At 43.4% G+C, this 72,089-nt stretch overlaps 3 protein-coding genes across 8 annotated transcripts; 1 reads left to right on the top strand and 2 right to left on the bottom strand.

The window, feature by feature from the left end:
- The first annotated feature begins 288 nt into the window (after positions 1–288).
- Positions 289–6,787, top strand: GAMT (guanidinoacetate N-methyltransferase). The gene is made up of 6 exons (XM_069964477.1): positions 289–668; positions 1,731–1,876; positions 4,511–4,574; positions 4,663–4,730; positions 5,294–5,404; positions 6,433–6,787. The coding sequence occupies exons 1-6, from the start codon at positions 497–499 to the stop codon at positions 6,571–6,573; spliced, it is 702 nt and encodes a 233-aa protein (XP_069820578.1). The 5' UTR covers positions 289–496; the 3' UTR covers positions 6,574–6,787.
- A 4,290-nt stretch (positions 6,788–11,077) lies between these two features.
- NDUFS7 (NADH:ubiquinone oxidoreductase core subunit S7) lies at positions 11,078–19,959 on the bottom strand. Its single transcript, XM_069962434.1, has 8 exons — positions 19,860–19,959; positions 19,628–19,664; positions 19,480–19,548; positions 16,585–16,702; positions 14,742–14,921; positions 14,487–14,533; positions 13,817–13,905; positions 11,078–11,335 (listed from the first exon to the last, which is right to left on the bottom strand). The coding sequence occupies exons 1-8, from the start codon at positions 19,873–19,875 to the stop codon at positions 11,238–11,240; spliced, it is 654 nt and encodes a 217-aa protein (XP_069818535.1). The 5' UTR covers positions 19,876–19,959; the 3' UTR covers positions 11,078–11,237.
- A 16,266-nt stretch (positions 19,960–36,225) lies between these two features.
- Positions 36,226–71,852, bottom strand: PWWP3A (PWWP domain containing 3A, DNA repair factor). 6 transcript variants are annotated; one of them, XM_069962430.1, is made up of 13 exons: positions 71,690–71,852; positions 69,795–69,902; positions 57,592–57,647; positions 55,520–56,197; positions 52,861–52,983; positions 51,500–51,570; positions 51,332–51,417; positions 50,109–50,169; positions 45,532–45,607; positions 42,139–42,189; positions 38,812–39,245; positions 38,117–38,205; positions 36,226–38,032 (listed from the first exon to the last, which is right to left on the bottom strand). In XM_069962430.1, the coding sequence occupies exons 3-13, from the start codon at positions 57,623–57,625 to the stop codon at positions 37,942–37,944; spliced, it is 1,794 nt and encodes a 597-aa protein (XP_069818531.1). In that variant the 5' UTR covers positions 57,626–57,647; positions 69,795–69,902; positions 71,690–71,852; the 3' UTR covers positions 36,226–37,941. The 6 variants fall into 6 exon arrangements, with proteins under 6 accessions (XP_069818531.1, XP_069818529.1, XP_069818534.1 ...); XM_069962428.1 differs by lacking the exon at positions 71,690–71,852 and adding an exon at positions 71,570–71,648; XM_069962433.1 differs by lacking the exon at positions 71,690–71,852 and adding an exon at positions 71,628–71,646.
- Positions 71,853–72,089: the final 237 nt, after the last annotated feature.

Genomic DNA, 72,089 nt, shown 5'->3' with positions numbered 1-72,089 from the left:
TCTTATGGTTATTTCAGACATGAAGGCTCAGCTGTGATTGGTTGATATGTAGGGTTCAGGGAGGTGTTGTCAATATAGCGCCTTAACGTTATCATAGAGTTTCTCTTTCTAGGCTTCTCACCACAAAAACACACCACATAAAAAACGCCACTAAAAGCCTGACGTTTTCCCCGTGTGTTTTATCACATAGCAGAGAGTAGCTGTGCCCTGTCTCCGCAGCGGAGAGGCGCCCGGCGTTACTACACTCTGCTGACGTTACGTGCACGTGGAAATACCTGACAGCGCACCGAGTCCTCTCTATTACAACGATGTAACAGCCCATCCAGGCAACGCCCACTAGATACTAACCCCGCCTCTCCAGTCTGTAGAGTACCCCCCGCGGACACGCCCCCGTTATCCCTTATCTCTGGGAAGCCCCGCCCCCAGCTGAGCTCCCTATATCCAGCCCCGGGCCAGTTGTCCTGTCTCTGTCCACCGGCGAGTGACCCGAGCAGCCATGGCGTCAGACAAAATCTTCAGCGAGGGAGAAACCTGCAAATCCTCCTGGCACAACGCGTCCGCGGGGTACAACGAAACGGACACTCACTTAGAAATCATGGGCAAGCCCGTTATGGAGAGATGGGAGACCCCCTACATGCACAGCCTAGCCGGGGTGGCAGCCAGCAAAGGTATGCTGAGCCCGGGCACCTCCATGTGGTACACACCAGGGGTCTGCAGGGGCAGAAGGGGGCTGGCACTCCATACCACTGCTGCTGTTGTGGGTGCATTATGGAGGGCAAGACATCCATATAGAACTTGTGTAGGTGGCTCCATATTATCGCCCATAGGACTGCTGATGTGCCCTTACACTTAGGGGATGGCTACACCTGGGCCCACGAGCCAAGGGGGGATAAAGTCTCCCCTCCCCATATTAGGTGGCTGGTACTATAAAACTCATGGCCCTGGGACAGAAGTTCTGACTCTGCACATGAGTGTATACAGGGTGAGTGTATAGGATCGGTATAGTATCCATTTACTTGTAATGGATTCTCACTAAATGTTAGGTCCATGGGCAGCCTATAAGAGCAGGAGGTGTAATGGGGATCTCAGAATAGTTACACTTGGTGACAGCTGTACTGTAGGGAGGGGGTGGGGATCTGGACTCTTTTTATAGTACTGCTAGGAATCAATGACTCTCTAGTCTTGGAGTCAAGAAACAAAGCCATATATACACTACATCATAGAAAGTTAGCAACCTCTTGAGTGCTCCAGGTCTTCTACAACACCAGAGGCTGAGCCCTAATGTAAATTCAGTAACCATCCCCTTGCGCCATGTACAATACACCAGGGTCTGGCTGTGATGGCTGCCTTTCTGCATAGTAGTGTAACAATCCTGTACAAGCTGCTGGCCTGGAGCACGTGTTACTAATCTGTGAGCGGAGTGCACATATGTGTATTACTGCATGTGCTTCTGTATCACCTGTAAGTCTAGTTCTTGTGATCTTCACAGCTGGGTATAGTGGCAATATGGCACAAGTAGTTGTGTGTAGATGCACAGGGTGTTGACTGTGAGCGACCAGCTGGTGATAGCGTGTACTTCTGACTAGACAATCACTAAGCAGTATGAGTACTGCCTAGAGACTGGGCCTCTGGAAAGGTCAAATACATAGTTGAAATCCGAATCCACCCCCAGAATGTCTACCATATATTTCATAATGTTAAAGTCTAACCAGATGCTCCTCTTTATATAGGAGGTCGTGTGCTGGAGCTTGGCTTTGGAATGGCAATAGCGGCTACTAAAGTAGAAGAGTATAACATAGAAGAGCATTGGATTGTGGAATGCAATGATGGAGTATTTCAACGATTACAGGAATGGGCTAAAACACAACCCCATAAGGTAAATGTGATCTGATCCAAACCATATTCACTCAGAATGTGCACACTGAGAAATCCAAGCAGACAAGTTCCTGCAGATTCCGCCGCTCGCCCCCACTCACATCTCCTTCCGTTCCATAGACTCCATTCTGTGGTCAGGCGAATTCTGTAGTCTGCTCAAAGAATAGACATGCCAATTCTTTGGGCGGACGGTGGAATCCGCCTGACCATGGAATGGAGTCTATGGACCGGGTGGAGATGCAAGCGGAAGTGAGCAGCGGATTCCTCAGTGTGAATGCTGCCATCAATGTACAAGATGAACTAAACTTAAAGGACAAGTGCCATGAAAAACTTTTTCCCAGTAATTGAAGCACATTACAAAGTTATATAAGGTTACAAACCCACTTGCCGGATCTGCAGCGAGTCTCCATGCTGCGTTTTTGCAGCGAGACTCGCTGCAGATCCCGGCCCTATACTTTTAATGGCAGACAAACACGCAGCAGGGATGTACATCCCTGCTGCGAGTTTGTCTGCAGCCCACCCCATTAACCCCCCGGCCGCCGGAGCTGATACTTCACCTGATCCCGGCTCTGGCGGTTCCCGATGTCTTCAGCAAGCCGGAGCGGGGACCAGGTGAAGTATATGCTCCAGCCAGCTGGCCGCCCGATGACTCCTTCACTGAGTCCATGGCAGCAGGAGAGAGGGTATGAGGGGAGGGGGAGCTGCCTAAGTGCTGGAGTCAGTCAGAGGGAAGATAAGCAAGTGAGATGTGACAAGTGATGGCTTGCAGTTGTTCAGCCAATGGGAGCTGAGCAAGCCTGTCACCTGACAAGGCAGGGGAGTGGGGAGGCTAGTGTAACAGGAGAAGGAGCTGAGAGAAGAGCTTGGTGACGGTGACGACAGTAATCAGGTCTGTGTGAGTCAGGACACTTCCTGGTGGGGGGTGGAGGGGGGAAAAGACAGGGAAGGGAGGCAGATAGGTGATTGAAGCATATTACAGAGTTATATAACTTTGTAATGTGCTTCAGTTACTGGGAAAAAGTTTTTCATGGCACTTGTCCTTTAACAGCGCTGCTAAGATAGTCCCCCTTCCAATTAAGGGGTATTCCCATCTGAATAGCTATCCTCAAGGTAGGAGACAAGACTAATGGGGACTGGCTGCCGGGACCCCCAACAAACCCAAGAATGGGGCCAAAATTGTCCCCAGAATGATTAGCGTGTTATTCCATATAACATCCTAAGACAGGAATACCCCTTAAACTTTCACACATAGGGCTTGTTCACTACAAGAAACCTTATTCTAGGTCAGGGATGGGAAACCTTTGTCTCTCCAGCTGTTGCAAAACTACAATTCCCATCATGCCTGGACAGCCAAAGCTTCTTAATGTGTGAAAATAAGTTTAATGCAACCAGCATTACCAGATTTTCCACACAGATATGCATATGGGACTAGAACAGTCATGTCAAACTGTCTCGTGGGCCAAATTTGGCCCACAGTGCCATTATTTTTGGCCCGCTGAGCTTTTCCATTGCTGTATTAAATGTGGCCCGCCTGACGTTGCAGCAGATTATAATATGGGTGGTCCGGACAGCCGCTTGGAGTGGCTTCTTTATAAGAGACTATTTGGAGGGCTGGCTACTATATAAGACACAATGGGGGAGGGCTGGATTCTACATAAGAGACTATTGGGGAGAGCTGGCCATTATATAAAACTATGGGCTGGCTATGATATAAGAGACCATTTTAGGGACTGGCTTCTATATAAGAGACTATTTGGAGGGCTGGCTATTATATAAGAGACTATTGGGAGATCTGGCTACTATATAAGACTATTGGAGAGAACTGACTATTATATAAAACTATGGGGGAGGGGTGGTATTGTATAAGAGACTATTTTAGGGACTGACTTCTAAATAAGACACTATTGGGGAGGGCCGGCTACTATATTGGGCACTATTGTCAGGGCTGGCTACTATGTGGGGCTCTAACAGTAGGCCTGGCTAGTGGGGCACTATGGGGGGGGCTACTACATTGGGCACAATTATGGGAATACCTACTGCTTGAGAGCTATAATGGGTATCTACCATGTGGGGACATTTACGTTAGGATACACAGTGCCAGGAACGTTGCATGCTGCTCTAAAAGTGCCAAAAACGATGCATGCCCTCTTCATTAAATATTAAGGTTGGCCTGCGACTTTCTCCAATTTTTTAATTTTGGCCCACTGTGTATTTGAGTTTGACACCCCTGGACTAGAATATTAGTTTTGTATAATCGGAAAAGAATATCAAAGTGCATATAGTTGGTGTGTGTACTCAAATAGTATATTGTACAGGGTCAATGTGCACATATGAGTGTGGAAATTGAGTTCATGGGTGCACAGCTCGACAAGGAAGATAGTATGTCTGTCAAACTAACAAAAACTGGACAAAGTGCAAAAGCAGGGGGTCTAAGGGGACGGTGAGCAATAGCTTAGTCAGCATTTACAGAAATGCTGTGCAGCATATGCATAAATCGGGTAAGAGGGCACTGACACTACAGGTAGTGAGGACTTTACATGCTCTGATAGAAATGATTATAGGGTGGCTCAGGGACACTGTGGTACATTGCTTATGTACTTGCAAAAATGCCTGACTTTTGTATAACTTTTTACAGATTGTACCACTGAAAGGGCTATGGGAGGATGTGGTGCCTAGTCTACCAGACGGTCACTTTGATGGTAAGAATGTGCCCTCCTCCATTGAAACCTGCCCCCCCCCCATTATTTAGTCTTCGTAATGCTAATGTGTTCTGTCTTTCATATTTAGGTATTTTGTACGACACATATCCACTCTCTGAGGAGACATGGCATACACATCAGTTTAACTTTATCAAGGTAACTTTTTTTTTTTTCCCCCAGAATGATTTAACGTTCACTTGCCACCAGAAAATCATCTTAAATTAGCGTGGTATCTAGTTGGGTTATGGCATAAAGTCTTGTTTTTGCATCTTCTGTCCTTTTTAAAAAGTTGGCAGCTGGAATGACTATAATTTCCACCATCTACAACAGCTCAGAGCTGGCATAAATTTCTGACTGCTGCATAAGAGCAGAGTATGAAACATTGCTCTCAGTAACAATCCCTCTTCCCCTATAGTGTTCTTTGTACATAAGAAGTAGAAAGCAGAACTAAACAACGGGGGAGATTTATCAAACTGGTGTAAAGAAGAATTGGCTCAGTTGCCCCTAGCAACCAATCACATTCCACCTTTCATTTTTCAAAGAATCTGTGAGGAATGAAAGGTGGAATCTGATTGGTTGCTAGGGGCAAGTGAGCCAGTTCTACTTTACACCAGTTTGATAAATTGTGTTCAAAAGTGTCCATAGCTTTGTTTGTTCTAGAAGTGTGAATGTGATCAGAAAATGTCATTAGGAACTTGTATGTGCATATCTTTTTACAGAGTCATGCACATCGTCTGCTCAAGCCTGGTGGAGTCCTTACCTACTGTAACCTTACATCTTGGGGAGAGTTTTTGAAGACAAAATACAATGACATAGAAAAAATGTTTCAGGTAATGTGTCTAATATATCCTTATACAGTGGTACCTCTGTTCTCAAACTGCTTGGAATTCAAACAGTATTTTCAAGGAAAGCTTGCTTGGGTTCTCAAACACTTTTCAAGCCTCCAGTCTGGAAGTACAGTAATACTGTGGTATTTGAATGAAAATTTACCTGGAAGTAACGTTCAGAATTCAAAATTTGCTTGGTATCTGAACATTTCTGCGAGCAAGGCTGGTGGGTTGCACCTGGTGAAGCTTCACATATAGTACAGTGCTGTATAAGGCCCCGTTCCCACTGAGCAAAGGTAGCGGAATTCCGCGACGGAATTGTCCGCCGCGGAATGACGTTAGCCTCCCGCTCATAATGGGGAGTCTATGGAAGGCGCGCTTCTGCTCTGTACGCGCTGAAGAATGTGAACATGTTCATTCTTCAGCGTGTACAGAGCAGGAGCGCGCGCCTCCCATAGACTCCCATTATGAGCGGGAGGCTAACGGCATTCCGCGGCGGACAATTCCGTCACGGAATTCCGCTACCTTTGCTCAGTGGGAACGGGGCCTAAGACTGCTAGAGTTCATATACAGTAAAGTCAGTGCACCACCATCTCCCATACACTAGAGCTGGGGTGGACTCTATACAGTAAAGGATTCGTGAGGTGTTAGTGACTACTGTCCTATAATTGCCGGTTTTGTTGAATGTTTTTTGTATAAAATGTACTGTACAGTATATAGTGCTGCTCTGTGATGTCCAGTAGTGATTGAACTGGGCACTTTTCAATGTAATATATGGGTATTGCAGGTAATTATTGGTGGGTGCTGGAACCAATTAAACACATTTACATTATTTCCTATGAGTAAACACTGCTTGGTTCTCAGACTGTTCAGATCTTAAACTGCCTTCCTTTATTAAGTTCAAGAACCGAGGTACCACTGTACTTTGAGGAACATCATACAGTTGACATGTGCAGTAGTGGGCTGCTTCACTGTCTTTTCCAGCGACAGATATCCCACCTTGTCATGCATCTTATACATTGCTTTTACAGGAGACTCAGTTACCTCAGCTGTTGGAGGCTGGATTCAAGCAGGAAAATATCAGCACCACAGTGATGGATCTTATCCCTCCAAAAGAGTGCAGATATTACTCCTTCACTAAGATGATTACACCCACCATTGTCAAGGCTTAGCCAGATGAAGGATTCTTCTGTTCTGTACAGCAGAACACCTGCAGACAGAGCTTCCGTTCTTCTAACACTGTGCAATATCCCTCAGCACCGGCTCTCTACCAGAATGCCTGACTGTACTAAACATCTACAGCACTTTTTGCACTGTAGGATCTGCCAAAGTGGAAATGTGAAATATTTAAAATAAATGCTAAATAAATTGTGCCTGTTTTTGACAGCCTGGTATTGTGGTTTTCTATACTGTAAAATTGTCAATATACTGAAGGCCTGGAGGTGGTATCTGGATTGAGAGAGAGAGGAGAGAGTACCATCTTACGCATGGATCTCCAAACTGCGGCCCTCCAGCTGTTGCAAAACCACAATTCCCATAATGCCTGGACAGCTAAAGCTTTGGATTTTGTTGTCCAGGCATGATGGGAAATGAAGTATTGCAACAGGTGGAGAGCCGCAGTTTAGAGACCTGTGATCTTGCTATTGGGAGTATATCTGTATGTAGGGAGATATTCTCTAGAAGCTGTGCTTTTTACATAGTGTCTGTCTGAGTATACCTCAACACTTTCAGTTCAATTTATATGCAATCTGTATGAAAATGGGTATTACTGGGGCACAGTAGAGGCAATATTAACAATCTAAACTTAAAAACTGATTCTGAATAAAGCCATAAGCTGTCTGCTTCACTACATGGCTTGCTGCACGAGACATGCTCCCCTATAACAAGTCCCCATAATCCAGCATACAAAGACCACTATATCCCTAATGATGTGAACAGTCATATCTACAATTTTAAATTGCTTTACAGGGGTCATAGTTAGTGGTCTGTGGGAATGTGTCACCTACATTTTCTTTTACTGATTATAGTCAGATACTAAAATGTGTTGTCATATTCTAATGTTTATATTTTGACTTTTTATTTTACTTTTCGTACATTGTTATGGGGTCTGCCATATTGCCTGGGCTGTACTTACTAGCATTTAGTAACATGCTTTACAGCAAGACTCATGGACATAGACTGCAATAGACAGACTTTCCCCCTTGAGATGAATGTGAAACATTACGGAACGCTCTGACCTTTTGGAAAGATTATTTGACAGGGAGCTGCTATTATCTTGTACTGGTATCACATTGCTGCAATGCTGTACAGCTCACTTTACAGCAGCCTCCTCTGATCACAACAGGAAGTCTCAGCTTAGTTTTTGCCCAAGTTGTAAGAATGAAAAATGCAAGATGTCTGGGTTATTTAAATATATTGATTTACAACAAACAGAAAATTAGAAAGTCACCAAAAATTCTTAAGGTTTTACCTAAAAAATCATTTTCTGATTACACATTCCCTTTAAGGGAACAAACTGTGTATTGTAGTCGATGTCCATGAGACTTGCTGTAAACCATGTCACTAATCAAGCAAGGTGGCATCCCCCATAATGTACAAAAAGGGAAATAAAAGGTCAAAAAACTGATTAGAATATAATTTTATATTTCTAATTAGTAAAGCTAAATTTAGACAATACATTCCCTTTAATTGCTGAAATGCACAAGGAAAGAGAAAAAAAATAAAATAATCGGGAGCGGAACTGTTCTCCCAGGAGGAATCTCAGAAGTCGGCAATCATAACTTACACTTGGTGAGTGGTGAAAATGTTCACCACTCACTAGATGTATATGCCCAAAACAGTTTCCACATGCAGATCGAGACGATCATGGAGGTATGAGATCCAGCACTCCCAATACGTGTAGATGAGAAGGTTAGAGGATTAAAACATAACCTTTATTAATGAAACTAAAATGATATTCTAAAACCTGGTTTTAGAATATCATTTTAGTTTCATTATTAAAGGTTATGTTTTAATCCTCTAACCTTCTCATCTACACGTATTGGGAGTGCTGGATCTCATACCTCCATGATCGTCTCATAGTGAACTCAAGCCTGGCTGCTGCTGCTGGATCTGTGCACCCAACCCTCACCCGAACCATTGGGATTCATTCGTTCACATATGTGAGGTGAGCTGGTCTGAACTTTTCTTTTGTCCTTCGTACTGTCCACATGCAGATCCCCTGCAATCCTCCCAGACAGGCTCAAGGTCTCCCGGTATTGAAGATATTTACACAAAAGAGAAGAAAAATGGAGAGCGGTTACTAGTTTCATAAATAAACTGCCTTAGCTTCTCAGATATGAGTTTACTCACTGTTTGGAGGGGAGTAGTAGCCAGACTCCCCCCCAGGCCAGGAACATCCTTTTCTTATCTCCTTATGACATTGGGTGTGTGCTACTGCTGAGCTGGACAAGTTGCAGTTTAATGAAACCATGGAGTTCCCAATGTCATAAGGAGATATAAGAAAAGGATGTTATGCTCAGCCAATCGCGGCTGAGCTTCGGATGACGCTGCAGAGGGCGGCTGGCACTCGGGAAGATCCGCCGGCCTCCCGAAGAAGACGTCACTGCTGACGATCGGAGACCGTGGTCGGCACGTGATAGGTAATGTATAGCGCACCACACTTCCGGGTACACGGGTGGGGGTGGTGGGACACGGGGAAGGGGGCCATTCACAGACATAACATACATTACAAAGTTGTATAACTTTGTAATGTGTGTTATTCTGTGAATAATTTTTTATCGCCGGACAGCCCCTTTAAAGTATCACAAGATGTGCAGCATAGGCTCTTGTTTATGCACTGTGCTTACCTGTTTTAACAAATGTGGCAGGCATGGCAGTCATATTGGTTCATAAAAGTCCATGGTGGGGTTTCCTTTAATGTAATAACTAGCTGGCAGGTTGGATTCATGGCCTATGTGCTGGCCACGCTTAGGCTATGTTCACAAACTGTTTATTTTAGTTGCTCTATTCTGACCCCTATAACTACTATTTTTTTTGGTCTATAGAGCTAACTGAGGGCAATGTGACCCAGGCAAACATTCGCTTTTGCACTTTTTTGTTTCCTCGTGTTTAAAAGGTCATAGCATTTCCTTTATTTCACCTAAAGACCCACATGAGCCCTTATTTTTTGCGCCACTAATTTTACTTTGCAATGGCAGACTTAATCTTTCCATAAAATATGCAGCGAAACCTGAAAATGTCAAGTGTAATTGAAAATTATTATTATTTTTTTTAATGGGGGGGGGGGGGGGTTGTGTTTGACAAGTTGTCTATGCTCCTCAGGTCGGTACGATTACGATATAAATTTTATTTGATTGCTTTTAAAAAAAAATCTAAGTGTTCCTTAAAATTGCTCTATGACCATGCTTATAATGCTTTTCTCCTTTGGTATATGGGGCTGTGTGAGGTGTCATTTTTTGCGACATGATCTGTACTTTCTATCAGTACCTTGATTGTGTATATGCAACTTTGTGATCACTTTATTACAATTTTTCTGAATTTGATGTGACAAAAGAGAAATCTGCACTTTGGTGGGTTTTTGTGCTTACGCCGTTTACTGTGCAAGATCAGGAATGTGATAATTTAATAATTCAGACTATAACGCATGCGGTGATATTTATAAAATGGGAAAAGTTGGTTGATTTAAAATTTTATTAGGGGGAGGGGATTTCATTTATATAACTTTTTATATAATACAGCACTGATTGATTATATCAGTGCTGTATTCCTTTGGTCTGCTGCAGACCAGATGCTGAGGCCCGGCAGGGTAAGTTGAATGTATCGCCCCCGGCAATCCATTGCAGGGGGCGAATCGCCCACTTGACCACAACATATGTGGGACAATAGCTATTTAAATGCAGCTGCATCTAAATTGCTAATTAGCGGGTGCAGTCCCAGGCTACTAATAGTGCGCTACTACAGCGCGGCCCCCTGCTGAACTCCCCTAACCAGGACGTACAGTTACTTTCTGGGTTTGTGAAGGGGTTAAAGGCACCATGTGTTTCCTTGATCTAACAGCTATCCAAATACACTTTTACAAGGGCCAATTATCGTCCGGGAGTGTTAGGGCCCTATTCCACCGGACGATTATCGTTCAGATTATCGTTAAATCATTCGAATCTAAACGATAATCGTTCGGTTGAAATGCAGTTAACGATTAACGACCGAACGAGAAATCGTTAATCGCTATATGTAACTATCGGCCACACATCTCCCTATGTGAACAGGGGATGTGCGGCCCATAGCAAAACATTTAAATGGCCGTTTAATTGTGCCTTCTAAAGCCAATCTTGTTAAATGGTGCCTGTTTGCATCCTCGCATAGCCCCATATCAGCCCATGTAAAAGAATCCTAACAGTGTTAGTGTCCTTTCACGGCCCCAAATCGGCCTGTGTAAAAGGACTCTAACAGTGTCAGCAGTTTTGAAAATGAATTGCAGCTGACAGATTCACTGTAACATGTATAAAAAAAAATTGGTTAACTGATCACAGATATGATGAGGGCACATGCAGGTATGCACTATTTCTACTACAGACAGGTGTTCAATTTCCCTTGCTTTTTGCAGGTGTCCCATTTGTTATCACAGTTAAGCATGGGAATTGGTCCAGATGTTGAGAAAAAGCAACACCACCACAATTGTAAGGTTACAGTCCTCTTTAATGTTCTATACACGTTTAAAGATAAGCCAGTCATTCAAACAGAGGCAAAATCTGATTATGCCAGCAACAGATTGTGTTTGCACCACCACAAAGAGGATATACCAAGCATATCTACTTATAAATAACAAAACACACATTTATTTCCGATACCAGATCCGGATCCTCTTTTCCCTCTTAATCTTCTTTTGCAGCTGCAGAATACCATATAAAAGAGCTTCAGCGGTAGGAGGGCAGCCTGGAAAGGTCCAAAGAAAAGTTGATGGCAAATTATAAGTGCATCACTTCAGGGAAACTGTCCTTTATACAGCATGCTGGGAAAGGACTATCAAGATACTAAGGAATGGGTAGCACAGGATATTTTAAGGAAGGTAAAAAGGAATTTACTATAGAGCAGCAATTTTGCCCAAGTTGCTTTTACTCTGGATTTCCAGATAACCCTGTTTTATCAGTTTACAGTGCTTGTACAAGTATTGCAGCCTCTTTAATGTTTACATGTGCATCTGCAAATGCCATACTTTTGCTAGTGGTGGTGCAAGGTACTGCAGCATTGTTTCATTCAAATAAATGAGAAACGCACCCTCTACGTCTGCAATAATTTCCCGAAGGGCATGGAGGTCAGATCCCCCGCAATCTCATACTTGTCCCCTATGTCATCTTGTTGTCTACAGAGCTCATTTAACATTATGATATAGATGGGTCTTTTTGATCACTTTTTATTCAAAATGTGATATCACCCCCCAAAAAAAACGTAAATCCTGGTTTTTTACACATGGCAATACCAAATGTTTACATACTTTTTTATATGGGGAAAAACTAATACACACACACATTATATATATATATATGAGCTCTGTAGACAACAAGATGACATAGGGGACAAGTATGAGATTGCGGGGGATCTGACCTCCATGCCCTTCGGGAAATTATTGCAGACGTAGAGGGTGCGTTTCTCATTTATTTGAATGAAACAATGCTGCAAAAAAGAAAAAAAAAAATCTGCCTAAAAAAAAAAAAAAATACTAATATATATATATATATATATATATATATATATATATATATATATATATATATATATATATATATATATTAGTATTTATTTTTTTTTTTAGGCAGATTTTTTTTTTTTCTTTTTTGCAGCATTGTTTCATTCAAATAAATGAGAAACGCACCTGCCTAAAAAAAATACTATATATATATATATATATATATATATATATATATATATATATATATATATATATATATATATATAGTATTTTTTTTAGGCAGATTTTTTTTTTTTTTCTTTTTATAGGAATCTGTCAGGTCCATACCAGGTACACATGCAAATGAGTGATAGGAAGATAAAACCAATGGTGGCTTTGTCATTTGCAAAGTTATAAAATAGCATTCTTCTGCCTGTATCTGCAGCTCTGTACCTGGCATGGACCGGACAGATTCCCTATGGAACTTTCTTTAGAAATCATTATATTGCTAATACTTTTTCATACAATGCTATAGCATGGCGTAAATCAGTTAGATCGGGAGGTAAGTATAGCCCTCTGGCTGAAATGGTAACAAATCACTGATTATGTTGCAGGAGTGCTTGCTGCAGTATCTATGGCACCTCAGGAATAATTGGTAAAGTTCAATGGTCCGTACTCCACATGGGCTTACATCTAGTATGCAGCATTACCAATAGACTGTACTGCACTGTGGAAGGTTGGTTGTTAGTACGACAGCCGGGTTCTGTCTGTAATTACCTGGAGTGCCGATGCACAGTCGGCGGCTGAAGATGTTTCAACACGTTGAAAGACAACAGTGAGCTGATGATCATTTCTTCAGCTGATCAGTCTTTATTACACAAAGCGATAATCTGCTGAATCAGTCTAATTGCGCTATTAATAGCTGTGTGTACATTGCACACTAATTGTACAAGTGGACAATTGGGCTTTTCACATTGAAACAACGGATATAATTCTTATTTCAATCCATCATCAAGCTACAAGTTTTATGCACGTGGTAAAGGCCATGGGTCATTCCCCTGGGCTGCAAGAGCTCAGCAATCTAAACAGAGTGGTCATGCAGGCACAGAGGCTAAACAATGCTGGCTTTTTACAGTGCATGGGACTTTGTGTGTTAAGTTGCATTAAATTTTAAAGGTTTTATCTAAGTGCTGGAGCAACAGACTGAAATAAGAGTTATAGGGTAAGAAGCCCTACCTTTACTTTAGTCAGCAAAAATCTCCTGATGGCTCCACTTTAAGGGTAGCTTCAAGCGTATTGGGTTTGCAGCGAAATCCGCTGCAAATCTGTAAAGTTCAATGGGGTTACATACCTGCAGCGGAATTTTCATTCGGCTGCAAGTATGTAACAAGGCCCCTTTAACCCCCCCACAGCTGCATCCGATCGGGACAGACAGGAGCCTCACATGCAGCCACGTCATTGAGTAGGTAATGTATGCTGCGGGTGGCGGGGGTTACAGGGGCCGGGTTACATACTGGCAGTGGAATAAGAATTCCGCTGCAGGTATGTTACCCTATTAAACTTCACAATACCAGTATTTGCAGCGGATTCCGCAAACTCGCAGCGTGAAATCCGCTGCAAATCAGTTACGTGTGACGTTACCCTAAGCCCTTGTTAAAATCTGAATTTCCAGGTGAAATAAAGAGCCCAGACTTCAGCTGATTAAAAACATACTGTAACTTGGAATTGTAAAAAGAAAAAACAGTTACCTGGAACATAGATATCAACGGGGACAATTCTGTCACAGCCTCTGACTACTGAATATGAGTAATGGTAATAGCCTCCTCCATTAGCGCAGCTGTAGGACACAGATATTTAGTCATGAAAATTAAACTCTACTTACAGAGCATCAGGTGAGAAAAAAACGACACACACAGCAACCAAGGTTCAGGTGCAAAACTGCTGAAGACACTAGCATGCAGTTTGTAAATGTCTGCTTGTTTTTTGCAGTTTGAATGTTACCATGGTTTTCAGAGCAGTATGGGGCCATACTGCATGCTTTGGTGATCTTTAAATCTGTCAGCACCCAGACCCGAGCCACTTATAACAGAGGCCATACACCACCTACATTTGCCATTGTTGTTGACATCAGCAGCACATGCGCGGACTGGGAAGATGACATAAGTAATAGGCCAGGCAGCACAGCATATTCATAGTGAAGAGGGAGGAGAAAGAAGTGGTGAGGTGTGCCAGAATGTGGCACGAGTGCTACACCACAACTCCTCTTTGACTTTTCATTACAGTATGAGAAATTATATTGTGCAGCATCGCCTCCACAGAGCAATTGACTAAAACAAACATGCTCACCAGTGGATTGCCACCACCCAGGGTCAGGTCCGGGTGCAGACAGATTCTTTTTAAAGCAAATAATAGACTTACCTGCCCATCGAAATGACATAACGCGGTTCTGGCATCTGATCATAAACCTAGGAATGATAAAATAAACATGTTAGTGGCAGGCATATACTGAACTGACTATACTTAAAAACATTTCCCAGAATACAAAACCAAATACTGTAATAATCTGACACTTTGACAAGATTTTTGACAAAAAGTGAATATGCAAACGTAATGTACAGTAAATTGTGTGAACCCTATATAGATACAGAAAACATTAGAAGAACAAATACTTGCCTTTCTCAGGGCAGGTGCCATCTTATTGGTGAGAGTCCCAGCCACAATCATGACATCTGCCTGCCTAGGGCTAGCACGGAAAACAACACCAAACCTGTCCATATCATAACGTGGGGCAGCCATGTGCATCATCTCCACAGCACAACATGCCAGTCCAAATGTCATAGGCCACAGGGAGCTCTGTATGTATAATATAAATGAACAACAACATAACCATTCAATACAAAACACTGAAGACTGATACTGCGTCTCTTTGCAGATATGGAATGTGAACCCTTTATGTGAGATAGCTACATGATGCCCCAAGAGCAAAATCAGTGTCAGTTCACATCACGATGGAACGCAAAAGATATACAGTACTTTTTGGCCATGTTCACACACTAAAAACATCGGCCGTTGTTTGACACGGCCGTGTCAAACAACAGCTGATGTCTGACATGTTCATGCGGATGGTACTGCAGTATCAGCCGGATGACCCCCACTTATTTTTAATTGGAATGTGGGCACATTCGGGTGTGCCCGCACTCCAATTTGCCATAGACTGCAGTGTAAAGTACGTCCGGGAGCACAAGCTAATTTGTATGGCTGCTGTTTACTGATTAGCGGCCGCACAAAATAGACCTGTCAATGTTCTCTGTGGCCGCACAAAATAAATGGCTGTAGTGTATACAGTTTGCACTTCCATACACAGATATGTAATCGATCGCTGTCATTAAACAACGGTGGGTGAACGTGGCCTTAGGCTATGTTTCCACACAGTATTTTTGCTCAGTATTTTGCAACCAAAACCAGGAGTGGATTGAAAACACAGAAAGGCTATGTTCACACACTGTTGAAATTGAATGGATGGCTGTCATTCATAACGGCAAATAATGGCCGTTGTTTTAAAATAACAGAAATTATTTGCTATTAATTGTCGACCATCCACTCTGTACCATTCTGTACGTTACTTCACTGATACTTAAACTGGATAGCTCAAAAGTCCCATTTTGGAGGGAAGGAACTTGAAGGGGATTTCCTAGAAATTTGATTTTGATGTCACAACATTAGGGTAGGCCACCAATAAGATTAGAGGAGTCCAACTCCTAGCTCTCCCACAATCAGATGATTGTACTGCGGTCATTTTTATTACAAGGCCCAGCACAATACATTATGCAGTGGCTGTATCGGATACTACAAATATCTCAGTGCCATTCCCCTAAACGGGAATGAGCGGTGGTAAGCTGTAGTGCCAGGCATTGTAACTGCAAAATACATGGTACTGTGCCTGGTAATAAATAGGCTTCAATGCTCACCCAAGGACCAGAGCACCTTTAATCCCCCAATGCACATGAATGATCAGGTAAGTGTTCACATGTTCTGATTGGAGGTGGTGGATTTCAACATTAAATCCTGACAAAGCCGCATTGTAGCGGCGATACGCGTGGGGTACTTTTTCTGCTACATGGGGACGTGATACTATTTGTGGGTATGATGCATATTCTACACAGGATTTATTGTTGATTGTTATATATTGTGTTATTATTTTCCTTTCCCGAGTTCCATGCTCATGAGACTATTTGGCCTGTTACATTGTAGCAGTGCGGTTTAACCTTTATCCTAGGTTCTGCAGTCTTTCTCCCCATTGGGGATTTTAGATGTTTTTAATATTTTGTGTTTAGCCAGTGTTCAATAAAGCTTATTTCCACTGCATTTCATTATTGGTGTGCGCTTGACTTATTTACCCTAGTTTTCTTCTGTTCTCTCTATTTTCATGTTTCCACATGTGACTGGTTACTCTCTGTGTGCAACATATATGCAGTTTTATACTAATGTCATACATTAAAAAAACAAAAACCCTTACCCTTCTTGCCCAGTTAATCAGATCATCAAGTTTTGTGACTATAAACTCCCCTTTGCTGCTTACTGCTGATGGTTTAGCTGCGCTGACAGCGCTACTCTTCTGTCTTACTGGTAAAACACTAAAACAAACAAGACAATTGATCAGGTTATTCCAGGTGTAGGATACAACTGTTCCAATAAACGGTTTCTCCACAGTAAAGTAAGCAATATATCTTATTTCAGCTTTATTGATAAAAATATATAATTAAAATCCTTAAAGGGAACCTGTCACCCCCCCATGCCGGGGTGACAGGCTCCCGACCCCCACTGGAGCACCCTATACTCACCTGATCTCGCTTCTGGAGGTGGTCGGGTGACTGAGATATGAGCGCCCGAAGCCCGGCGCGCGCGCTCCTCAGATGAGTCCAAAACTCATAGAGAATGACGGAGCGTCGGACTTGCCTGTCATTCTCTATGAGCATTGGACTCATCTGAGGAGCGCACGCGCCGGGCTTCGGGCGCTCATATCTCAGTCACCCGACCACCTCTAGAAGCGGGACCCGGCGGGATCAGGTGAGTATAGGGTGCTCCAGCGGGGGGTCGCGAGCCTGTCACCCTGGCACGGGGGGTGACAGGTTCCTTTTTTAAATCAATTAAAGAGGAAAAAAAAAAAATAGATGTGCTCAGTACAACACATCAGGACAAAAAAAAAACGACATATAGGGTTATACACGGTAAACACTGACCGACTCTCTCTCCCATATTTTCATATACATACCTACATTCAATCTACTGGCCAGAGTATAAGTTAAATATCAAAATCATGCAGTAAGCACACTAACCATTCCCACTACGGGTATGTTCACACTGAGCAAATGTGGCGGAATGCCGCAGCAGAACTCTCTGCAGCGGAATCCCACCTTCCTCGGTGTGAAACTGTTTCTCTATGGGAGGGCTCGCTCTTTGCTTAAAGAATTGACAAGTCAATTCTTTGAAAGAAGAGTGACGCACGCTGAGGCGCGCAAGCCCTCCCATAGAGAAACAGTGTCACACTGAGGCAGGTGGGATTCCACTGCGGAGAGTTCTGTAGAAAAATTCCGCCACATTTGCTCAGTGTGAACATACCCTAAAAGTGCAAAGAAAACAATAGGCCCAAGCCACTGACCGATATTATGAAATTCCTAACCATACCATGTATAGCCAAATGAGCTTCTATACCACTATGGAGATGAACAAAAGTAAGTCACCCATTGTGCTGTTTGTCCTGGTTCCAACCTAGACGTACGTTTTGCTGAGGCGATGCCCCTTGATAAAGCAACATCACCGAAATGTACATCGAGTTGGCACCAGGACAAAGGGTGACTTACTTTTGTACATCTCCATAGTGGTATAGGATCTCATTTGGCTATAAAATGGCCCTGTCATTTCAATAAACTTTGACTCCCTTCATGGCCTTAGACCACCAGGGAGGTTTAAATAGCATGCAATTTTTTGTTTTCCTCTTTTTAGCTGTTTAAACCAGGGGTGCATCTAATAAAGTGAAAAATATGGTATATATCTCACATAGTACATAATTAAGAAATGATTACACATTAGAGCTATGCTTTATTTCAAATTAGGCATTACTTTAGATGTACTAGTCCAGGCAGGGTCATTTTTTCCTTAAACTTGTCGGGGAGGGGGTGGGTGTAACCAGATGGGCTTGTTTCAGAAATAAAGAGTCTTATTAATGTGATAGTAAGGAATGTATTTTTATATATCTTAGATGGCTGTGTAGGTGGGATGGTTTTGTATTTGGCTATGTGTGAGGGAATTTGGGAATCAGCATTGTTATGTAAACTGTCAACATTGTAGGATACAGTTGTCCAGCTGTCCAAATGCATGTAGCTGTAATTGTGAAACCACATTGTTACTGATAATATATGCAAAATTTTGGGAAACTTCAAGTCATGTTCATCAGTGGTCTACATTGAGATATCAAGAACCACATAACCCCCAACCCAAACTTACTATAAAAGCTGGGGGTATGCAGCTTTTAGTCAGCCTCAGCTGGGACCACGAATGGAAGTGTGGAACTGGAACAACTATGCATCTGTACTGTTTGTAACTGCACCTAAGTATCATTTCATGTATTAAATCTATTATTTTTATATAACTGTGTGGTTATAGCTTTCTTCTACTATTATCAAAGTAACCGATTACAGTGGGTAGTGAAGAGAAAGGACTTGGGATGTGACACTTCGGGCCCTCTCAGCCAGTTAGTGGCTGTATCCCGCCTCTGCCGCTGACTGGCTGAGCGGGCCTGAGGGGTTATCTGGAGAGCAGCAAAGGTCCTAGCTCTTCTACTCTTTAGTGCTCCACTTCCTTCCTCTGAGCAAAGCATGTTGACGGCATTGCATGTGGGCAAACCATGCCCACACACAATGTCCAATAGCTGCCTGATGCCGCTGCAAAATTGGGCAGCTATTGATCACTGCCCGCAACATGCTCCCATCCCCCTCTTGTCTGCAGAAGTTATCAAAGACGGTCAGGAGCAGTAAATGGAGCACATAACCCCCTTAATGTGGGATTAAACAGCACAATAGGTGAGCATAGCTCAAATGTATAATCCTTTCTGAATATGTACCATGTGAGATATATACCGTATTTTTCGCTTTAAAAGATGCATCCCTGGTTTAGACAGCTAAAAAGAGGAAAACTAAAAAAAATGTCATGCTATTTAAATATCCCTGCTTTCTTTCTACACCACTACAGGAGATTGTCTCCAAAGGCTCTCTACAAGAAATAGGGAGAGAAACACTTAGCCATCAGTGGTCTGAACAACCACACTTGGAGTGATCACAATGTTTCTCTCTGAGGTTTGTTCTCCCCCCCCAATGGCAGTGCCACTTTAATAATGCAGTATCCTGTCCATTACCTGGCGGCATGGTCACTGTCTGAGGCCGGCTGCCAGGCACGAGTGCTCAGGGCTACAGAGGAGAGAGGTCTGTGGGAAGAGGCATAAGAAAGGTAAGCTCCAGGCTATACACTGACAGGAGGGGGGTGCGACCATAGCTACAACTTACCGAGTAGTCTGCAGCCACAGGAGAGACAGCCTGGGAACTAGAGGGAAGCACAAGCTGGTTACACATACAGTGCGTGTACGAGCGCACACATCTATGCATACGGGCTAGGTCATGAATATAACAACGCACAGTGTATACTCGCTCCTATGCACACCACGCTCTCTGCTTCTCGTACACTGCACCCTAATGCCCTTCATGTTAGCAACTTCCATGTTTTCGGTGACCCTCTCACCTGTCAGAGCAGCCATCTTTGCTCAGGACGCCCCCTAAGCGCTTCCGGTGAAGGTCCGTCCGGAAAAACATTCCCCGTGTAAAGTGTCCTTCGTCTGGGGGATCCGGGGGTGATTGTGCGCATGCGCGCGGGAGGCTGTCAGCCGCTCCTGATCCACCTAGCGGCCACCAGGATTCTTTTTAATTTAACGTGACGTCATCGCTCAGCTCCTGAGCCCAGTCCAATGCCCCGAGCGCACACTGGACGTACGTCTATTATTCTATGGTCTAGTGATGGGAAATCTAGTTCGTTTTGGTTATTAGTTCACTATGAACTAGTTCACTGAAAAGATTAGTTCAGTTAGTTCAGTATTTCTCTGGATTCTGCTGAGAAGATATTGAACAGTTCTAGTTCATTACACAGAAGCTGTGGCTCCTAGGATGAGGTATAGTCTTGTTAAAATGATCAGATATAGTTAATACATCTAATCATTATATAACAAACTTTTGTTAAAGGGGTACTCTGGAGAAAAAAAATTCAAAAGTTATTTATTCAAGTTAGTAATTTCCTTTTTTTTCTTTTTTAAATATTCAAGCCTCCCAGTACTTATCAGCTGCTGTATGTCCCACAGAATGTCATGTTGCAAGGGGCTCTGTGTCAGACTGGGAAGATTACATGACTTCATGTGGGGCATACAGCAACTGATAAGTACTGGAAAGCTTACTTTTTTTTAAATGTTTAACTTTGATCATTCTCCAGTTCTCTCACTTGCCAGAGCAATATCAGAAAGTTGAGCTGTGATTGGTTGCTATGGGGGCAAAGAAAATCTTCCTCTAAAACAGCCTGCTGATTCTCCAGCCATATCCTATGAGGAGCTGATAGAGAGAGGCATCATGTGACCTGTGAACTAAATGAACTAGATGAACTGCTGAACGAAATGGTTTGAGAGTGAATCAGGAATCAGGTCTAGTTCAATGTGATGCATATCACTGAGCCCAGCACTGCCCCCCTGTGGTAGTGTAGAGTACTGACTCATAATGAATGTGTATGAGGGAGCTGAGGAGCAGATCAGCAGCCACCATTGTGAGTACAGAACAGGAGCCAGGGGGTAAAGATTTTAGCAAGACTGATCTTCTAGGCTACAGGAGGCTAATCTAATCACAAAGACAGGTGAGAGACATGAACCACTCATAGAAACTCTCTCTCTCTCTCTCTCTCTCTCTCTCTCATACACACATATGGGCTGTGTCTGTCTACTGTGCAATTTCAATGTTATTAATATTATTACTATTATATTTGTATGTGATGTGTGCGGTATAGTGTTTTACTACCTTATTTTACAGCATGAGGAGCTATAGAGCAAGTGTGAGAGCAGGGAGCTTGTTTCCTGGAGCTGGATGAGGGATCACTGGCTCCTCCCACTTTCTGTTTAGTTCATAATGAACTAATCTCTGTCAGGATGGTGAACTAGATGAACTAGTTCACTCTGAAGATTAGTTCATTTTGAACCCATCACTACTATGGTCCGGGCCTGAGAAATGTTGGCCTACAGGGGTGTGCTTTTTATTGTATGTCTATGTAAATTCATTCTAGTCTGTAATTTCAGTTTTTTTCCCCCAATGTAAATCCCCGTGGGACATCATGTACATATAGATCATATAGATCACATTAGGGGATGTACATGAAAAATCATCTGTAAGGCCCCCTTCACACGTCCGAAAAAAAACACCTGGATTTCTGGACCCATAGACTTGTATGAGTCACGGACACCCTTCCAGATTTTTCCGGAAGGATGTCTGTTCCAGAAAATAGAACCGGATTTTTAAGAACCGTTCCTATTGTCGTTTGGAATTCTGGCACGGATGCCCCCATAGAATGGGAGTGCCGGAATCACGGGCACTTTCCTGATCTACATCAGGAAAGTGCCCGGGATTCCGGATTAGTCGCGAGGCCCGGCACCAGGACCTCATCACAAGGCTGCCTGCTTGCACCAATCCCAACCCCCCGCCACCACCCCTGGACCTCACCGCTGCCCCAGTTATCTTGCAGCACCGCCCACTGTCTACCCCGGAACACTCAGCCAGCCCTCCCTCCCCTCAATAACGTTTTCAGGCCCCCAACCCCCATTTCCACCCCTCCACCCCCCATGACATTAGTGGCGCTGCCTGGCTCCAAGCCACCCCCCACCCGACATCAGATGCGTTGCCCGGCCCCAACCACCCCCATAATCCACACACACACACCTTTTGATCTCACCTTGCCATCCTGTCACCTGGGGGACCTCTGCAGAAATAAAGGAAAGAGCAGGATCCAGGACAGGTGAGACTACTCCTAGAACTACTACTCCCATCATGCCCTGATTGCAATTCATGATGGAAGTTGTAGCTCTGCAACTTGGATGACTGCAGGTTGCAAAACTACAGCGCCCATCATGAATTGTCATCAGGGCATGATGAGAGTTGTAGTTTTGCATTCTACAGCCATCCAGGTTGCAGAACTACAACTCCCATCATAGATTGCCATAAGGGCATGATGGGAGCTGTAGTTTTGCAACCTGCAGTTATCCAGGTTGCAGAATTACAACTCCTATCATGTGCTATTGGCAGTTAAAATTGGAGTTGTAGTTCTGCAACAAATTAAAGGTTGACACGGTATAGGAAGGGGGAGGCAGTGGCACAGTAGAGCTACATCTCCCATCATGGTGTGTGTGATAATATGCAGGACTACACCCTCCAGCATGGTATATACGGTAGGCTGTAGAACTACATCTTCCAGCATGGTAATAATATGCAGGACTACATCACATAATGGGAGTTGTAGTTCTTCATCAGATAAGAGGATGACACATGGTATGAGGGGGAGATGGTAACACACTACACAAGGGGGAAGGGGACACACGGGCATGGTACACTAGGAGCGATGTGGGTACCATATTAAAATCACTTTTTTTTCTCATTAGGAAATTCGGAAGGCTTTTCCAGATGGTTTCCTGAAGGTAAAAACAGATTACTGTCAGGAAATCCTGATACTTTCCTGATGACATTTGAGGCCTCCTGATCAGGATTTCCTGACAGTAAAAACTGACACGGACGTGTGAAAGGGGCCTCATTGTATAGTCCCGCTGTGTACTGGGGATGTGGACTGTGTTTGTAGTATGTGGGGACATGTGCTGCATCTCCTGTTGTTGCAGGGGAGGTGCCAGTCTCTGTTGTTTATGTCAGGATGCTTTTTACAAGAAGGTTTCTTAAATTCGGGGGCTGTTTTTAATGAAAGAAGAGGTAATTCTGGGAAAATCTCCTTCAGTCTGTTGCCCTTCTGGAATATCAGCTGTAGTTTAGCAGCAATCTTTTTTTAGAATGTTCATGTGGGGGTTCTAGGTGACCACTGATATTACCTGGCCATTCTCTTTGATTATATTCCAGAAGTCTTTGGGGGACATTTATTAAAGGGGTTGTCCGGCGATAAAAAATTATTCACAGAATAACACACATTACTAAGTTATACAACTTTGTAATGTATGTTATGTCTGTGAATGGCCCCCTTCCCTGTGTCCCATCCCCCCCACCCGTGTACCCGGAAGTGTGGTGCGCTATACATTACCTGTCACGTGCCGACCACGGTCTCCGATCCTCAGCAGTGACGTCTTCTTCGGGAGGCCGGCGGATCTTCCCGAGTGCCGGCCGCCCTCTTCAGCGTCATCCGAAGCTCAGCCGCGATTGGCTGAGCATAACTGTGCTCAGCCAATCGCGGCTGAGCGGCTGATGACGCGGCCACGGTGAGTATAATGCACCACACTTCCGGGTCTAGCGTGGGGGGAAACACGGGGAAGGGGGCCATTCACAGACATAACATACATTACAAAGTTGTATAACTTTGTAATGTGTGTTATTCTGTGAATAATTTTTTATCGCCGGACAACCCCTTTAAGTCCGGCGTTTTTTACGCCGGACTTATAAATGTTCCCGCATCTCCGGCGCTACGGAGATTTATGTAGAGGTGGACTGCGCACAGCCGAAAACCTACGCCACCTGAAAGGTGGAGTAGGTTTTCGGCATATCTTTTAGTGTAAAAAATGATAAATCGCGCGGACTCTGAGTCCGCGCCCCCCGCCCACCCGGCGTACTCGGCGGAAAGGGGCGATTTGCGAATATTTTATTCGCAAATGGCCGTTTTGTGAATAAAATATTCGCAAATCGCCTCTTTCCGCAAAAAAGTACGCAGTTTTGCCTTGATACATGTCGCCCTTTGTCTTTAAATTCTGTGTCTCCACATCCTACAAACAAACACAATCCCATCCCCAATACACAGCGGGACTATACCATCTCCAATGCTTTCTCATGTACATCCTCCAATGTGGTCTATATGATAAAGTGTACACGATGCCCCACAGGGATTTACATTGGGGAAACAAAATAGAAATTACAGACTAGAATGAACTTACATAGACAAATAATAAAAAGAAGTCTCAACACCCCTGTAGGCCAACATTTCTCAGGACCGGACCATAGAATAACAGATTTAAAGGTTGTGGTACTCAAAGGTCACTTCCAGAGTGACAGAGAGAGGAAAGTGGGAATTTAAATTGATAAAAACCTTCCAGTCATTAACACATGGACTAAACCTGGCACCTGGATTTATGACCCACTACATGGACACACTCCACAGATAAGATAAAGACCTAGAGAAAAAGGAGTTGCTGCGCCTCACACCCATGGCTTGCATTAGTGCCTCTCCTATAGATTTAAAAACCATATTGCCTCATGTACCATGTGTAGGTCCTCTGGCCCACGAGTCCCTACTCTTAAACAACACTGTGACGGTCAGCGACTGCCAACCCCGCAAAGCAAGCGACAACAGGGGAGGGGGAACCACAGAAAAGCCCCAAACCCCACTGTCACAGGATCAAACCCCATGGGGAGTTAAAAACTCATCTCTTCAAACTAGGCTACAACCTATAACAATTCTGCATCACAGTTGAGTGGCTGCACTTTACCTCCTGTTTCTTTCCCAGTAACTAATAGACTGTAAGCCCTCGCGGCAGTAGCGTAATTTGGTGGAGGCAGAGGGGGCGGCCGCTCCCAGGCCACACAGGCAGGGGGCCCACTGAAGATTTCACAGTTAATGCTGTTCATAAAAAAGCTATAGCTTTTGCAGACAGACTTAACAAATGTTTATTGGCTGTAAGTGGCCCCTGGCCAGCAACCAGTGCTCCTGGGGGGCCCACACGGCTACCAAATGTTGTGTTTGACCATTTAGCTGTATGAATTTGTATGCGAGGAGAACATACAGTTGAATGCAGCAGGATGATTGACAAGGCCACAAGAGGATTGGCTCTCCACCCTGCCAATCACTGCTGTGGCCACAAGAGGCCGTTTCCTCCCTTAGAGCTCTGGGACATGAGTGATGTCACTTGTACACTCACAGAGCAGGGAGAGAGTTGACATCAGAAGCCTACAGTACTTCAACTGCACAGCAGGTAAGTATGCCTTTTCCCCTTAGTTATAGAGGAGAAGACCTATGTGGGTGGGTGGGGCTATCTTCTATATGGAGGAATAAGGGTGGATAATCTACTATAATAGGGTATAGATGGTGGCCTTTTACTATATGAGCGCATAGAGGTTCCTTGCAAATTATATGAGGGCTAAAATTGGGTCTAAATACTACATGGAGGGAAATATTTGTTGCTCTCATATACCCTGTACACCATGCTTATAGGGGCTGATTTCTCCTACATTTCTAATGTATTGTCATGTATTGTTTCTATGGATTAATAAAGTAATTACTCCATTTAGTTATGTTGCAGTAATCTGGCTTTTTTTGTAGGTTCTTTCTGTAGGTTATTTAGTATAGTTGCCTTGAACTGCATGAGACTATTTATTGTTATTACCCAGCATTTGTACTATACATTTACTCTATTGGTATTGCGGGTATCCCCTTCGGATGTTGTTAATTTGGTCATTGACCATCAACTATGGTGTAGTCCTCATGCTGCCCAATAGATATTAGACAGCTAGATATGAGATAAAGAGATAGAAGAATAGATGGATGGCTAATTAGAAAACTAAAACAGCGCCATAGCTTCCTCTATGTTGTTTTGGGTATTACAACTTGGTTCCATTTTCTTTTAGTGCAACTGAGCTGCACTACCACATCCAAGCTTTGGAGAAAAGTGGCGCTATTTCTGGTAAAAGGCAGCTATGTTTTTGCAATGCTGGATAACCCCTTTAATTTTTACATGGTTATATATTGGAAATGTAGAAAGTCTTTTCCACTGTTCTCAGTCACTGTTCACTATGAATTATGTAATAGAAAATACCCTTTATTATTCGGAAAGCATTGTCATCTACGGAGGTTGGGGGCCCACTGAGACTTACTCACGCGCCCCCCCCTAAGCTGAACCCCTAGCTACACCCCTGCCTCGCGGGCAGGGTCTTTTTCCCCCATGTACCAGTCTGCCATTTGCCTTCATGTAATGTGTTTTTTTTATCTTGTAATGTTCCTGTTTGTTACTCCTATTGCTTGTATAGCGCTCTGGAATTAAGGGTGCTTTATAAATAATATTTATAGTTATAATGAAGCTGCAGTGACTTAATGCTGTATTCCATGGGGTGACTGTGAGGAGCTGTTAGCGCTCGTTTACTTCTCGTTCCCCGCTTGCTGCCGCTGCTATTGCACGTGGCGCCAGCAAGCGGGTGAGTCCGGGGGGGGGGGGGGGGGGGGGGGCACACACACGGGGAGGCTGCCCAGGTGATCGCTAGATAGTCTGAGCAGCCCATAGCATATAGCAGCGACTGCAGCAAATCGTTGCTGTATGAGTCGTTTGTCTTTTTAAAAATGTTGAAAGACAAACGACTACAACGATCAGCTGACATCATTCATGTTGGTTGATCGTTGCCTTATATTATGCTACGTTTACACGGAACGATAATTCGCCCGATTGTACGATTAACAATGTCGGAGTAACGATTTTTTTTTCAGAACGATCAGCATTTAGACGGTACGATATATCGTACGGAAATTCGATTTGCGATCGGTTTGCGATCGCTTAAAGCCTTTCTCAAACATTGGTTAAATCGGCGAACGACTGTTCACACGGAACGATCTGTGAATTTTTTGCAAATGATCAACGACGATTTGAGTTGTTGTAAGATCAAAATGAACGATTTCCTGCTCGTCGTTTGATCGTTCGCTGCGTTTACACGTACGATTATCGTTCGAATTCGATCATTATTGTGTGAATTTGCACGATAATCGTTCCGTGTAAACGCAGCATTACACAGGACGATTATCGGTCTTTATCTGTCCACATATGGATGGTTGTAACTTAAGCTCCCCTTGTAGAGATCATGCGGCAGTGATTATAGTCTCTAATTGAGGTTCTCACTTCCTGCAATGACCCATAATCCCGGATTCCCCTTCCCCGCTTTACAAGCTCTAAGGTAGGACTGGGCAATATGGCCAAAGAATAAAAAGGTTTTTTTTTTATTTTAATTCCCGATTTAAATCTCGATTTTTCTTTTTGCTAATTATGATGGGTGTAATAATAGAACAGTGGGGAGTAGTAGTATCAGAAGTGGGGGTAGTAGTAGCCAATGTAGTGGAAGCTGTATAGGCACTATAGGCATCAGGAATAGGGTAGTAGTAGCAATAGTAGTGGGCGCAGTATGGGCAGTAGTAGTTTCAAGAGTGGGGGTAGTAGTGGGAACAGCATAGGCAGTATAAGTATCAGGAGTGGCGGTAGTAGCAATAGTAGTGGGAGAAGTATGGGCAGTAGTATTATCAGGAGTGGGGGTAGTAGTAGCAGTAGTATAAGGAGTGAGGGTTGTAGTGAGCAATATTGGCAGCAGTAGTATCAGGAGTAGGGGTAGTAGCAAAAGTAGTGGGAGCAGTATAAGCAGTGGTAATAGTAACAGTAGTGGGAGTAGTAGTATAAGGATTAGGGGTAGTAGCAGCCAGGGCCGGCCTTAGGGTAGATGGCGCCCTGTGCAAAACTTTCTTTCGGCGCCCCCCCCCCCCCCCCCCGATACCCCATAATAGTGACATAGACTAAATCCCACAGCCTCCCACCCCTCCAGACAACCCCCACAATCAAACCACAAATGTAGTGGGAGGCTGAAGGATTTAGATATGGTAGACTAAATCCTACTACACTGAGCGCCACCTCTAAAGCAAAGCCCTCTAAACCATCCGACCCCCGATAAAGCTCTAGTTGGGTGACCTACATCATACTGACTACAAGATGCTGTGAAATCTGGGTGACCTCCATTATACTGAGTACAAGATGCTGGGAAAGCTGGGTGACCTCCATCATACTGAGTACAAAATGCCAGGAAAGCTGGGTGACCACCATCATACTGACTACTATACAAGATGCTGGAAAGCTGGGTGACTGCCATTATACTGACTACTATACAAGATGCTGGAAAGCTGGGTGACCGCCATTATACTGACTACTATACAAGATGCTGGGAAAGCTGGATAACCCCATCATACTGACTACTATACAGGATGCTGGGAAAGCTGGGAGACCCCCCATATACTGACTACTATACAAGATGCTAGGAAAGCTGGGTGACCGCCGTTATACTGACTACTATACATGATGCTAGGAAAGCTGGGTGACCTCCATTATACTGACTACAAGATGCTGGGAAAGATGTGTGACCTCCATTATACTGACATACAGGATGCTAGGAAAGCTGGGTGACCTCCATTACACTGACATACAGGATGCTAGGAATGCTGGGTGACCTCCATTACACTGACATACAGGATGCTGGGAAAGCTGTGTGACCTCCATTATACTGACATACAGGATGCTGGGAAAGCTGGGTGACCTCCATTACACTGACATACAGGATGCTGGGAAAGCTGGGTGGCTGCCATAATACTGACTACGATAAATCATTGCCAATCACAAATGCTATATAATTTTACTAGCCCAGGAAAGACTCCTTCCAGCGAGCAGCATATGGCAGTAGTATCAGTGCAGAACACAGGCTGCTGCTGCTGGCTCTGGTTCATAGCATGGACATTGGTCTGTCCCAGCACACTGAGGGATGTGGCTGCTGCTATGTCCCTATGTTATTCTCACTTTAGGCCCACTCCCTCCTTTATCTCCCTCTCCTAACCTGATGCTTCTCAGCAGGATAATGAAGATTCTGCACCCAGTGTCCCACTCGCGGTGGGCGCCAGGGCGGGGCTTGCATACAGGGGGCGGAGCTTACCGGACATACTAGGAACAGTAATTTACCGGGTTCCCAGTAAACTCGGTGGGCGGGAGCGCGTCCCTACAGGCTGCACATCTAACTGAGACATAGGAATCTCTAAGCTAGATGTGCTGAGTGCCTGCAGGAGAGCCCCAAAGCAACCAGCATGGGAGGAGGGGAGGCGGCCAGCACATGTAACTTAGAGATTCCAATGTCTAAGTTATATGTGCAGCTCTCTGTCTGCCAGAGCGCCCCCTAGCTGGCCAGGAGTGATGCGCCCTGTGCAATTGCACAGGTCGCACACCCCAAAGGCCGGCCCTGGTAGCAGCAATAGTAGTGGGAGCAGCATAGACAGTAGTAGTAGTAGTAGTATCAGGAGTGGGGGTAGTAGTAACAATAGTAGTAACAGAGTTCTCATCCGCTCTCCAGCAATCACACCCTGGGTCTCTCCTGCCCCAAGGGCTGCAAAATCTAGGTGAAAATCTAATCAAATTAATTTGATTAATTGCCCAGCCCTACTGTCAAGGGTCTCTGAGTGCTTTTGTGCTTCCACCTGGGTCATGTGCAGTGTATCAGAGTGGGTGACAATGCTATTCAGAGCATGTGTAGGTCGGTACTCATGTGTCTGTATGCTCTGGGGCAGTAGTATGTAGTTTGCACTCCCACCACTTGGCGTCACTGTCTTCAAGCACATCACTGATCACAGCTGAGGGAAAAGTAACAAAAGGGTTTACAGTTTCTTGATTGACTATGCTTTATCCTGTTATATGTGCTGATTTATGGGCTGAATGAGACTAATCTCTGTCGAGGTACCTCACATAGGGCCCTCTCCTCACTTCTAGCCTATTAAAGGCCTTATTTTGGTTAACAGTGTGGCGGGGAGGGGGTGTGAAGGGGGCGGAAGGGGGGGGTTTGGGCGTGGACTCATAGTCCGCGCGATTTATTTAATTATTTATTTTTTCTTTTTTTAAAGATGCGCCAAAAACCTACTCCAGTCCTCAGCTGGCGTAGGTTTTCGGCCGTGCGCACCGGCTCGCACAGGATTGATGTAGAAGCAGTCCGCCTCTACATAAATCTCCGTAGCGCCGGAGATGCGGGGGCATTTTAAAGTCTGGCGCAGAAAACGCCGGACTTAATAAACGTCCCCTTAGTGTGGCTACAAGGGATAGGGGAAAGTCCACACCAAGGGGCTGCCTTATCTTCTCCACGCTGCAAGAGCCTGCAGAAGGTACTCTAAACAAGTCCCCAGTCAGCTAAGTGCAATTCAAGCCAAGAACTCTGCTGCCAGTGCTAGGATTCCTAAGGGGACACCATCACAGATAGCTTACACAGAAGTGGGGCTTACGTTTCTGATCACGTGTCACTCCGTGCCCACCGACAGCAGAAGGTGGACGTTCATCACCGTGGACGCAGGTACTGTTCAATGCCACTCACACAAGGTTGTCAAAGCCCCTTTAGTTAAGAACCCCAGGGTCTGGCTAAGTCCCCCTTCCCTCACGTAGCCCACTGTCGAGCCATATCATATAACCACTAGCGAGAACCTGTGGAATATATTCTTAAGTATTCCAAAAGTATTATCTGAAGTACCCAGCTCACTAAAGGGATCTCAGCAAAGCCTTATCTTTATTGCAATTTTATTGATTCAAGAGTCTGTGGTGGATTTTCTTCAGAAAACATTTCAACGTTATTTGCTGGACTGTGGTTCCTCACACTACACCTGTTCTACTTAAAGAGTGTCAGTACCAGTACATCCAGGGGTGGGAACATACTACTCCTGGCCACCGTGAGAAGTGCCTAAACGGTACATACCACCTTGCTCCCCTGTGTTACCGCACATGTAAATTGTCCCAATACAGAGTCTCAATCAGTAAATACACAGGCTGATTAGTAAATTGCATTAGGGTGGTGAATGGGTTAAATGGAAGGCTCTGAACACCGCAATGAGTCCACACGTAGAAGAAACCACACACTTATGCTGCATTTACACGGAACGATTATTGTTCAAATTTTCGCAATAACGATGGCATTTGAGCGATAATCATTCCGTCTAAACACAGCAAACGACGAGCGAGAAATCGTTCATTTTGATCTTTCAACATGTTCTCAATTCGACGTTTGCTAAAAATTCGCAGATCACTTCGTGTAAACAGTCTTTCAAAGATTCACCCTATGTGAAAGATGGGTTTAAGCGATCTTAAAAACTATCGCAATAACGATTTTCTTACGAATTTTCTAACGATTTATTCATCTAAACGCTGATCGTTTTATAAAGCATATGGCTGCTTCAAAATCGTTAAACGATCGATTGGACGAATTATCGCTGTGTGTAAATGCAGCATAACACATAAGTGCTTAGTATCTTGTTTACATAAATGTCAGTAAAGACAAAATGACATTCACATACTAAAGTCTGTTCACCCAAAGAGCTCAGTGATGGAATTCTATTGTAGATATAGATCACATTGTCTCCTCCTGGAGTTTTTGATCTCCTAAGTCATCACTGGGGTCTGACTGGTGTGCAAACACCACCTCGGATGGCTGAACGTTTCAGGAGCTTGAGGAAGGGAGCGTAGCTCCTGAATCGTGGTTTCGTTTGCACGCCAGCGATGACTAGGAGATCCAGGAGGAATGAATGTGACCTATGATAGAATTCCAGTAGAGAAGGTCCAACAGCATCCACTGCTGTTGGACCGTCTCTACTATACATTGCCTTGACCCACTGAAGTGATTGTGGGTCTACCAGCATGCATCCGACAACAAGGCACTATTGGGTCCATTGGTGCTGTTGACAACCATACTGCCTATGATGGAATTCCGTCACTGAGCACTTTGGGTGAACTGTACATGTAAATGTGTCAGTATATCTTCATTGATGTTTACGTAAAGATGCTTAGCACTTATGTATTAGCGCATGGTTATTTTACATGTGCGCACATACATCACTGGAGCTTCAGTGGCAGAGAGCTTTCATCTTACGTCAGTCCACAGCGAGATTCCCCGGAATCTGTTTGAAGTCCTTACTAAATGTGTCTTTTAAAATGCACCAAGTGTCTTTTCTAGGGTAAAAAATTATCTTTTAAACTGCAGCAGCCGAGTCAATGTGGCATGTCCTAGAGTGTCTACGCCTTGGGCTTGTGACGCCTCTCCTTTCTCCCCCCCCCCCCTCTTCATCATTAGTAAAGCCCCTGGCAGGATTGGTGCTGAAGACCTGGCCTCCTACTGTACTACAAATCTAAAATTGACACTATTCGCTCCAAAATCACCTCCCAGTCCAAAGTCCTGCAGGTCCTATTCCCTTTCCCACTTCCTCATCACTCTCAGCTTTTGAGTGACAGAGGAAGAAGTCTCCAAGGTCCTCTTCTCCTACTATCTGCCTTAATGACCCTTTTCCCTCACACCTTATCCAGTCACTCCTCACCTCACTAAAATATTTAACCTTTTCCTCTCCTCTGGTATCTTTCCCTCCAGTTTCAAACATTCTGTAATAATCCTAAGACTTAAAAAAACATCTCTAGTCCCGACCTGTGCATCAGCCAGTCTCTAATCTCCCTTTCACCTCTAAACTCCTTGAAACATTTAGACCATTCTCACCAAGCTTGCTTTCCCTCTGTTAACTCTCTAATGGACCTTGTACAGTTTGGCTTCAGGTCCCTTCACTACACTAAAACCACACTCACCAAAATTTCACATAATCTCCTGAAGGCGGCCCAAAAACTACTCCTTGCTGATTCTCTTGGATCTCTCATTAACATTTGATACTGTAGACCACCAGCAACTTCTCTCCATGCTCTGCTCCCTTGGCCTCAAGGACTCTGCTTCCTCTTGGTTTTATTCCTATCTCTTTGCTTCAGTGTATCCTTCTCTGGCTCTGGTGGATCTGGCTTGCCAAGATGGCGGCAGTTACCGGAAGGAAGGAGGTAATTATACCGGGGCTGATGGGATTTAAGGAGAAAGATAGGGGGATGTAACGTACTCAATAGCCACCATACTACAAATCTGGGACCGCCTCTATCATATTATAATGGCCGCTACAATTATAATAGCGTCACGGCGTAACATCATGACGCAACTAAACGTATGCATCCATCCGTCCAATGGACACGAGCAGCCCATACTAAGAGGCGTGTCACAGCGGCGTAACATACGTCGGTATAGTGACACGCTCACGCCAACGCACAATGCGTCTCAAGTGCGTTTCAATTAGGCAAGCGTATTGACGTCACACGCACCAGCGTGCGGTCCAAGACCACATGCGCATCAATTCCTGTGAACATTAAGGGGCTTTTTATACCTAACCCTACCACAAGATGTCAGTATAATTCCAATGCTGTCATACAGTGATTAAAATTAAAATAAATATCCATATATATTAGTCCGCCTGTTAATCAAATCCTAGTATAATGTTCCATGGTACATCACTATAACAAGAAGAGTAGGTAAAATGCAGTATGTGCTGATTTCATTACATAAATAAATAGATACATAAGGTGCAGAATCCTAAAAGTTAATTATGATGATATACAATCTACCATATTAATCTTATCAACATATATAAAGTGCTTATAGTCATATGATATAATAATATTAAAATATAATATACTGGTATCAATTCAGTCAGTGAAAAAATACAATATTGTATAATCAACAATTTATATAAATACAAGAGTGTTACACAATCAAAATAATTCATGCAATCAAAATAATCCATATGGATATTATAATTATTTTTATTTTTTATTATTATATCATATGACTATAAGCACTTTATATATGTTCATAAGATTAATATGGTAGATTGTATATCATCATGATTAACTTTTAGGATTCTGCACCTTATGTATCTATTTATTTATGTAATGAAATCAGCACATAAAGCATTTTACCTACTCTTCTTGTTATAGTGATGTACCATGGAACATTATACTAGAATTTGATTAACATGCGAATTAATATATATGGATATTTATTTTCATTTTAATCACTGTATGACAGCATTGGAATTATACTGACATCTTGTGGTAGGGTTAGGTATAAAAAGACCCGTTAATGTTCACAGGAGTTGACGCGCATGTGGTCTTGGACCGCACGCTGGTGCGTGTGACGTCAATACGCTTGCCTAGTTGAAACGCATTAGAGACGCATTGTGCGTTGGCGTGAGCGTGTCACTATACCGGCATATGTTACGCCGCTGTGACACGCCTCTTAGTATGGGCTGCTCGTGTCCATTGGAAGGATGGATGCATACGTTTAGTTGCTTCATGACGTTGTTACGCCGTGACAATATGATAGGTGTAGCGGCCATTATAATATGATAGAGGCGGTCCCAGATTTGTAGTATGGTGGCTATTGAGTATGTCACATCCCCCTATATGTTACATCCCCCTATCTTTCTCCTTAAATCCCATCAGCCACCGGTATTATTACCTCCTTCCTTCCGGTAACTGCCGCCATCTTGGCACGCCAGATCCACCTGTTCACAAGTTGTCAGTGTAAGTAATCTACTTTGAATCTACTTTGGGTGTATACCAATAATGCCTCTGTGTTTTGTGTGTGTGTGTGTGTATGTGTATATATATATATCTGTGCAAAATGAACTGAGTCCATTAGCTCCCGATGAAGTGAGCGAAACATACGTCAGGCTTTTGTGCCGGACGGAGGTAAGATTTCAGTGTGGGTCCTGTGTTCACTTTGTTTTCTCTTTGTATGGTTGTATTTAATTATCCTAGCCCTGTTTTTTATTAATATAATTGTAATTTTGATTAATTTCTGCAAGGGTGGTATACAGCCCCCCCTCCAATGAAGTTTATTTTGGTTAGGATATTATTTAAACCACTGATGTACTTCTTTTGGTATATTGTCAGTTACCAGGCTTAGGTCACCATACCAATAGTGACCACTAGATGGTGATGTTGTATTACATCTACCCCACTTACCAATTTTTATTTAATTTATATCACAATTTACCACACTGATTTCTTCCTCCCCCTCTGGTTTTGTCCTCTGTGTTTTATCCCATATCTCATTTGATGTGTTTTTATGAACTTGTACTTCAGAATAAAGACTTTTGTTATACATTTTCTATCTACTTGTGCAATTTCTTCGGTTATTTTTCAGTCAGTGAACCTGCCGATATCTGCCACCAGCTTTTTACCTTATGAGTGCCCCGTTGTTCTTTTTATTCTTTCTGTCCGCACTGAGGAGCTTTTCACTAATTTCTCCTATGCCAATGACGGGCTTTGGAGCATTATGGTAGTCACCCGTCCGTCCGGAGCAGCCCCTCGGCCCGCCCAGCCGGCCCCCTCCCGCCCCGCCCTCTATGCATATTCATATATGCATAGTAAGGCCCCTAGTTACCAGGCATGTGCTGGGAAGACGTCCCGTCAGGGATGGGCAGCTTCCAGCACATAAGCAATTCTCTCTGGCCTTCTGACTGACACAGTGTGAAGAATCCTGCAGCAGCTACGTAGTCAGCATTTCGAGGGACACAGGGCAATGGAGGGACACTGAGCATCCCTCTGCCATCATCCTCTCCAGCAGCCACAGCCCGCACAGCTCTGGGAGTTGGGTCGTGACATCACCATTTTATCCAGGAAGTGAAGCCTTGATGCAGTAGTAAGTGCAGGGAAAAAAATCAATTTATGTGAATTCCGCAGAGTATCCGTGAGAATTCCTCAGTATGAACCCACCCTTATAGTTACAATACAGTGCACTGACATAAGGGAGCTAATGACTCCCCACCCTTCCAGTCACTCTGCCTCTAACCACGAGAGGCCACTTTCCCCAGATCACTGGTTTGCAGGACCTGGAGGAAGAAGACATATAGCCAGGTGAGTTTATGTGTTGGCTTTTTTTTTTTTTAGATTATCCAAGATTATCAAAGCACAGCTACTTTCTTGCTAAATAAAGCATCACACCTGTCCCCATGTTGTGTGTAACACTGCAGTTTAGTTGCATTCGCTTCAGAACCACGAGCAGGATGGGTGCCTTTACTAGAAGAAATCAGCCATGTTTTACTAAGCCTGGCTAACCCCTTTAAACCCCAGTTTGTTTGGAATAAACTGGATAGAAGGGTGAAAGCAAAAAAACTACAAATACAGCACATTTGTGGGAACTTCTCAAACTTGTGGGGAGACATTTCTGAATAATATTTCCAATTGTTAAGTTATTCCATTGTCTTTATTCATCTTAACTTATTTCCTTTTTTTGCTTTAATTTCAGTATATTTGAGACATTTACTAAATATCAATAAAAACTGGAAAAACTCAGGTGTTCTAAAATAAAACTTTTGAGCAGTAGTGTATTTCTGCTGGATACTGCAAAAATACAGTGTCTTAGAAAACAACTTAAAGAGGTTTGTCTCTGTTCACTGTGAATGGGAGCTGAAATGTAATTACAGGTCACTACCGCTACAGTTCGAACAAAGACAAACCCCGTTCACCGTGTAGTGCGGGCATCGAACTGCTATGAAAAGCTCATCAGTCCATTTTGCCCCCCCTCCCATCATCATCATCATCTCTAGGCACATGATTGCTTAGGAAATGTGGCACAGACATAGTAGAAAAGGTGTGCAGGCTTTCACAGATGCATATAAACATTTATTTCTCAGTAACAAACTTTTTATATAGTTTCATTTATATCTTGTATTAAATGGTAAAAAAGTAAAAATATAACATTTTTTGGAAAAAAATATATACAAAGCAGAAAAAAAAAAGAGCGAGGTTGAACGGACAACAAGGGGCAAAAGCTATACCTGAGTATCCCTATTCTCTTAATGGAAAAATACAAAGTATAATCACTGGCAAATCGGCAATGTACCAATACATAATTTTTTTATTCCCCAGCACACTTGGAGTTTGTAATAGAATTGCTATTGTATTGTCATTAGTGTATACAGTAAGGGCTGTATTAGATGGTTGAGTGGGCCCAGTTATTGTGCAGGGAGGGCCCTCTGCTGTAATCACCTGTCAGCTGTGCATCCCCTATTACACTGGGAGATGTGCAGCAGATGATTTTTTTAAACCTGTCAAATCGACCCAATCTGCATTATAAAAAAGCTTTTCCGCATGATTATTTGGGTAATGAGTGTCCCCTGTAATAGGGTCTTTACACATATCTTCATGTTCCAGGCATTGTAATAAATGCTCTGAAAAGGCAGAGAAGTCCCAGAAAAAAAATATAAAGTCACAAGCTGGTATTCTACAACTTACGGTACGTTTACACTGAGGAAAACAGGGGAATTCCAAGCGGAGTCTGCGACAGGGGTTCCACTTTGAATTTCTGCCTGTTTTACTCAGTGGAAACGTACCCTAAGGGTGCCTTCACACCTACCGTATCGCAGCAGAAAATCCGCAGCGGATCCGCAGCAGATTTAACTAAATGAATGAACACAGCATTAAATACGCACTGTTGGATCCGCAGCGGATTTTCTGCTGCAATACGGTAGGTGTGAAGGCACCCTAAAGGTATGTGCACACTGAGTAATTTTGACGGAAACTCCGTTGCGGAATTCTCATCAAGTTCATTCTTTGGACGGATGAAAGAATCTGCCCGTGCGTAGAATGGAAAATGGCACAGGCTGAAATGCGCACACCCACCGCAGTCTGCGAGCTGAGAATTCCACTAGAGTTTCCGTCAAAATTACTCAGTGTACACATACCCTTAAATGGAAACACCTGGAAAAAGTTGAGCACACACATAACACAAAAACAAACAGTGCTTAATTTTCATTTTCAAAAAATAGAGATATGCCATTTTTCCCCCCCAAATGACAAGGACTTAAAAAGGTATGGACTACATGCGATCATGTTATCACACAAGCAGGAACTAGTCCAATACTGGCATGTAAAAACGGAACAGAGTGTGAAGAACGGAAGCCAAAGCCAAATACCATACAGCTATTTTCTTGAATCCTTCTTTATTTTACCATCTTCTATTTGCTTAAATCTCTTTTTTTCCAAAATCTGTTCCTCAAATATTTTTCTTTCCCTGGAAAAAAAACCCACGAGCATAAAAATGTAAAGCAAAATGACAAAACAAAACAAAAAATGTAACTCCATTATGTGTTGTTACCTTTTAGTGACAGTGGGCCCCTTTAAGTACTTCTCTTCAGCTTTTTTATAGCTCATTTGTTCGGTGGCAGAAATAGCAAAGATGACAGCCTGGAAAAAAGCATAAGCAAATGATCTATATACATACTATGATTTGCTCAAATCAAAGCTAGAAATAGAATATTGTTGGCAGAATCAGACCCCCTGGTCTATCTAATCTCAGAGACATAATTAATCATGTGGCTATTTAAATACATTATTATCGGTCGAGAGATATGCGGCCGATAACGATAACTTTTACTGCCGCACAAAAGATTAAATCAGCTGACAGATGGGAGTTTGCTTGCTCATGGGCTGATCTCTGGCCCTTTTACACAGCCGATTTTTAACTGAATGAGTTTTTCTCAATTACCAATAATTGTAAAAGGGCTTAACAAATCCGGTCTCAAGTCGACTATAGGAATATCACAGTAAATGGCTGGAAGATATGGAAATACATCAAAAGTTAAACATTGCAAATACTGTATTATGGATGCAGAGTTATTATGCTAAAAGATTGGATTAAGGCTGAGATTTTAGTTAGTGGTACATTAAGCAGTATGTATATGCAAGAATTATTACTAAGCTGTTATCTGGTCAGTCGTCACCTATAATTTTATTATTAATAGTCATATTTTTATATATTATATAAGAGAAAAAAAAAGCATTAAATTTTACCTCAGGGATCAAGACCTCAAAGATAAACTGTGTCTGATCTCCAAGCATCAGCTTTTTGGATGCACTGCTCATTTTCTTGCAGACTGTCTGCAGGTAGCCCACCACAATCTCAATTTGCTGCTCATCTTCAATATATGTTTCTAGGCAGTTTATGCGCCGGTTTGATGACTTATACTTTTTCAGCCATTCTGACTTTTTCTTTCCAGTTAGGATGTCTAAAAGGTGATTTTCTGCCAGTTTGTTTTTCACAATAAAGTCCACCAGTTTTTCATTTGCACGGTCTCTGGCTGCCCGCGCTCGGTCAGGAAGAAGTTTCCTGTTCACCTGGGACTTAAGGCCAACCTCTTCTTGCTGATCTTCAGTCACTTCTGGGCCTAACACAGGAAAGATTACTGCTCTTTTGCCATTTTCTTGTTCTCTCCGTACAGGCAAACCTGCAGTATAACACACATAATTACACCATGGCACTGACTAAAGCACACTCATCGAAAAAATCCAATGTGTAGAATGAAAAGTGAAATCTGATTGGTTGCTAGGGGCAACTGAGCCAGTTTCACTTTACACCATGTTTGATAAATCTCCCACATAAGGGCCAGTTTACACTAAGCAAGATCGTCGGAATTCCGCCGCGGAATCCCGCCATGCTCAGTGTGCTGATGTAAGTGAAAGGAGAGGGCGCGCGCTTGTCCGCTGCCGCCACTCTCCGCTCCAAGAACTAACATGTTAGTTCTTTGAGAGGAGAGGGAGCGGACTAGCGCGCGCCCTCTCCATTCACTTACATCAGCACACTGAGCATGGCGGGATTCCGCGGCGGAAATCTCCGCCTCGGCATTCCGACGATCTTGCTCAGTGTGAACTGGCCCTAATTCACCCATAATGAAGTCAGATTTGTCAAAACTCTGCATGCAGTAGTGTCTCAGGCAGATATGTAAAGGATTACAGGTGTACTCTGATTAGACATTGGGTGTTGCAATATAAAGGGATAGAAGTGCTACCCCTGCTGCCCTAAAGAAAGGCTCTCAGAGGCCACATTTGGATAGTGTACCTCTTGATGAGAGATGGTTGACTGGTAAATATGCCTCACATCAACCATTACATGATTTTCTATTGATAGTCAGAAACTGTCACTTTTGTTTGCAGCAGTGTGGTGAATGAGAAACCTGAACTCCTGGGGACTGATGAATCCAGGTTCTGTTTGGGACCACATAATGGTCTGGTTCAAGTAGGAAGACCTCATGTTGAGTGCTTCAATCCTATCACTGGCTGTCAAGTGTTACACTGCCTTAACTGCTGGTGTGATGATCTGGGGACCATCACAGTTGACAGCTGGCCACTCCTAGTAGTGATGCAAGGGACAATAACAGCTTAGTGCTTCCAAGTGGCATTTTTCAGCAGAATAATGTTCACCTACACATCGTAAGGGTTTCCCAGGAATGCCAAAAGCCGAGACTCTAATAGCTGACTGTAAGTGAAAGTCACAGCCGCGGTGAATCATCAGAAGACTGTTCTTCTGACCTGTAAGTTCCCTGGATGGTTTGTGAGGCTCAAAGGACTTGATTGGTTCGTTTTAGGGTAACTTACCCCACAGTCGCATGGCCTTAATTAAGAATGGCAGGGCCTTAATTAAGAACGGTGAACCGAAGTAGAGGGCAGGTATAGTAAGCAATTAAGAAAGAGCAGTGAAAAGTGGTGCGGTAAATGTGGCCTAGACAACTAAAGGAAGCATGTTACAGGCAGCATCAGGGGCTGAAGATTTATGTGCAGCAGCAGTGGGAGGTAAAACACTGAGCCAAATGAGGGGAATAAGGAGTTTGGCAGTAGCTACCATGTGAGTAGCCAATGACTTCTTAGAAAGTTTGAAATGCTGGTAAGGAAGTGCAGGTATAACAATTGAAGCCGGAAGGCTAAGAGAGGTGGAACATACAGAGTTAATAGTTTTTTCCACTTCCTGCTAAAAATGGAACAATCTGTGGACAGGTCCACCAAATATAAAAGAGAGATCCAGTATCCCGGTGGCAGCGCCAGCACTCTTTTGAAGGAGACAAGCCCATGTGGAAGAGAAGATTCAGAGTTTTATACCAAAGTTAAGGGCTTGTAATTATTCTCTTGAAGCTTCACAAAAGCAGGAAAAGCCAGGAGTGTTTCCCAGAATCATTTTCCTATCAGTGTCCAAAAGTTGAATCCCCAACTCTGTTTCCCAGAAAGGAAAGATGTAGTGTGGGGGGGGCAGCTTTAAACAAAAGTTGAGAATGAAAATAAGATGCAGCTCTATAGAGGCAGGCTTTCGCTATGCATTGTAATTCCCTTTTAGCTCTATGGGATTTCAGAAACGCTATGCGTGTCTGTCTGATTTAGAATTTGGAGTTGTAAAGTTCAAGCTATGCGGTGACACCAGAGACTGGATATATTGGTCAGTAGGAGCCATATTATCCTTTAATAGTGCAGAGATAGTAGTCTTATCCAGGAGATCCCAAAGGGTCCCTGGTATTTGTGGGATGGGGCAACTATACACGGTAGCAGGGAGGCAGGGGTGAGTGGAAAAACAGCAGCCGAGGGCGACCCCATATAGTTGCGCCTTGCACGTAAAGTGCCTTTTAGGAGAGGATTTGCAATAGAGATAATGTCAAGATTTGTAGGCAACCAGAGCATTCTCTTACACTCCTTACGTAGTGCAACTGTCTCCAGGTCAGACCCCCGTAGAAGGCCCCCCCCATCATCACCAGGTCCCCCCACCTTTACACATGAATTGCTTTATAGTACATCTCTACATCTGGTAAACCCAAACCTCCTCTCGTTTTCTTCTGTATGAGCATAGTATGTGAGACCAGAGGTCTCCGTTGATTACATAAAGTTTTGGAATAAACGTTGCATCTCTTTACAGAAGGAACAGGGTAGGTCCATGAGCACCATAGACATGGTATATAAAATGATTGGCACTATGTAGGATTGGAGTAAGCTCTTACGGCCCATCCAAGACAGGAAGGGTATGTGGTAAGAGGAAAAAAGCTGAGATATCTTGGATAGGAGAGGCTTAAAATTCAAATCATATGGGGAATCCGGGGTGGTGGGTGGATATCACTCCACTTATGGGGCCTTCAAATGATTCTGAGTGTAGTGTTTAGAAATGTTCGTAGGACCCAAAGAGAATGGAGTGCAGGCTGCAGTGTAAGCAGGCATGCTCAATTCTATAGTATTTGCAGAGTTATTGCGTCCACATTCTCAGGATCAGTGCGGGTCTCAGGGGCCTGGCTAACCTATGGATAGGGCATACAAAGCTATGATGGGAATACCCCTTTAAAAGTATATAAAAACAAAAATGTCACTTACTGATATCTGCAGTGCAGTATTCGATAAAGGATCCAGAAAAGGAACCACAGCCTAAATATAGCAAAGAAAGTTAAAGTTATTGCCCACAATTAACTAAGCTTTTCATCTTACAGAATCATTTCAGATGAAGATTTTTTTTTAGATTCAAAATGTATTTTTATTAGCACACAAGAAACATTGTACATAATATAACAGGGTCTCACATTCTTGGTATATTTATTTTTAAAAAGAATAAAACATTAAAGGGGTATTCCCCCCAAAAATTATTTTTGCATTAATACGTTGCCCACCCGTAGCTTTCCATCTTTCCAATATAAAGTTATTACGGATTCTGCCCAGTTTTGCTGTTATCCAGCTGCATTAACCCTCACGGATTGCACAGAATCATCAGACCTCAGTCCACACCGACACGCTCCCTGCTTCTGGCCCCGACCCTCCGAGATGGCATCACGTGTCCTCAGTCCTAGCACAGTGAAGTGACTGAGAACACTGATAGGGTGACTGCTGTTAGAGAGTGAGACAGTGATCAGCGCAGCTGTGACCCCAGCCCAGAGCTCACCCCCCGTGTCCAGAGCCTCCCGGCAGCACTCACCCGCAGCACACAGCCCCCTGGCCCACAACCAACCGCTCCCCATCACCCGTGGCATCCCTCACTCACCCGAGGCATAGCCGCTGCACTCACCCGCGGCAAGCTCCGCCCCCCCATCGCCCACGGCTCTGCTACGCCGTCACCGCCCAACTCGGCTCTGCTACGCCGTCACCGCCCAACTCGGCTCTGCTACGCCGTCACTTCCAACTCAGCTCTGCTACAACGTCACTTCCAACTCAGCTCTGCTACAACGTCTCTTCCAACTCAGCTCTGCTACACCGACACCGCCATCTCAGCTCTGCTACACCGTCACCGCCATCTCAGCTCTGCTACACCGTCATCATCTCCTTCATTGTCTCAGCTCTGCTACTTCACCATCATCAGGCATAAGCATTGCATGATGGGAAATGTAGTTTCCTATCTTGGATATAGATCGGCTTTTAGAAAAACTTGTAACTCAGGAAAGACAGCAGCTAGAAAGATGGGAAACGGCTCAAAATACTCAGGGGGACTTGGTGAGTAAGAACAGCTGTGTTTGGGAGCATTTAATTTTTTTTAGCTCTTGGGGGGAGTACCCCTTTAAGTTGCATAACAAAGCCACAGTATGTGAGTAAATTGCATGTGCAACGCTCGGTTACAAGTTATAGGCTCTCTAACTCTTAAAAAAAACTGGACAACTGGTCATATGTATACAAGAACAGCAACCTTTAAGGACAGGAAAAAAAAAAAAAAAAAAAAAAGTAACAACCCAGGTATAGGATGGTTTCAGATTGATGGCTAGAGCTGGCAATCTGCAGTATTACCAACTCGACACTTATAAATCACAGACACAGATAAGACAATGTATCAGGATTATAAGCCTAGATATAATGGCTCAGTTTTATTATGGTTATCACATTTTATAGTAAGATAAAATATAAGGTGTTAACAAATGCTAAATGCTAATAAGGCATAGATGAGGCGGTACTAGTGATTTAGTTATTCAGTCATGCACAATGGCATCTATATTAGTATTCATTATTATTAATCAAAAAGGTTAAAAAAAAAAAAACCATTCTGTGCAAAGATACTTTCACATTCTTCCCAGAGACCAATGTAACAAAACAGTCAGCTATCTTCTGAGAATGACCTTGAACACTGAAAAAGATGTCTGAGTGAAATAGTTCATGAAACAAAACATTTCTTCTTGTGTCCATATCAGAAGTTTCCCAGGTAAGAAATGCCCCAACTATTCGTTAACCCTATCAGGGACTCTCTACTTTTATGTGCTGGTGCTTCTAATTTAAAGGCCTGTATATATAGGTGTAGTCATACAGGTACGGTGCAAGTAGGTAAAATCACATCACCTAGCCTTATCACATGCCTACCCAGGAGCAGTGGTATCAGTTCCGTATGGATCAGAACCTGACACCCACAATGTAAAGGCCAAGGAGGATTTGTATTCTATCTATTCACCCCACGTGTTTGTGAACTTCTTTTAAGAGTTAAGTTCCTCCGCTCTCAACTCTTCCATTTTCATTAAAAAGTTCAGTGCATCTATCCACATGACTATTTGGGGGTGGGGGAGTTAGTTAAATTCAACAATCTGGGTATGACTTGTCTTGTAGGAATCAGGAAAAAGCCCAATAGCCCCCGTTTGATCTTGGCTATGGACCCGGGAAAGAAGTGCTATCTCTGGTGTCACTACAATGTTCTGAGATGTTACGGTGGTATACAGAGCCTAAACATCTGTCCATAGTGGGGGGGTTATGTGAGGACAAGACCACTATATGCCTAACATAACATAGACCCCATGGCTCGGAGTGAAGATTTTTAAAAAACAAACAAAATTATACTTAAAAGGAAAATAACTGGTCAAAAGAATATAAACGTGCTTCTGTATTGTCATAGTGAACGGGACGCTGAGAATAAGGGTAAAGTGCAGTTTTCCCTAAATGTTCATTGATGTCACTCCGGCGCTTATCACTGCAGAGCGCTGGATGACTATTCATGAGGAGCGACAGGACGGAGGGGCAAACTGGTGCATGGAGGGCGGTAGTACCACTTCCGGTGCACCAAACCACCTAATTTACCTATTAATGGAGGAACAGGAGGTGTGAGCTCAGTCTTAAGTCTCTTGTATAGGTCAGGGTGAGGTGTAAAATACATAATTATATGAGAGGTGTGATTTGAGTACACTACCTAGTATAGCACCTTACTAACATAAAATATAAAAGTAATCAGAAACACTGAAAATAGCAACAATGTAAAATATGACACCTTCATAGAGATAAAACTAAAATTAGAAAATTAAAATTATACAACATCAAAAATGTTAGAGTGATAAAAGTATTAAGTAACCAGATTGTCCCTGCAGATTGGTGTATCCTGTAGTCTACATAGAGTTCATATATTAGCAGCATTTGCAGGGTCCTTGCAAGCGCTCTCAATAGTTTCTGTATTGTATTTAGTTCATGTTTCAGAATAGAATCGTTGCTGTATATATTGTAGAGAAGTTGCTCAATGGTGGATAGGCAGTTACTTATTCCAGCCGTCGTTAAGTGCATAGAGGTTACTGCAATTTCTTATTGATTAGTATATTAGTAGTACTGGATCAGAGTCTGTGGGGCTTAGATATTGTAGCCCAAACGTGGTTGGCAAAGTAGAAACTATTCAGTCAATAAAGGTAAAAGAAGTGACAAATAATGTTTCCAGATTAAAAGGAAACCCAAACATGGGAAAAAGAACGGAGATTGATGCTTTCCCTCTATCACAGGACACAGGGGGTGGGGGTCTGAATAGATGAGTAGAAGTAGGAAACTCACCCATTCGGATTCTGTAGTCAGATATTAGAGAATCACACCAGTCAATAGACTTGCCAAAATCTTTTCGTGCATTTTCCTTAGAGAATAAGAAAAAAAAAAAAGAATGACTATGCATACTCTAGGGCTTTAGTGACATGAAGGTGTCTGCAAGATTATGTCATCACATAGGTTCTCTAGAAACAATGAAGCAAGGACTGACTACATTTAACCCTATAAAATCTAGCCAGAAGTGCATCCAGCAGTATGGGAGAAGTGAGTCCTTCCTGTATATTATCCACTTCTTTGAACCCCTTTCCTCCTCAGCCACTTTCTTGTTTTTTCCTCCTTGTGTTTAAAAGGCCATATCACTTTTTTTCACCTAGAGACCCATGTGAGATCCTGTTTTTTGCAACACCTATTGTAATTTGCAATGACAGACTTTATTTTTACATAAAATATGCCTTTCGCCCTGTGGTAAAACTAACATGTTATTTATGTTTCTCAAGTCAGTACGATAATAATATCCATTTACATAACAGATTTTATGTTATGGATTTTAAAAATAAAAACCTTTTAAAAAACAAATGTGTTTAAAATTACTCTATTATCATTCTTATAACACTTTAATTTTTAACAGGTGCTTTTTAACAGTACCTTGCTTGCATATATTCAACTTTTTGATCACCTTTTATATAAAAAAGAAAATTCTGGATACGATGCGACAGAAAAACTGCAATTGTGCTCTGTGGCGGGTTTTTGCGCTTGCGCAGTTTACCGCGCAAGATCAGGAATAGTGCAAGATAATTTAATAGTTTGAAAAAAAAAAAATCATGAACCTTACCAAGATGTATGCCAAATCATAAAACCTGCCCCTTGTTTATAGGAATATTGTAAGGCTATCAAACTGGCAGCCCTCCAGCTGTTGCAAAACTACAATTCCCATCATGCCTGGACAGCCAAAGCTTTATTTATCCAGGAATAATGAGAATTGTAGGGCCACAGTTTGACACCTGTATTGTAGGTAATACAACTTACATGCGTCCACCACTTCAAAGGAAAACTGACAGCACGAATATGAATATATCTGTGTTACCAGATTCCAGATGCCCATCACACGTGTTTTGCATACAAGCCTTTAGTAATGCTGTGTGATCTAGCAGCTTCACTAAAAAAGATATCTATTTCGGGGTGACAGTGTCATAGAGGTGGGTCTGTGACATTGTCTGCACCCACCCTGCTCTCCGGCCTCCGCTTTGTCTTCTGGCCACCCCCCTTTTGCTTTGGCTAACTAATAAATAAATTAATAGTAAGATAACAAAAGACAATGCTTACATGCTTGTGCTCCTGCTTCAGTCTCTGGGTCCTTGCACACTGACAGCACGCTCAGCCAATCACTGGCTGCAGTGGGACAGCTTACTGATTGGCTGAGTGGGCTGTCAGTGAGCAGAGACCCACAAACTGAAGGAGTGCGCTGGGGGATCGAGGGCAGGTAAGAATGGGCTGTTAAATAGTTAACTGTCCTAGAGTTAAAAAAATAATAAGGCTGCCACTACATTCTTGCAGCTGAATGAACATTCGCTGCAATAATGCAGGGCCATGGGCTATATTGGTACAGAGTATTGCTGCTGATTTGCTACGAAACTCTTAGCATGAAATCTGCTGCAAACTTGGTATGTGTGAATGCACCCTTAGGCCGGGTTCACACTACGTAAAAAACACGGCGGTATTTCATAACAATGGTCGTATTTTCACAAACAATGGGCGTTATTTGCAAAATAACGGCCGTTGTTTGTGCAAATACGGCCATTGTTATGAAAAACGGACGTGTTTTTTACGTAGTGTGAACATAGCCTTAAAGCGAATGTACCATCAAGTAAATTGTTTTAATTATTTTACATGAATGGATCGATGTCGCAGTCTTTTTTGACCAGGCGCCGGCTTAGAATGAAGCACTGGGGGCCCGCCTACCCCCATTGGGATTAAACCCCCTCGGCATCTGTGACGCGGCTCGATTGATTAAAAAAAACCTGATCCATTTATGTAAAAAAACTTACCTGATGGTACAATCGCTTTCAGGGTGCATTCACACGTACAGGATCCACAGAAAAAAAATCAGCTGCGATACGGTGTGTGTGAAGCTACCCTAAGGCAGTTTTCCCACCATACACCTTTAATTAATATGCTCAAACTGACTATAGTGGGAAAACTGTTTAGCTTCACACACAATGGATGGCAGTAGAAAGTGCGCAGCGAGTTTTGCAGCGAGATGCCTTGCAATCCAAGGTCCTGTCAGTTCCTGTGTGAATACATAGTTGCAGCAAATCTTTAAGACCGCTGCGAGGATGTAAATCACCCGACCCCTTAATCCACATGCTGCCTGCACATACATACCCATCCTTCATCTGGCTTGCTGCACCGGGTCTCGGCTTCCTGATCTCCCGCCCAGCCAATCAGTGGCTAGGATTGGCTAGGAGAGCAGGAAGCCGGGACCCTGTGCAGCAAGCCGGATTGAGGACTGGGCATGGGTGATTTACATACTCGCATTGGTTTGAAAGATCTGCTGCAAGTATGTATTCACATAGGAACTGACAGGATCTTGGATTGCAACGGATTGCAGCAAGATTTTTGCTACAATCTGTTGTGTATAAAGCTGCCCTAAAAAGGGACCAAGTCATAAGGACAGACCCTCAGAAGTAAAGTTAGATAATCTTATAGAAGGTACTTTAATGCTACTGCACCTGCTATACATCTACCAGAATCCAGGTGAAATTCTTTACTAGAACTTATTTGTATTACGGACTGCACTTCATGCCAAGGTTATAGTTTGTAGCCTGAATTCTTAAACTGTTTATTTGTCTTGTTCCAATTATGTTCAATTGCAATCCAAACAAATGACTCACTTGCAAATCTCGCCACAGACTTTAAAGGGAGTCCTCAATGTCAAACTACTTGAGGACTTTCTTTCGCAATGGAGATTGTGATCTTGAATAGAGACTCCACCTATGAAGTGGTTGTTTACCGGCCCTTACCTATCACACCCGCAATGTTGATTGATCTCCACTAAACACTCAATGGACCCGTTTGTCTGACCCCTCCCCTCCTCCCATACACACACGTTTGGGGCCTCTGTTGCCACATTTGTAATGTGTTGCCTCTGGATTGTGTAAGAATGGTTTTTCTTGTTAATTTTCTTAAAAAAATTCCTCAATAAAAAAACAAAAAAAAACAACTGAACCAAAATTCTTAACTAAAAAAAGTTTGTCATCCGTTCTAACAGTAAAATGTTTAGTAGGGCTGCTACAAAAACATTAGTCTTCAGGAAGGCCAATTTTTACCAACTAAGAGAGGAACGTAGTGCTTTTATTTGTAAGGACGGTGTCCCAATCTATGTCACCAAGTACACAAGGTAAATGGGACATATTTAAGAGCACCCTGAATATATATTGTGAACGACAAATACCCTATGGGCATAAAAGAACATTACAATTAATTTTTCTTGTAATCATTTTACACCTAGGCCTGTAACCAAGACAAGCAGCCATCATCTATGTCTAGTGGAAAGAAGGTTTCACCATCATCACAAACACAAACTCTCTGCCACATTATGTCATTGTCATGGCGGATTCATTAAATAAGTTCAAGGGAGGCCTGGATGCTTTTCCCTAGGTTTACTATACTTCTGGCACTCCAGGGATTTATTCCAATTGCCGTAAATGGAGTCAGGGAGGGGAATTTTTCTTTCCACTATAGGACAATTGAAGTCTCCCTCATCAGGGTTTTTGCCTTCCTCTGGTTAAACAAAGTAGAGTTATAGCATAAACCTGATGGACTCTTGTCGTCTTCAAGCTTATCAACTGTGTAACATTTTTATTTATTTATTAGGAAACACTTCTTTTTTTAAAGTAATGACAATTCTGGTGCATGCTCATTAGGCTGGGTTCACTCACAGGCCCAGATTTATTAATCTGTCTCTGACAAATAGCAACCAATCACATGCCACTCTGAGAAACAAAGCTGAGCTGTAATTGCTTGCTATTTGTCAGAGACAATAATGTGCTTTATTTTTTTTCTCTGATTAATAGATCTGGAACATAGAATGGAATAGAGACAGAGAAAAACTATAAAGGAAAGAGCTGCACCTTTTTCTGTGTTTTGGACCCACATCTGGTTATGACTACAAATACTATCAGAGGGATTTATCAAGACCGACGTATGTGTATGCCGGTCCTAACTAAATCCCTGCCCTGGATTTCTTGAGAAGCCCATGCATCTTAATAGATCTGGTGAGGCTGCTGTGTGGAATCTATGTCAGCTCTGAATTGGCAGAGAATATTTACCATGATTTACATCTGCTCAGTGCCTTGCCGTGTCATGTTTTTGCCAAACTACACCAGGTGCAGGAAAAATAATCCCCGCCTATGTAAAAGTGTAAGCCCTTGAATTATGCATTGTGCTAGGTCTCTGGAAAATTTATAAATTTTTAGTTATTTTATGGAGAATATAGCTATGAATTATTATTATTGTTGTTGCATCTTCAATAGCAAATGGATAAAAAAAATAGTCACCCCGAATTTTATGCATATTGGCTGCTGACTTACCAAAAGCTGCTGCTTTTCTGGACAGTCATAATGCTTTATGGAGCGAAATGCAACTTTAAAACTATAAAAGGAAAACAAACACATTATGTTACAGCTGTCAAACTTCAAAAAAGTTATAAAAAGAATTTCAGTTGCTCTGTCCCATATGTGGTTGGGAAAAGACAGAAGGGGAGATGCATAACTGATGTATTTCATGATTGTAGTTATTTCTATGTAAAGCTTTGTAAATACATTCAGGTCTCACAGAGAGAGAGAGTCCTGCTTTCCCTGCCTACACAGAGGGATTGACAACTTTTCCTGTATGTCTGTGGACAAGTAATAAGTGTCCGTGTTCAGAATTAGTGGAAGATTGGCGAGGTGGTAATAAATTAACTCTTGGCAGTTGCACCAATGTGATGCGTGGTGAAGATGTATACATGACCAAAATGGTTAAAATTAAAGGTAGTGTGTGCCAATATAATACTGTTAAGACTACCCCCCCCCCACCCATTCAATATAGAAGTATATACTTCAACAAATATTGACCCCTTTTATAGTGGAACAACCATTTTTTCCAAAAGTGTCCACCACAGCTAAACAAGGAAATGCCAATATTTCACAACTAAAGGGGTATTCCGACCAGAACCACTTTTTTGGTAATGCCCAGAGAGTGGGCATTACCGCTCCGCTCACCAGCTGTGTGGCTTCATGGTCTAGAGATGTGATATAGCAGGCCTGCTCAGTCATTTAGTGGCAGAGGCAAGACACCAGTACAGCCACTGAATGGCTGAGTGGGCCTGCTACGTCACATCTCCAGGAAGCAGCCACACACCAGGGGACAAGGCAAAACCAGAGAGTTAAGTAGATGTTATTGTTTTCACCCACCCAGTCTGGGTGCGATTGTAGTATGGACTATGGTATTCCTGGTTGTCTATATACACCTAATAAAAGAAAATGGCAAGTTTCAGTTTGTAAAAAATATATTTTTTTTTTTACAAACTGAAACCCCACTTTAACAACTTCTCATGCTACCTGAATCACAAGTCATCCAGGGATCCTAGTTGGCATCTCTCTGCCCTGCCAGCCTTGACAGATAGATATCTCCCTGACTGGTATAGGAAGAAATCTATCATTCAATGCTTGTGTGGTAGGGAGAAGCCATCAGGGTGTGCTCTGATGACTAATGGTTCAGGTTATATGAAAGAGGTGACAGGTTCCTATTAACAAGAAAATCAGTATCTAACCTTTTCTTTTTTTCTGTAGGATCAGAAATGGACTCCCCCAAAAATATTACAGATGCCTTCTTGTGTTTTAAGTCCACAGATTTTACCTGTCACAAAAATTAGTGTTTAGCGATTCCAGTAAGCATGCAGCATAATGCAAACCCAAACCATTCACATGCATAGTCTTACCAATGATGGCCAGTAGGGATAATGCTGAAATTTACACCAGACAAAGGATCCCCGTAATATCGCAGCTGGTTCTACATTAAAAGAAAAAAGATGGTAATAAAATGATCTCAATAGCAGGCAAGAAAAGAAAATGGAGATCAAGAAGAGGAAATATGTAAAACGTGTGAAACTGGTATCTCTAACCCTTTAATACATAATCATGTAACTGTACGTGATCATGCTGTCAAGGGTTTATTGTGTGGGCTCAGGACTTGACCACACATGGTGCCTCCCAGCAGATGTGGGCCACAACTTACACTTAACTATTTAAATGCAGCTTTTTAAAACTAACAGCTGCATTTAAAGGTCTTTATATACATCATGGGTGATTCAGTAGTGCAGATCGGCTCCTTATGACAAGACTGCAGGGAGCTGATCTGAACTCATTCTGTCTGCAGCAGGCTGAAGCAATACTGAAGAAGTCACCCCCTTTTTTTTTATTAAAATTTAGACCAAAAACATATTTGGTATTAAATTAATAAAACAATTAATAATAATTCATAAAAAGTTATCAAAAAAGTCTCATCTACACCAAAGTCGTCCTATTCGTACAGCTCTATTGTTAAAAGAATAAAAAGGCTGAAAACATAAAAAAGGCTGTGTTCACACATGAGTGTAATGGCCGTCATTTAAATGGCAAACAATTGCTGTTGTTTTGAAACAAGTCGTTATTTGCAATAAAAGTTCTCATTAATAAAAAAAATCCCATCCCTTAATAATAGTTTAAATCACCGCCATTTTCCTATTTTATAAATAAAAAATAAACATATTTGCTATTGCCATGTGCGGAATCTCCCAAACTATTAAATTATTGCATTCCTGATCTTGCACGGTTAACAACGTAAGCGCAAAAACACGTCAAAAAGCACAATTGAAGATTTTTGGTCAGATCACAACCAGATTTTTTTTTTAATAAAAACAGATTAAAAAGTCACATATATGCAAAGAAGAAACTGATAGAAAGAACAGATCATGGCGCAAAAAATAATGCCTCACACAGCCCTATAAACCAAAAAATAAAAGCAATTATAAGGATCACAATAGAGCCATTTTAACCAAATTTATTGTTTTGAAAAGGTTTTAAATTTTTTAAAAGCTGTAAAATAAAATTAAAGTTATATAAATTGTCAGTCGTTGTAAATGTACTGACTTGAGGAACATAGATGACATATCAGTTTTACTGCAGGGCAAACAACGTAAAGACAAATATCCTGTAGGTGGCCAAATACTGTTGTCCATACTGTGTATGTGTAGATTTAATTCCAATACAACCTCTATACAGCAGCCAGAAGAGAAAGAGTTGTTCCAGCCAAGTGGCTTACCTTTCTGCAGTACAACAACTGGCAGCTGTATATCTTCCTCGGTATCATCGTGTGATGGGGACACCGCAGGCAAAGCTGGAGATTCAGGAGAGCTCATTTCCATAGAGAGCTCAGAAGAGAACACTAGAAAAATATAGATCATGAAATGAGAAAACAATGTAAAATTGAGAGTGATCTATAGTACATCTACATCACAGGTAGTATTCCCAAACCATTTCCAACTGCTGATGGATGGCCATTGTAACATCTAAGGGGTTAAACAGAGAGAAGGGGATCCCTGTCACCCAGCCAGCCTCCCAAAAACACAATGGTAGTTAGGTACCTAACAAAAGCCCTCTGGTCTCCAATTTCTTTCTGAAAATGTGTTTTCTGTGCAGAAGTCCAGATATCTGCAAAATGTTATTCACATTTTGTATTTCAACACCATTTAACATTTTCCCTACTTTGACTTTACCACTAAAATACGGCGGAAAGAATTCTGTAAACTGTGCTGATCGTGGCATGATTAGCTGTTGGCCACACGTCCCCTATTACACAGGGAGATGTGTCCAATGATTTTTCAGCATGTCAGAAAGTCCTGATCAGCCAATGAACAAATGTTTGCCCACTGATCGACAGGTTGCTAGCTCTTCCACACAGAGCAATAAAAGCCTCTTGCCATCAGGGCTAGCCTGAAATTCACCATACACATCAGATGATCAGCTGTCATTTATCTAATGTGTCTGGCCAGCTTTAGGTCAAGTTCACACACTATTTTTTTTTTTTTTTTATAAAAAGAACGTCGTTTTCAATTTACACAAGGGCTGTTCTTTTCATAATGAAATGATTTGCATTGAAGTCAATGCAAACAATGGCCCTTGTTCACACGATGTATTGATAAATCGGCCATTGTTTGCTACAGCCGTTGAAATAATGATTATGTCAGTTATTTTCAGCCATTGTTCATAGACTTCAAAGCAACATGCACTTAAAACAACGCCCATTGTTTGATACTCAAAACAACAACCGTTGTTTTGAGTGCAAAATAAAGGCCATTCTTTATACAGCTTGTCAACATAGCCTTAGAGTGCAAATAAACCAGAGCTTAAAATATATATAGTACATACAGGCCCAGATTTATGAAAGGGTTTAAAATATACATTGGTGTAAACAGCCCCCAGCGACCAATCACAGTTGAGCTTTCATTTAACTAGAGCTGAAAGCTGAGCTGTGATTGGTTGCTATAGGCATTGTACACCAGTGTATATTTTATACCCTTTGATAAATCTCCCCCACTTTGTCACCAGCAGATGCTAAATGTTTACTGCAGGGTAAAAGCACATTGTGGAAACTACACCCTTGATAGAATTCCTCTAGAAGTGTAGTGAGCATCTGGACCCTACATGCGTTTGAGAAAAGCTTTATGTATTGAGCCATGAAAATAAAATTTTTGCTTCAAATTTTCTCATTTTCTTAAAGGGGTAGTGCGGCGCTAAAAAATTATTCACAGAATATCACACATTACAAAGTTATACAACTTTGTAATGTATATTATGTCTGTGAATCGCCCCCTTACCGTGTCCCACCACCCATGCCCGTGTACCCGGAAGTGTGTGGTGCATTATACATTACCTGATCCGTGTCGAGGGCCGTCCGCCATCTTGTGCCAAACTTCATCTTCGGACAGACGGCCGAATCCTTGCCGCTGCCCCCCCCCCCTCCACCGCGTCACAACTGTGCTCAGCCGCGATTGGCTGAGCACAGTTATGCTCAGCCAATCGCGGCTGAGCAGCTGATGACGTGGGAAGGGGGCGATTCACAGACATAATATACATTACAAAGTTGTATAACTTTGTAATGTGTGTTATTCTGTGAATAATTTTTTTAGCACTGCACTACCCCTTTAAGGAACACATGGGCACAGGCACCCAAAAATTTGTTATACAAAACGTTATACAATTTTTCCCGAGTATGACAGAACCCCACACGTAGTCATAAGATGCTGTCTTTTTTGGGGAGATAAGATGAAAACGCTTGTAATACCATCATTGTTTTTTTTCATTTATTCTTTATGGTGTTCAATGTGTGATATAAATGGCATATTTATTTAGCAGGTCATTACAATTACAACAGTACCTGATTTCTTTTTATGTTTTACTTATTTTGAACAGTAAAATCAATTAATAAAAATGAAACCTTTAATGCATCTCCATATTCCATATCTCCATCGCCATAGCTTTTTAGTTTTTTTGCCAACAAAGTTGTGCAAGATTATGTTCTTGTTGGATAAGCTGTAGTATTAATTTGTACTATTTGTGTTATTTAGCATACCTTTTGATAAATTGTGCCATATTTTTAGAGCCAAATTAACCAAAAATAGAAATTTTTAAATTGAAATCATTTTACCTTTTGAGAATAATAAAAGGCTTTATTGGAAAAGGTAGTTATTTATTTTACTTTTTTATGACCTCACCGCCAATCAACCCTGAAGGTGCCACAGTCACTACTGACCACGGCATCTACAAGGTAAAACTGCAGAGACTGGCACCAAGTAGAGTCTCTGCAGTTGTGGCGGGAGCATGATTAGGTGGGCTCTGCTTCTCGCTAAAGTGTGCATGTACTGGGAATGGGTAATATTTTTATATATGACATGCTGGGTTAAAAAATGTAACAATGCTACCTTTTTCTTCTTCAAAGTCTGGCATGTGCTGCTTTGATGATCTGTCCACACTATGGCCATTTCCTTTCTCTGTGTCAGCTTCTGAGGATTCAGTCTGTAAATCTGTACTGACGTCTTGATAGCTTTTGCTGTTCCTACCTAATCTGCGTGGTACAGAATGTGGCATAATCCTTTTCTGTCTCTTTTTTGGGGGGGATACTGTCAGAGAATCCGAATCTTCAGTGAGATAATCAAAGGGTTGTTTTGGCACGTTTGAAGTAACCTCTTTTTCAGATTTTCGATCATCAGCACAAGATACATCATCACAGACTGTTTGTTCTCCACCCAATGCTTTATTTGGTCTCTTATGCAGTGACCTTTTTGGTTTTTGTGCAGTGCTATGTTTTGTTGGAGATACTTCACTGTCAAATGATGTAGAATTTTCCAGGGCATCAATAGAGATGGCTGCACCAGAATTATTCAGTTTTGTCTTACTTCCTTTACCACTTCCTTTTGTTTTCACTTTTGTTTTACTTTGCTTAGGACTGGTTCCTTTTTTGTCAGTGGTTGTCTCTTTCTGGTCACTTGCTCGCTTTATGCGGGTACCAGTGCTCCTAGACTTGTTCTTGTCCGCTGTGCTCTTCAGAGCCTTTTCATGCTTTCGATCTTCAGTAGTGATGATTATCTTTTTAGTTCTCTCTGTTTAAAAAATAATTAAATAATAATAATAATAATAATAATAATAATAATAATAATAATAATAATAATAATAATACTTGAATAACTAACGTATGGATCATTCCTTCAAGAGAGGTTTAAAAAAAATGTGCAAAAATCACTCGTAGGCAATGTTCACACAACATACTTTTTCGTAAAACAGACGTTCACCAAAGCCGCAAAAATAATGAAAATGTAAATTTTTCCGGCTGTTTTGCAAACAGCTGTTTTTAGTTGTTCATATACCGTACTTTTTAATTTGCATTGAAGGGAACCAATGGGGGATGGGGAGAGAGGGGAGACGGAGTCTCACACACAGCCCCGACGCCGAGCAGGTAATTTATGCCCCGGGCCGGGGGCTGCGGGCGGTGGGGGGTTAAAGGGGCCAGCTTACATATCCGCAGTGGAATGAAAATTCTGCTGTGGATATGTAACCCAAAAGACCTTCACACTACATGGATCCGCAGCGAATTTGCTGCAAACTCGCAGTGTGAAATCCGCTGCAGATCCGTTAAGTGTGAAGCTACCCTAAAGGGGTTTCTTTACCAATAACATTCACCCTTAAAGTCATTTAAAGGAGAATTCCAGGCTGGGGTGATTTTTGGCAGTGCCGGGGAGGATGAAAGAAGTAACATGTTCTCACCTCCCCAGCTCCAGCGCTGATGCCGGTATCCCACAGCTCCTGTCCCCCAGACCCCGGCTGCTTGCTGGTAAGTAAGGTGACCTGGGACGACATACCAGCCCCGCTCAGCCAGTCATCAGCCCTAGCAAGGTCCCGTCTTGGCAGCCGACCGGCTGAGCGTGTCTTGCACATCACTTCCCAGAACCCCACTCAGACCCAGAAGAGGCCAGGACTTGTGCTGCCATATACCAGCTTCAGTGCTTGAGCGAGGGAGGTGACAGCATGTTACTTTTTTCATCCTCCTCCTTCCCAACACTCCACGGTCAAAAAATCACCACAGGCCCAAATTCTTCTTTAAGGGTGCCTTCACACGTACCGGATCTGCAGTGGATTTCACGCTGCGAGTTTGCAGCGAAATCCTCTGCGGATCCTGGTATAATGAAGGCCTCTGGGGTCACATACCCACAGCGGAGTTATCATTCCGCTGCAGATATGTGAATGTACTAGGGCTAGATACCCCCCTACAAGACCACCAGGTATGGGAAAAGCTGTTTTTAAATGCAGCTGTCAACTTTGTCATCTGCATTCAAAAAGCTAATTAGCGGGCACGGGGATCGGCAAATAGCCACGTTCCTGGGCTGTATAAAGCACCCGGGATCGCGGCCCCCCTCTGAACTCCCCTGGTGACGCCAGGACGTACGGGTACACCCTGGGTTGTCTAGGTGTTAAGTGATTTTCCTCCATCATATTTTACCTAGTACTTCTTCAATCTTCAGTACATTGGCCATCAGGAAAGGATTGGCATCACATCTACCCTTGGAGGAAAAAAAAAAAAAGGGAAATAATAAAAGCCATATAAGACAAGATATATACAAAATAAAAAAGAACAGCAAATAGGTATAAAAAAATTATTTTTCTTCTGATAGCTATCCCGAATTCTACATCACAAGTAAAGTATGCTTCTCTTAGGCGGCGGCCAGGTTTTCCCTCTTTAATGGTAGTGCAAATCTGAGTGGGAAATTATAGATAGAGGGGACTATGCTTGGCACACGAGAGAAGCATTTTACATCCACAACACTCAGAGGTAGGACCCTGTTATAGCAGCTGAAATCACGTCCTAGGTCCCCTCTTAAACCAGGAAGTGGGACTTTTTTTTTACTCATCTTTCCTAGGCAGCTAAAGAAATTAGCAGAGTTCTGTATGGACAGTTGGGTAACAATTAATGCGGAGGTATGCTTGAACTAAACAAAAAAGGTAGTATGTTTACAGACGCACCTATACTATATATGTATACAGTATGTACCAAGAGTGACCAACCTAACTTTTTAGAGAACGTTACCCAGCTGTCCAGACTTCTGAACTTCAAGCTTAAAAATATTATCTTACAGTTTAAGCCCCCCACCTCCAATAACATCAGACTGTGTCCCTTGTTTTGTGTTTGGCTTTTCATTGAAAATTTAGGGTGCGTTTACACAGAACGATTTATGTGACAGATTTTGGAAGCCAAAGCCAGAAATGAATTTGAAAAGAGGATAGATCCCAGTCTTTCCTTTGTGATCTGATACCTGTTTAGAGTCTGTTCCTGGTTTTGGCTTCAAAGATCTGTCAGATAAATCTGTGTAAACGCACCATTAGTGTGCAGCACTTCTGGGTTGGGACTCAGCTTGGGAGATGGGACTCAGCTGCTAGTCTCAAACCCAAATTAGCAGGAAAAATTATTTAACCCCAAAATGACCCAGTGGACCACGCAATTTCCATTTTTGTGTTTTTGTTTTTTCCTCCTCCCCTTCTAAGAGCCCTAGCACTTTCAGTTTTCAATCTACAGGGCCTTGTTTGTTACAGGGATGGATGTACTTTGTAATGGCATCTTTCATTTTACCATAACAAGTATGATGGAACCCCAAAATTAAGATTTCTGAAGATTTAAATAGGTGAAATCGTAAAAAAAAGAATGCAATATGGTAACGTTTGGGGGGTTCCTGTGTCTACGTAATGCACTATACGGTAAAAGTGGCATGATACCAATATTCTATAGGTCAGTCAGAACACAACCTTATGCAGGTTTACACTGATATATATATATATATATTTTTTTTATGAAATCCTTTTTTTTTTTTTTTCAATTAATTATTAATAAAATGGGCCTATTGTGACACATAACTGTTTTATTTTTCCACCTACGGGGCTGTATGAGGTGTCATTTTTTCCGCCATGACCTCTAGTTTTTATTAATACCATATTTGTGAAGATTGGACATTTTGATCACTTTTTATTAACTTTTTTTATATTTAATGTAACAAAAAAATTGGTAATCTGTACTTTTTTGCCCTTTTCGTTTACGCCGTTTGCTGTTAGTGATGACGCTTGTTATATTTTAATAGATCGGACAATTACGCACGCTACGGTATATTATATGTTTATTTATTTTTATATGGTTTATTTGGGGAGGGGCTTTGGGGTAGTGTAATAATGTTTTTTACTTTTTTTTTTTAATTACACATTTTATGTCTTTTTGGGGAACTTTCACATACATTTGTTTGATTTCATACACTGATCATTGCTATGCTATAGTCATAGCATTGATCAGTGTGATAGGCGATCTGCTCATTGAGCCTGCTTGTGCAGGCTCAGTCAGCAGATTGCCGATCGGACAGTGCGGTGGCAGGTGAGACCTCCGGCGGTCCGTTACAATGATCAAGACCGGGGTCCCGATCGGTAAGTGACAGGGGACTCCCCCTGTCACTTACACTTAAACGCTGCAGCGTTTAAGGGTTAATGACACGCTGCAGCACGATCGCTGCAGCCTGTCATTAACGGTGAGGTGCCGGCTGTTCACTGCAGCCGGCCCCCACCTCCTATGAAGCGCGCTCCTCTCCGGAGCACACTTCATAGGTCAGGGCATACAGGTACACCCACGGTTGTCTAGGGGTTAAAACCCTAATATGATATTCAGGTTTGTTGTTGCAAACTGTGTAGACCCCTATGTGGTGTAGAACTCCTGTGAGGCTCGACTGGTCACTTGCCAGATGGTGGGGTGTGACGCCACTACTGTGGTGGTTGGTCGGGATATAGCTCAGCCAGATGGTACATTATCGTGACGCCAGTGCCAAGTGGGCACACTTGATTTTATTTTAGAAAGGCGAGCTATACCTTTTCCCCTGTGGTCGGTGAATGGCCGGGTTGTGAGGGGGTCCCTCGGGTACTTATCACAGTGGTCCGTAATGAAGCTGTGACCCACCTGCACTATCGGTACCGCCACCCACTGAAAGGGGAGATGACCCAAGGATGTGATGTCTACTGTGCAGGTGCTCGAGTAATGACCACTGAGTCCCGTTAGCATAAATAGATCCTCTTTACTATAGAGATACTTTGTACAAGAACGGATAATAGACAGTAGACTTGACAAGGCAGGAGCTGTACTGAGAACCTTTAGGGTGGAAGAGCTGTGAGTAGTTGACAGGAGTTTGTGCTGAGAACAGTGAGAGAGGAGTTTAGACTGGTTCTGAGTAGAGGAGAGGTGTGTGTCGAGAGAGTCCCAACCCAGGTAGTAATGTGCTCTGCCGGAACTTTAGAAGTAGTAGAATACTGTTGACTTGTAAGTAGACGTTTACTTATGCGCGTGTTTCAACCTTTGTCGCTATACCACCTTTTGCCCACCAGTGTCGGGTGACCAATCCTAGAGGGTGACAAGCCCCAGACCTTGTTTCCTGGGTTGAGCAGAGTGGCCAAGATTTCCTGGTTACACCCGGGCTGCGAGATAGAGTACGTAGGCTTCTACCGACTTTGCTCTATCCGGATCAGTTCCTCTTGTTATCAGAATACTGTCCTGCACCTTTAGATGTGTTCTTGGTGTGAGTTGGGGTTTTCTCTGACTTATCCTCTCCTTGGAGTAGCTTAATACTGCATAGTGTGTGGAAGTGCTACTATTAAGAAAAAGGTGTCCAAGTCTCCCATATACGTCTGCTCTGTTCAACAACTAGACTAATGGTGCATTTACACAGACAGATTTATCTGACAGATTTTTGAAGCCAAAACCAGGAACAGACTATAGACAAAGAACAGGTCATGAAGGAAACGCTGAGATTTCTCCTTTTTTCTAATACATTCCTGGCTTTGGCTTCAAAAATCTGTCAGATAAATCTGTCTGTGTAAATGCACCATAGGACTACTGAGTGTAGCTCTGGAGTGGGGACCTTGCAAAGCCAGGGCCCAGCTAGACCACGATAGGGACTAACTTGTTTTGCATCCTCTCTGCTCAACTAACAAACTAGGACTACTCACTAAAGTGGGTGTATGCTTCCTCTTCCCATGTGACAACCTCCTACAGGTGGTGTACTATCCCCTGAGAGTGGTGGAGAAGAAAAGCATAGAAGAATAGAGTTTAGAGATAGGTAGAGAAGAAGAGAAGGTCCTCATTGGTGTACAAATAACAAACAAAAATAACCCTTTGGCTACCTGCAGCTGTGACATCTTGTGGTAAAACTTAGGTACTGCTTCATTACCACAGTTAACTTAGTGTACAGACTTTTGTGAGTGGTGTAACAGTAAGCAACACATCTACATCTACTCATAAGAGGTCGCCTTGTTTGGAAAATGACTAAACTCCCACTATAATTACATAGTACTGTTGAAGAAAGACATATGTCCATCAAGTTCACCCAAAGAGGAGATGGATGAAGGGAAGGAGGAGGTAAGATGGGTAGGTTCTCCACATATGCATTTATGTTATTTTTGTCTAAGAACTTGTCTAAGCCTGTAGTGAAGCCCTCCACTGTTGTTGCTGTGATCCGATCCTGGGGTAGACTGTTCCACAGATTCTCTGTTCTCACGGTAAAGAAGGCTTGTCGCCTCCGGAGATTGAACCTTTTTTTCTCCAGGCGGAGGCAGTGCCCCCTTGTCTTTTGAGGGGGTTTTACCTGAACATCTTTTCCCCATATTTTTTGTAGAAGCCATTTATACATTTAAATAGATTAATCATATCTCCCCTTATACGTCTTTTCTTGAGACTAAACAAATTTAATTCTTTTAATATATCCTCATAACTAAGATGCTCTATTCCCCTTATTAGTTTAGTTACCCGCCTTTGTACGTTTTCCAGCTCTAGGACATCCTTTTTATGAATCAGTGCTCAGAACTGAACAGCATATTCCAGATGAGGCCCCACCAAAGCTTTATGAGGCCTTGTTCACACAGTGTATTTTTTCATTAAACTGTGGCCATTGTTAAGATTGTTTAATGACACTGCGGCTTTACATTAGATTGCATGTAATCACGGGCGTAGTGTATACACAAAATAATTGACAGGTCTATTTTGTGCGGCCGCTATTCAATGAACAGCAGCCGTACAAGATAGCCTGTGCTCACAGTGTAATGTAAGAGTCCCGGCCATACTTCACATTGTGCTCTATGGCTAATTGGAGTGCGGGCACACCCAAATGTGTATCCGGCGATACTATAGTATCAGCAGTGTGAAAATTACACACGTAGGCTTTTGCTTGACACAGCCAGGTCAAATAACGTCCGATGTTCTTACAAAGTGTGAACATGGCCTAAAGCTGTACAGTGGTACCTTGGTTTGAGAGTAATTTGGTTTAAGAGCGTTTTGGTTTAAGAGCTCACAGTTTTTCAAAATTGTGACTTGGTTTAAGAACATTGTTTTGGTTTAAGAGCTCCCTGTACTAGATGGAAGCAAGAGTGGGGGAGGGGTATGGCCTGCATAGCGGGGTCTACAGCACTGTACTCTTACCCAGGAAGTCTCCCTCACCTTTCAAATGATTGCAGATCCACTTCAGGCTGGGGCTTGCATTAGGGGACAGGACTGTGGAGGTTCTCTCTCCATAGCTGTAACCCCTCTCTCCCCAGACAGAGCGCTGCATCTATGTGCCCACATCTGCCCTGCTCATTCCTTCATGCTCCCTGCAGTCTCTTTCAGCCATCGTGTTTCCCATCCTCTCAATTAGTGTACAGTAACTTATATTATAACATATTTAGCTGTTTCTGAATGCTTGTTTCATCTGTCCTACATCTTATTCAGAATAATAAATCGTTATTTTGGGGGGGTGGAACCAATTGTCTGCATTTCAATGATTTCTTATGGGAGAATTTGCTTTGGTTTAAGAGAGGATTTGGATTACAAGCACGGTCCTGTAACAAATTATGCTCGTAATCCAAGGCACCACTGTAAGTCCATGCCTGTTCTAATGCATGACAATTTCTTGGTGGCCTTAGCAGTACACCCAGATCCTTCTATACCAGTGACTCTCCCAGTGTAACTTCCCCTAGGACATATGATGCATGTGGGTTATTAGTACCCATGTGCATAACTCTACATTTATCCAAACTGAACCTCATTTGCCAAGTGGAGGCCCAAACACTTCCATAGACTGTAATGTATGACATAGCATGATGTCAACTGCAAAGATAGAAACATTGCTATTAATCCCATCCTTAATATTATTAATAAACAAGTTAAACAGAAGGTGGCCCAGTACTGACCCTTGGGGTACACCATTTATAACCGGGGACCATTCAGAGCAGGAATCATTGACCCCCACTCTCTGGGTATGATCAATAAGCCAGTTTTCATTCCAGTTACAAACTAAACTTTCTAAACCCATAGACCTTCATTTACCCATTAGATGCCAATTAGGGACTGTGTCAACCGCTTCTACGCTTCTACAAAATCCAGGTACACTATATCCACAGCACCCCCCCCCCCCCCCCCCCAATCCAGGCTTCTACTCACCTCTTCAAAAAAACATATTAGATTACTATTACTATTATCCTCTACATCAGGGGTCCTCAACTGGCGGACTGCGAAGGCCAGCTGTCCAGACCCCTGCTGCAGCTCATTATACCTGTATACTGAGCTGCGCTGCTCCCCTTTCCCGATGCCTGGCTCACTGACAGTGAGTGGGCAAAGAATCATGTGGCCCCGGCCGCAGCACCGCAATGCCATACAGCTGGATGGAGGGAGGGGAGAGGGTGTGAAAACGGTTCCTCTCAGTTACGCTGCAACCATTGGAGCTAATGCAGTAGAGGAGGAGGGACGTTCCACCTTCTTGTCTCCTGCACCAATCAGACAGGAGGAGGGGGCGGGGCTCAGAACAGTGTTGTCAAAAAAAACAGCAGCATAGCACTGTGTTGTCAGGACAGTTTTGCCTTGTCACCCCTAGTTGTGGCTTGCAAGGCCAGAGGTCCATTACAGGCTAGCATAGTCAACTCCCTGCAATGTGTAATAAGCCATGGCTAGTGCTATAAAAAAAAGAAGTAGATTTGGAAAATAAAGAACTTAAATCTGAATGGACCAATAAATACTGTTTTATTCTCACGGATGCAGCTCAACCAAAGCCACTGTGTTTAATATGCAATAATACAGTGGCCCTGATAAAGAGTAGTAATGTAAAAAGACATTATGAAACAAAACATAAAAATTTTGAACAGAATTACCCTCTTAATTCGGAGATACGGGCAAAAAAAAAAATTATTTCCTTGACTGCTTCATATGAAGCATCTACAAAACGGCTTGTCAGCTCTATCCCAACAGGGAAAAAAAAAAAAAACTACAGAAGCATCACGGAGGGTTGCTTGGATTTTAGGTAAACACAAGTAACCATTTTAGGATGCAGAGGAAGTTAAAGGGGTATTCCCCCCAAAAAATTTTTTGCATTAATACGTTGCCCACCCATAGCTTTCCATCCTTCCAATATCAATTTATTATTATGGATTCTGCACAGTTTTGCTGTTATCTAGGTGCCCCCACCCCCACGGATTGCATAGAATCATCAGCTCTCAGTCCAACCAGACACGCTCCCTGCTCCTGGCCCGCACCCTCCGAGACGGCATCACGTGTCCTCCATCTCTTCAATGGGCTGGCTTCTAACCCTGCCTATTGAAGTGAGGGAGGACACTGACAGCTGCTGCTGTCTCCCGACTGCCTCCCTGCAGGTCACCTGTGTGCCCCCTCGCCCCTGAGCTCACCTGAGGCCCCCACACTGTGCCCCCTGATGTTGCTGCTCCCCCAGCTCATCTCGGCACCCGCCCCCCCCCCCCCCCTCTGGGAATCACCTCGGCACCGGCCCAGTCTCACTCGCGGCACCCCCGCCCGTCTCACTAGCAGCACCTCGGGACAGCTGACAGGGAGCGGCGGTACCAACCCCTCCCGGACCCCACACAGTTCAGTATAGCACCCCCCCGCCGCCGGCTGCTCTGCTTGGTTGGTTCCCGGGATGCGGGGGGTGCTATGCGGTGTTCAGTAAACGATCCGATCCCCCCCCTCCGATGCCAAATACATCACCCCCTTTCCCCCTTCAAACCCTGTGTACCCCTCACCAGATCTGCAGCGCCGGGCCGGCTCTCAGCTCCCCTCAGCAGCTCACTGCGTTCTGTGCGGGATGGAGCGTGGTGAGCTGAGAACCGGCCCGGCGCTGCAGATCTGGTGAGGGGTACACAGGGTTTTAAGGGGGAGAGGGGGTGATGTATTTGGCATCGGAGGGGGGGGGGGCAATCTGATCGATCACACTGAACACCGCATAGCACCCCCCGCATCCTGGAAACCAACCAAGCAGAGCAGCCGGCAGCTATACAGAACTGTGTGGGATCCGGGAGGGGTTGGTACCGCCGCTCCCTGCCAGCTGTGCGGTCTCTCCCAGCGGAGCCGCTGGGAGAGTTTGTACCGTGTCTCACCCCCCCCCCCCTCCTTACCCCCCAAGCCTTCACCTCCTCTCCCCCCCCCTTCACCTCCTCCCTCCCTTCTACATCTCCCCCATCACCTCCTCTCTACCCCCCCCATCACCTCCTCTCTCCCCCCCCATCACCTCCTCTCTCCCTTCTTCACATCTCTCCCCCCCCCTTCACCTCCTCTCTCCCTCCCTCCTCCATCTCCCCCCATCACCTCCTCTCTCCTTCATCTTAACCTCCTCTCTCCCTCTTTCCCTCCCTCCTACATATAGATATATAAGATCATTGTACTTCGCAACCCACCAGCTGCACTACACGCGACCCCCCAGCCTCCCCCTGCAACTCACCCGCGGCACCCAAACACCCCCCCCCCCCACACCCCCCCGTGCGCGCGCATGGATCACTGTTTGACCTGCGGCCCCCCTCACTCAACTAACTCAACTCTGCTATGCAACGCACTCAACTCTGCTATATCTAGTGGATATCAGCTCTGCTACATCATGGACCAATCAGACGTAAGCATTGCATGATGGAAGATGTAGTTTTCTGGCTGGTGCCATATTGGATATAGTTTGGCTTCCTAAAAAACTTGTAACTCAGGAACGGAAGCAGCTAGAAAGACGGGAGACGGCTCAAAATACTCAGGGGGACTTGGTGAGGAAGACCAGTTAGGTTCGGGAGCATTTTATTTATTTAGCTCTTGGGGGGAATACCCCTTTAAGTAATGTATGGTCGAAGTTGTAGGTACCATGTTCGAAGGCAAACAGAGAGAAGAATTTCAGGGAAAAATTAAACAAATTCCCTTATCTGAATCTACGGCAACACGCAGAACTGAATTAATCTCAGAAGATCTGCTCTCGCAGCTTCAGCTTAAAGTTAAAATGGCAGATTGTATTCCCTTAGCTGTGGATGAATCTTGTGATGCCACTGATAATGCCCAGCTTATGGTGTTTGTAAGGTTTTATGATGACACAACATCTGCTTGGCATGACTGGAGACCATATAAGAGGGGAAGATATCTTTGAAGCAATAACAAAAATCCTGAAAGGGGTTGGCCACTTTATAGTAAAAAAGTTCAGTTTCTGTCCATAAGACGGCCCGCATGGAGGAGCATGTGACCATGCCCCGCCCCCCAGTGTCCACCATAGACATAGACTCAGTGGTGGACACAGTGGGCGGGGCATGGTCACATGCTCATTCATATCAACCTTTTTATGGATAGAAACACCACAGAGCAGGGCAGCCCAGCCTGGAGAAGGGGAGTGTGATTTTGGCTCTATGAGGTACACAGGAAGCTGCTGTCAGTAAGTGTACTCACTGTATATACTAATGCTATACACTGAACTATTTTACTATAAAGTGGCCAACCCCTTGAAGGACAGGGACATCAACTAGGATTCTGTGATTTCAGTTGCAACCAATGGAGCTCCTGCTATGATAGGAAAAGAGAAAGGGCTGGTGGCCCTCCTCAAAGTACTCAATCCTAGCTTGATCTCCTATCACTGTATTTTACACCAGTCTATCTTGTGGGACAATTTTGGGGAAAAAAAATATGCAAATATTATGGAAAATGTTTTGAAGTTGATTAATTTTCTCCCGGCTTCTTTAGCACTTCAGCATCGTCTGCTTAAAGATTTTCTCTCTGAGGTCAATGCTGCATTTAGTGGTCTACTTGTCCACAACAATGTGCAATGGCTTAGTAAGGAAAAAGTCTTAGAATGCTTCTAGAGCATTCGGAATGAGCTGGAGACATTTTTAGCTAAACAGAAGACCGAAAAAGTGAAAGAATGTTTGACGTTTCTCCGTAACAAAGACAACATGGAAATTGTTGCTTTTCTAGCTGATATTCTGGGCCATTTAAATGTAAAACTGCAGGGCAAAAATCTAACTATATTCGACCTGATGGAAGCAGTGAGAGGAAATTACAGCTTTTCAATTGCGATATGCAAGAGACCCTGCTTCCTTTTCCAAAGCTTAAAGGGGAACTCCAGGTAGAGGTTAAAAAAAAATGAAGCTTCTGCAGAAGCATATATCATTAATTACCTATCTATCCCAGTTTTGAAACTACCAAAAATCCATTTGTTTCAGGGGGTTTTGTTCTGTATTGTGTTTATGTACTTCCTAGTTGAGCAGTTCCCAGAATGCAGTACTGGGTCCAGAATGCAATGCTTTCCCTCAGCTGTTCATCACAGTTCCCCACCCTGCCCATTCCCCGCCCAAATCTCTTGCAGAACATCTAGGCTGTGTTCAAACATTGCAGTTTCATTGTGTTACTGAATTATTTGCAGTACTTTATCATTTCATTGTTGTCTCACACAGCACGCTGTATTCTCTCCCTGTACCACCACACAGTATGCTGTATTCTCTACCTGTAACACCACACTGTATTCTCTACCTGTAACACCACACAGCACACTGTATTCTCTACCTGTAACACCACACAGCACGCTGTATTCTCTACCTGTAACACCACACTGTATTCTCTACCTGTAACAGCACACAGCATGCTGTATTCTCTACCTGTAACAGTACACTGCATTCTCTACCTGTAACACCACCCAGCACGCTGTATTCTCTACCTGTAACACCACACAGCACACTGTATTCTGTACATGTAACACCACACAGCACACTGCATTCTCTACCTGTAACACCACCCAGCACGCGGTATTCTCTACCTGTAACACCACCCAGCACGCGGTATTCTCTACCTGTAACACCACCCAGCACGCGGTATTCTCTACCTGTAACACCACCCAGCACGCGGTATTCTCTACCTGTAACACCACACAGCACGATGTATTCTCTAACTGTAACACCACACAGCACGATGTATTCTCTAACTGTAACACCACACAGCACGCTGTATTCTCTACCTGTAACACCACACAGCACGCTGTATTCTCTACCAGTAACACCACACAGCACGCTGTATTCTCTACCTGTAACACCACACAGCACGCTGTATTCTCTACCTGTAACACCACACAGCATGCTGTATTCTCTACCTGTAACACCACACAGCACGATGTATTCTCTACCTGTAACACCACACAGCACACTGTATTCTCTACCTCTAACACCACACAGCACGCTGTATTCTCTACCTATAACACCACACAGCACACTGTATTCTCTACCTGTAATACCACACAGCACACTGTATTCTCTACCTGTAACACCACACAGCACACTGTATTCTCTTCCTGTAACACCACACAGCACACTGTATTCTCTACCTGTAACACCACACTGTATTCTCTACCTGTAACGCTGATAATGGAATAAAGTACTTTTTTAATTTAAATATTTACGTATTTCTTTTCATTTCCACGCACATATTATGATCAGGCATCTTTTATCTTTGAAGTGAGCCCCACAATAAGGATTTTAACCAATATTATCTTACATGGGATATACTGCTTATGCCTCGTTTTTTTCTCCAGGTGGGATTGGCAGGGTTAGCTCTCATCCACTGTTACTGCATCATTTTTGTGAAAACGCTGCAGTACTGCAATGAAACTCCAACATGTGTGAACATAGCCCTAATTTCACTGCAGACGTTTGCAGCAGCTGCTTCTGGCCGGTCAGATGGCTCAGTTTAATGACTGGGACTCAATTACATTCTGGACAAAAAATTGCAGTCAGTGTTTTTACTATGTTTGGTTCTAAATATACTTGTGAATCTGCATTTTCCACAATGAATCTGGTGAAGAACAAGTACCGCACTCTGATTACAGATAAGCATTTGCATCAGTCTGTTCGAATGGCAGTCACCCCACCTACCTAATTTCAAAGGGCTGGTGAGAGAGAGAAAAAATGCCAGTTTTCCCACTAATAAGCATCAATACTGTATGTAAATAGTTCAACAATGTTTGTGAAAAGGTAACAAAACACTTTTACTACTGATGTTTAGCTCAAACCTTCACCTGACAACAGACCCCGGTGAGTGGACTCTCTAAAGGTTGTTGAGTATTCCTGCTATACATATTCCTCAGCATTGACACCACCCACCTCACCTCTATCCACTTTTGTATATACAGAGCTGAAGAACCCATTCAGAGCATATACTTGGTTCCAAGAATGCAGCAGAATCTAGTCCTGAACAAATGTCAAATGTCTTCTGCTATGTTCTCATGGTATTTAATTCTATTCTTACTGTAAAATTGACAGCTGCCTTACCAACCCATATTGAAGCTGTCTTAATGTGATCTAAAGAACGGAAAGCATCCTGCTGCAGGAAGCAAACAACACAACAAACTTAAGAAAAGTACCCACCTTGGCTATCCATACGTTATTTTTTCACGTACAGAGGACATAATTTGGGAAGATCCATACCACACCTTCTAGATTTATAAACGGGCCCTGATGTTCAGTCACTGACACCTTTAAAAAAATAAAAAGTAAGTTAGGTTATTCGTATAAGAACAGATACCTGAAGAGAGAACATGTAATTGGAAGTACAAACAAAACCCTAAATGTCACATACAACTGCTGCAACATCAGGGATCAAAGCTAAAGCTTGCCATAAATACTGAACAGCTGTCCACTAAATGCAATTTGTCCATATCGCCCCTCATTGCCGCCAGGCACTGGAAATAATTAATTTCATTGCCAGCGGCATCACAATGCCAGGGGCATCATGGGTGTGTGTGTGATTACAATGCCAGGGGCTTCATGGGGGTGTGATTACAATGCCAGGGGCATCATGGGTGTGTGTGTGATTACAATGCCAGGGGCTTCATGGGGGTGTGATTACAATGCCAAGGGCATCATGGGGGTGTGGTTACAATGCCAGGGGCATCATGGGGGTGTGATTACAATGCCAGGGGCATCATGGGGGTGTGATTACAATGCCAGGGGCATCATGGGGGTGGGTGTGATTACAATGCCAGGGGCTTCATGGGGGTGTGATTACAATGCCAGGGGCATCATGGGTGTGTGTGTGTGTGTGATTACAATGCCAGGGGCATCATGGGGGTGTGATTACAATGCCAGGGGCATCATGGGTGTGTGTGTGATTACAATGCCAGGGGCTTCATGGGGGTGTGATTACAATGCCAAGGGCATCATGGGGGTGTGGTTACAATGCCAGGGGCATCATGGGGGTGTGATTACAATGCCAGGGGCATCATGGGGGTGTGATTACAATGCCAGGGGCATCATGGGGGTGGGTGTGATTACAATGCCAGGGGCTTCATGGGGGTGTGATTACAATGCCAGGGGCATCATGGGTGTGTGTGTGTGTGTGATTACAATGCCAGGGGCATCATGGGGGTGTGATTACAATGGCAGGGGCATCATGGGGGTGTGTGTGATTACAATGGCAGGGGCATCATGGGGGTGTGTGTGATTACAATGCCAGGGGCATCATGGGGGGGGGGGGGTGATTACAATGCCAGGGGCATCATTTGGGGGGGGGGTGATTACAATGCCAGGGGCATCACTAACTACTGCCATCCTTGCCAGAATACGCTTGTGCTCAGAAAGTAACTGTCTGTTGCTCTGGAAGACTCTCATGTGTATATATGATCAGCCATGGAGTGACAACAGCTTTCCTAGTGCCGCTGCCAATATGACCAAGCACCAGGGCACAAACAGTTGCAAGTCGGCCATGGTTGGCATACCCTAGAACTTACAGCATACCTGCTCTCTGTGTAAAGGGACAGTGGACAGAGGAGCAGTTGCCCACAGCAACCAAATTCCATTTTCAGAAGCCATGAAAAAAAAAGGAATGAAAGCAGCAATCTGATTGGCTGCTATGGACAACTGCTCCACTGTCCCTTTACACAAAGTTTGAGCGCGTGACTGTCTGTAAGAAGATGCTGTCACACAGGACAATAGTGGCGGCTTCCACAGTCCCGTACACTAGTATACAGCGCCCACATTGCTGGGTGCAGCGCTCACGGTGAGGCCCCTAGGCTGCACTCGGGCTCTCCCGCTCCTACACTCCTCCCTACAGTGAGCGCAGCACAGAAACCAAACACAGACAGAGAAAGGACTGCGTAACCGTATCACCGCACCGAGCGCGGAAACGCACCCCACATACGTACTGCCCACGGAGCTGACACCGCACACCAGCACACGGCCCGCCCACACACAGGGAGTTACCGCACACACGCGCTGCATCGTATAGGACGGCGGCTGTCAGCTCGCTAAGGATCAGTGGTTACCTTGCTGAGCCCCGCCCCAGGACCTGCTTCCTCCAGTCTCTGTCCAGGTACAGGGCATGTGCAGCGGGAAGGGGGCGCGTTCGTTTTTTTCTGCCTATTGAATCGACCAATCAGCGATCTAGTCCCGCCCAGTGGGGGGAGGGACGTTTACTCCGCTTGTGATTGGTTTGTTGGTATGGGCGGTGTTTGTGGAGAGGATGCTGGGAGTGTGAGCCGTGTCTTTACCGCCACAGTGTTTGCTGATCTGCTGCTGCTGCCGCCGTCCTCCGCTTTACGTTGTGTTGAAAGTGTCAAGTATTACCCGCACAGAAGAGCTGTGTTGTCTGTGGTAACAGTGGTTTCTGTACAAGTATGCAAAGTGGGTGAGGCTGGTTGCATCTGTAGATGTATGGTTTGTACA

This window comes from Dendropsophus ebraccatus, chromosome 3 (genome assembly GCF_027789765.1).
Source record: "Dendropsophus ebraccatus isolate aDenEbr1 chromosome 3, aDenEbr1.pat, whole genome shotgun sequence".
Classification (NCBI taxonomy): domain Eukaryota; kingdom Metazoa; phylum Chordata; class Amphibia; order Anura; family Hylidae; genus Dendropsophus; species Dendropsophus ebraccatus.
This window is presented reverse-complemented; position numbering and strand designations above follow the sequence as displayed.

Coding starts and splice junctions, on each gene's coding strand:
- GAMT (XM_069964477.1), top strand. CDS start 497: ATGGCGTCAGACAAAATCTTCAGCGAGGGAGAAACCTGCAAATCCTCC. Junction 1,877..4,510: donor CTAAAACACAACCCCATAAG/GTAAATGTGATC, acceptor AACTTTTTACAG/ATTGTACCACTGAAAGGGCT. Junction 4,575..4,662: donor ACCAGACGGTCACTTTGATG/GTAAGAATGTGC, acceptor TTTCATATTTAG/GTATTTTGTACGACACATAT.
- NDUFS7 (XM_069962434.1), bottom strand. Junction 14,534..14,741: donor TGGCACCTGCCCTGAGAAAG/GCAAGTATTTGT, acceptor TATCATTCCTAG/GTTTATGATCAGATGCCAGA. Junction 13,906..14,486: donor TATGTCATTTCGATGGGCAG/GTAAGTCTATTA, acceptor TGTGTCCTACAG/CTGCGCTAATGGAGGAGGCT.
- PWWP3A (XM_069962430.1), bottom strand. CDS start 57,625: ATGGCCAATGTACTGAAGATTGAAGAAGTACTAG. Junction 52,984..55,519: donor AGACTTTGAAGAAGAAAAAG/GTAGCATTGTTA, acceptor ATATTTTTCTAG/TGTTCTCTTCTGAGCTCTCT. Junction 45,608..50,108: donor CAGAAAAGCAGCAGCTTTTG/GTAAGTCAGCAG, acceptor TTATTCTCTAAG/GAAAATGCACGAAAAGATTT.